Source organism: Cannabis sativa, chromosome 7 (assembly GCF_029168945.1).
Source record: "Cannabis sativa cultivar Pink pepper isolate KNU-18-1 chromosome 7, ASM2916894v1, whole genome shotgun sequence".
NCBI classification, from domain to species: domain Eukaryota; kingdom Viridiplantae; phylum Streptophyta; class Magnoliopsida; order Rosales; family Cannabaceae; genus Cannabis; species Cannabis sativa.
Genome location: NC_083607.1, coordinates 7,164,297 through 7,236,385, shown reverse-complemented (window position 1 = coordinate 7,236,385; position 72,089 = coordinate 7,164,297). Strand labels below are relative to the sequence as shown.

The following is a 72,089-nucleotide window of genomic DNA, read 5'->3' as shown; positions in this document are numbered from 1 at the left end:
GCAAGTAAACTCTGTTGTAGATTATCATATCAGTAAAACCCTATGTCTGATAAATCTAGGAAACTTTATTCACATAGTCATGTTTACTTTCCAATGTGTTGACGACACAATAAACAGGATCAAGTATGTGAAAAGGGTTTCAGATGAATTTATACATTATGTACATATAATCATGAAATAAATCATGTGAACCATGCAACATTAAATGTTATTTCTGATCTATATTAATAAGTAAATCTGATTATATTGAAATGAGTTTTATTTAGGGCATAAAACCCAACAAACTCCCACTTGCACTAATATAAAACAAAAAGTGCGTTTCAAATAATCTCAACACCTTGATATACAAATCAAGTGTAGTAGTAGTAAACTCCTCATAATAGGATCTGAAAGGTTGAATTAAACACAACCTTTTCTCCACCATTACTCTTCCTTTAATCACAAAATCATTGATAATGTGAAATTCCTCTCTATATGTCTACTCTCTTGGGATATTGGATTCTATATCTTTGGCAACTACTTTTGGTTAATCACGAAATTAACACTAATTTGGAATGATGCCAAAAATGTATAGAACTTTCCTTAGACTGAATAAGTACCTTTCCTGCAACTTTAACATTCAGTCCCTCTCTGGTAGACCTAGAGACTTCATATAGGTTTTTACACTTCTCCAAAATCACTATTCCACCCCCAGAGTAACCACCATCTTATCAGAAAGATTTACTAGCACAAAGGCAAATTTCGAAATCTGATATGGTGTAGTCTAAGAGTTTTAAACACACCCTTATAGGCTAACATATATTTCCTCTTCTTTATCTTAAGATTTACTTGATTGTCTTCCAATGTTCTTCTCCTGGATTAATCTGATACCTACTCATTACTCCCACTCAACAGCAGGTGTCTGGTCTAAGGCATACAAAAGCATATCTAAGACCTCTCACTGTTGATATAAGAAATTCTTTCATGGCTTTATCTTTTCTGGAATAGTTGAGACTTTTCCTTAGATAAATAAAATCTATGTCTAAGAAGTTGTGAAGCTTCTATAGATTGCCATTAGTAAGAAAATGCTACAGCATCTTACTAAAGTAAATTGCTTGCATTAGAGTAAGTAATTACCAGGTATACCACAAGCCATAGGTTTAGATAAACTCAAACCTATAATACTAGGAACAGGAAGTTTTGTTAAGTCCATAGAATAGACTTATTAACTAAAATTTCCTTTTATGTCCTTGTAATAGAAAACTTTAGGTTATTCCATGTGAATAGATTAAACCATAGTTCTATTGGCTTTTCTTCTTAGTTTCTTCTCTTGACAATCCATTACTTGTTTAAACTCACAATGGATTTTAATCATTAGTGTCTCCCAAGTCATAAGAAGGTGAGTTCCTAGAAACTCTCCCACTACGACAAGGTACCGTGAATTATGTCGAAGAAAACTAAATGGTATTAACCTCTTTGGTTGTGACAAGACAACAGAGGCAGTGGGATCATCATATGTCATATAAGATGATAGAACACTTTTGGAATCAAGAAAAAATATCTCCTTTATTTGCTACTTTATTTTCAGACTTAGTCATTATCTTAGAAAAGTAGTATTTGTTTGAACAAACCCTTTCTTATCTATTGACTATGGGATGGTCCACCCCTAATCACTTAGAATAGCTAACAAACCATGGTTAACAGTTCTAGTTTTTCTTAAGATTTTGATTAGGTCATCCATGAATCTAGTAATGATTTACATTAAGTATACAATCATTACATCATTCTGAAATTGTATTACCATGGAAGGAATTAGGCAATGACTAGTAAATAATCATCAACATGCAACTTGAAATTTCTGGGGAGGTAAGTTTGGATATAATTCAAAAATCAAATTAATGATCTTTGAACTGCATATCTACTAACTATTTCTCCACCCCTATCTGTAACGCCCTAAATAATTAGGCACGCTACCCAAAATACTTATGAAACCCTAATCCCCTAAACGGGATTACTAATCAAAATAGCGTAGAATTTAAACTTTTATATTAAACAGAAAGAAAATAAACTTGTAATATATTTAAAACTTTTAAAATAGTTGGGATCCCAAAAATATTTACAAACGCTATTACAAGTCATTTATTTCTAGCCGACCTAAACGGCAAAATAGAATTCAAAAGTTCATCACTGATAGACCCTTAACCCGCTTGGTCTGATATGGCTTGAACATGTACATTCTTCATCTTGCTCCTCAAACTCATGGTTGATCAGCCACTGACTTACCCTTTCCTGCACAGTAGAGCACCCGTGAGCCAAAACATATCAATAATATGCTCATCATACAATATAAACAACAATGCTATTCAAATTTGTCTGTGTGACACAGACCTGCATGTTACGCTCACATGCCTATTTATGTCTACGTGGCGTAGACCTACGTGTTGCGCTCACACGTCTATTTATGTCTACGTGGCATAGACCCACGTGTTGCTCTCACACGTCTATTTACAATAAGGCCTTAGATCAGTTCATCTCGGTTCTTGTTACCGAGTCCAACCTGGTTATGCCTTGAGCGCATAACCCTTAGTTTCAACATATATATTTATCATATAATTATTGGTGCCACTGCACTATTTGTCTATTTGCTATAGACCTGCGTGTTACGCTCACACGCCTATATATGTCTATGTAGCATAGACCTACGTGTTGCTCCCACACGTCTATATATGTCTATGTAGCATAGACCTACGTGTTACGCTCACACGTCTATTTACAATAAGGCCTTAGTAAGGTTTATCTCGATTATAATTACCGAGTCTAACCTGCCTTGCTCACATAACCCTATTCATATATATTTACGTAATCCATACATTACGTTCTTTCAGTGGTTTATCCTAGTAATATACTAGGTCTAACCAAGTTATGTCTTATGCACATAACTCTTGAAATATATGTATGTATTCAATAGATAACAAAACATATAGAATCTTAGGGTAATAACCCTAAATTACATACCAAATAGTCTCTCATATAACATATCATTGCATGCTCAAAATAACACTTATAGAGATTAATAATCCTAATTCATGCTTTCACTTGATTAGCAATATTATTGTACATCATGACTTTCTTACCTTCACATAACTTCTAGGGTAATAACCCTAGACCGCATTACTATCAAACTCAAGGTACTAATTTACCGAGTCTAACTTAATTATGCCTTGTGCGCATAATTCTTTATTACAATATATTTAGCATGGCATAGCATTTACACATTAATAATTACTAGGGTAATAACCCTAGGCCATTAAACCGCTCACTTTAGGGTAATAACCCTAATCTCGGTTTCTAATTATCACCAATATAATATTCAATATAAGCACCACCGTGCATATCTCTACGTGCAACTACTGTCTTACCTGTTGTCCCGCAAAGGTAGAGATTCCGAATCCCCTGGTGCTCCTGACCAGGTGTCGGTAATCCTTAATCTCTTGCTCAAACAAGCTCCAAGCTTCCAACACAAATCAAGCTTCCAAACCAAGCTAAAAATCAAGCTTTCTTCTCAAAAATCAAGTTTGAAGAAGAAGAGGGTTAGAGAGGATGAGAGGGTTCGGTTGAGAGGGGAAAGCCACCAGAAATTAACATTTCATTTCCTCAAAAATCACATTTTCCAAACATAGTAATTAGGGGTCAAATGACCAAAATGCCCTTAGGCTTAAATACCCACATACACCCTCACAAGGGTAAAATAGTCATTCAATACTCAATTAATTTCAAATAAATTTCAGATTATCATTCATCAAATAAAATGCCAAATAATCAATCCAATTTACATTTTGGGCCCGAACCCAGTTCGGCCCGAAATTCCCAGTTGTGACTATACCGCGCTAACCTCTCAGAACACACCTGAAAAGACAACACAGGCATACTATATAATAATATAGTTCTATTAAGCATGTAATTAAATTAATTTCATCATTTTACCCTTCTCGGGTCATAATTACCAAAATACCCCTGGCTCACCAACGGGGTCGTTAATATATTAAAATTCATATAAATCACATATATTGAACTATATAATAATATAATTCCTCCATTATACATAATTATCTAGTTAGGGTTTTGCTAATCCATTTCTTAATTCCAGGTATTGCACTATCAGTTCGCAAGATCTTTAACCACTTACCTTAATGGTTTTAACCATTGCTAGAAATTAATGAAATTTTTCAAACATTTCAAATTTCTTGCTAAAAGGTATAATCTAGAGTTATCATTTTAAGAATACAACGAAAAACTCATATCCACCCCTGAATGTACATCCATCTGCGAATGAGATGAACTACTTTCAGTGGATATAGGCATATTAACTCTTTGCAGAGATTGATCTTGTTAAATCCACTATGAACAAGATACAAATGCCATAGATTAAAAAAAATGTGGTAGTGTCTTTTGATGACTTAGGTATAGTTACATCAACGAGTTCATAGAATACTGCAAGTGGATCCTGGTCACAGAATACCTAACTCATATTCCATACAGTTTGAATCCATTAATAGAAGATGGATATTAAACACTTGAAAGTGTAACTGTATTGTATTCTGGAATTAGAAATATATGAAAATTTCTGTTTGGATTCTAAAATTAAAGTCAAAGACTTAATTTATACCAAATAAAATGAGTAATTCTATCTTGGACCACCACTACTAATTTAACTCTAAGTCTGTTTTGCCAATACAAGTAGGAGATTTCTAAGATTGAGGATTTATATCAATTGGGAATAGAATTTTGGGATTATAATCATATGCGTCATTTAATTTCTTAAGAGAAAATATAGAATGACATGAAATGATTTATAGACCATTCATCCAATGATATGTTATTGAGCTAATTCGAAATGAATAAGCTAAGAGGAATTAGGATAATTTCGTTTATAAATAAGAATCCAACGATGCTTCGATTAGCGAATGTCAAAGTAATATTATTTATACAATCTTCTTGTTTCATATCGTAAAAATACTAGTCTAAGGTGTCATCAATTGATGAACAGCTAGATGTCGCATATACAATATTTATCTTTCGAGATCTTACACTATTATGTATGTCTAATGGTGAAAATCCATTAGGGATTTATCTCATTAGAAAAACAAACATGTTAGACCAACAATAACAGAAAATAACATGGTTCAATATAAATTCACACACAATTCAGAAATTATTAAACATATAGCAAGTAGGAATGACCAGTGAAAATACTAAAACATACAATCCGAAATAATTTCCAAGGTTTCCAACAAACTGATACAGTGTCCCGGTAGGCGAGAGTCAAAGTATCATTCATTGAATAGAGTTGTCAGCTCATCTAAAATGCAAACCATTCTAGCAACCTTTTATTCAATCAAAATAAGAATCCAACGTTGTCCCGGTAGGCGAGAGTCAAGGTTATTCTCATTTTATGAGCTTCTACCATTGTTTCATGTTTTATAAGTTTATCTCTAAGTAGTCACCGTAGGGGAGAGTCTAATAGAGACGAAAACTTACAAAACACTTATCAAAGGAGATCTTACGGTGTTAAATGCGTTCAACGAATAACCATCCATAGGGGGACGAAGTCTAGCGTCTCGAGGTTATATTGAAAACATTTAACTATTGTAAGACCAACAATGGAGATCGAATATCTTAATAATAATAAAGCTCATTATTTAAAGTGAGTTTTATTTTCTTTGATTCTCTTTATTTAATCTATTTATTTTAAATATATATTTATTTAATTAAAATTTCCAATTTAGAATAAAAAATTCTAAATGTAAATTTTAATTTAATATTTATAAATTTTACTTAGATGGATATGAAAATAATATGAATTATTTCCATCTTAGTAATAATTTCCAATAAATATTTAGAAAAATATTCAATTTAAGTTGTTTTAAAATTAATTTAAATTAATTTACAACTCAAATTTAATTTTCTATAAATATATATTGCATTTCGAAAAATTAAAGTATTTAAGAATACAATTTTCGAAATTGCATATTAAAATAAAAAATAAATCCTAGAAAAATTATTCTAATTTAATGTTGGCCCAAAATTAATTAATAAAATTAATTTACAACAAAAAATATAATTTTCCTATTTAATTAAATATGTATAAGAAAAATTTCAAATATTTAAGTATGATGATGAAAATCAACTTAAATATTAATTTTCTATTTAATTAAATACACTAGAAAAAATACTTCAAGCAAAAATATCACCTATCTAGATTTTCCTTTGACTAATTAATTCAATTTCTAATAATATATTTTAATTCATTTATTTTAAATTAATCAATTAATGAAAAAATCATTGATTTAAGTTGGTCCAAAATTAAAATAAATAATTTACAACTTTAATCTATTTTTCAAATAAAATTCGAAATTTCAGCATTTAAGAAATGCAATTTCGAAATTTGATTAATAAAATAAAGAAAAAATATATTTTGAAAATTATTTAAATTTAGTTGAAAAATTAAATTTCAATTAAAAATAATTTTCTATTTAATTAAGTGTCATGAAAAAGAAATATTTAAGTATCATGATGAAAATCAACTTAGATATTTAATTTTCAATTAATTAAATGTATTAAATTCAAGAAATAAATAATTAAGTGTAGAAAAGGCTTAATTCTTAATCTCTAGTTTAATACTAGGAAAAATATACTTAAAAATAAATTGTACCAAAATTAATTATATAAATAATTAATTTCACAATGTATAATATTTTCCTATTTAATATTAGAAATAATAAGTAGTCTAGAAATAACTATCTAGAAAATATCTTATTTGACTAACTATCTTTTCCACAAAATTTGAAAAAATATCTAATTTAAGTTGTATTAGAAAAAATCTAGAACCTAAATATTTTCAAATTTAAATTTAATTAAATATCAAAAATTAAGTTGTAACCACTTAATTTAAAAAAAAAATCCATTTTAAGTTAATATTCGAAAAGATATTAACTTAAAAAATATCTAAAATATCCCATTTTAAGTTAATATTCGAAAAGATATTAACTTAAAAAATATCTAAAGAATCTTAATAACCAATGCCTAAAATTTCTCAACTTAATTTTGAAATTTTAAATCCAAAAGATATTCAGATTTAAGTTGGTTAGTTGTAGATAACTAAATATCAACTTAAATATGAATATTTAATGAAAAATTTAAATTAAGCTTCAGAAAGAATCTAGATGGTTATAATTCTATATTTAATTAAATACAAGAAAATACATATAGTTTAGCTTAGAATAAAAAATTCTTTAAACTATAATTTTCTTAAATTAATTTCAAAATAAATGAAATTAATTATGTTGCTAATCAATTTTATTAGGTTAAACTAGTTTAATTAACCTAGTACAGTTATTCAAATCAGGCAAATGGGCCTTCACAATTGGGGTAGTTCATGTGAGGGGATGCTGGGTTCAGTATGTCGTACCCACTACTATGGCTCCCAACTCTCACACAAGGCCCAAAAGAGAGGAATTTAACCTTAAAATGAACAACTGTTATTAATTGAATAGGCCCAAAAACTAAATGGGCCTAAATAAAATCTATCAAGAACTATGATAATTTATTTAGCAACAACAACCTATATGCATCTATAATGAAATTAGACACATAGGCTCACACATGCACACTTTGGATGGGTCCTATCATATTGCTAGGTCATACACAGATGAAAGAAGATTGTAAATATACCTGTTACAAATTATTAACTTGACCAAGGGAGCCATCAGATCATTAGATCTGGCAAATAGTAACCATGGGTATTTGCAATCAAGCAATAATAAGTTTTGAAAACTTACACACAAGCTAAAACACATAATCCTGCAACAAGGTTAGCTGGATAGTTGGATGTAGGATTTATTTAATTTTAAATTAAATAAATAATTTCGAAATAATTAATTAAATAAAAAAATAATTTTCGAAAATTTTAAAAAAAAAATTGAAATAAAAAATTTCGAAATTAAATTAAAATTTAAATTTAAAATTAAACCTACAATTTTGAAAAATTAGGTTTCAACCAACCTAAATATCATTTCAAAATTTGCTAACTTCTTTTAAAATTTAAATGTTATTTTATAAATAAAAATTAAAAAAGATAAATGAATATCTTTTTCAGATTTTAAATGTAATTTAAATAAATAAAATAAGAAAATTTAAAAGTTAGCAAAATATTTTACATCTATTTAAAATTACATGATTATAGTTATCTTATTTTAAATTTAAATAAGGTCAAATTATTTAAAAAAGATTTAATATAAAATATTTAAAATCTGACCTTAAATTTAAAAATAAGATAAGATATAATCAAATTTAAAAATAAGATAGATTATTAAGTAAATAAGATAGATACTAACTATTTTTAAATTCAAATTACACTGATATCTTGAATTAAATTTAAAAAATATTAAATTAATTCATAATGATAATTAGAATTGAATTAGGAATAGTAATAGTATAAATACAGAACTACACAAAAAATCGGAAGTTAATTCCATGAAAAAGCATGAAAAAACGAAGAAAAACGAAAAATTGTGAGCTGTACGGACAGTTTTCGCGATCCTAGGAAAACTTCAGCACAACTCCGATTTTTTTCGAATCTTCAAAAAATTATAACTAATTCAAATTAAATCGAAATTGAGTTCTGTAAAAAAGTAACTTGCTTAATTTTTTCCATACTATCCAATAAAAATAATTCCAGAAATAGATATTCAATTATTTTTCACAAAAATTCACAAACATCAATCAATCATCAAATAACACTCAATACAACATGATACCATCCAAAAACATCAAACAATCGTTTTAAAGTCCAAATTTCTTGCAAGTAAATCAATTTATTTTACCAGGATCTTAGATCTACTCACAAGTATGTTGATTAACACCCTAAATAAGAACTTTCTAAAACGATGAAATAAACACATATAAAGTTTAGGAAACCTTACATTGGGTGCAGCGGAATAATATGACTCCTTCCGTTCAGATATCTAGCCCTTGATTCCTTTCTGTAGTAGAGCATTATCAATATCTGAACCTGGATCTCTTTCTCTGAATCTTTAATGCTGAAACTCCTTCTTATGAAAGTCTTTCTTCACGATCTTCCTCACTATGGTCGAGGTATCACTTGCTGTGTGTGGGCACTACTCATACACTAAGTATTTCGAAATCTCAATGAGGAAGAGAGAGAGAGTGGGTTCGGCCAAAGATAGGGAGAGAGAAGGCTCAGGTTTTTCTCTGAAGAAAAAATAGAAAATTTAAGTGTAATTTTCCTGAAGCCTTCACTATCTATTTATAGCATTCCACTAGGGTTAGGTTTGAATTATTTGGCATTAAAATAATGAAAATATCAGAGGTAAATTCCTATAAAAGTGGCCGACCCTATACTAGTGGATTTGGGCCTCACTTTTTGCAATTTTGCAGTTTTATCTTTTCTCCATCTGATTTTCTCAAAAACGCCAATTTTCAAATTCAACTATTTAAATGCCAATTTTAACTATTTAATAACGGTAAATAATTATTAAATAATATTGTCATCTATCATATTTATTAATTGACCCATACAAAGTATCATAATTAACAAATATGCCCCTATAAACTTTTTCTTTACAATTTCGCCCTTACTTAGTGAAAATTTCACAAATAGACATAGTCTAATTTGAGAATTATAATTGATTAATCAAAACCAATTATATGAGTCTTACAAGCAATATTATCTCAACTAGTGCGGGGACCATGGGTCTATATAACCGAGCTTCCAATAAGTAGATCAAGAATTTAGCACTAAAATTCACTAACTTATTAATTCTTCGTTGAATCCACGCATAGAACTCAGAATTGCACTCTCAGTATATAGAATGCTCTATATGTTCCACCATATAGACACATCATTAGTTATCCATTGTTATAATCCTAATGTGATCAATGATCCTCTATATGAATGATCTACACTGTAAAGGGATTAGATTACCGTTACACCCTACAATGTATTTTATCCTTAAAACACTTGACCCAGTATAAATGATATTTCAGCTTATGTGAAATGAGTACTCCACCATTTATGTTCGTTTGGTCAAGCTCGAAGGAGATCATCCTTTGCTTACTATTCGCCAGATAGAAGCTATAGATTCCATGTTTATGCTAGCGCTCCCACTCAATTGCACTACCGTGTTCCCAAAATGTACGTATCACCCTGACCTAAAAGTAGGCTTAACTAACAAATCAAAGAACACGAATAGCCTTTCAAGATTGAGCCTAATCATATCAGGATTAAGATCAATTGATCTAGGATCAACTAGGCGATATTGACTTGAATAGATATTACGGTAAGTTTAATAAATCTAAGTCAAAGTTCAATATCGGTCCCTTTCGATGCATACTCCATGCATCCAACCTGAGCTTTACTTTAACCAATGTTCTGGAAAGAACATAGCATTTCTCCAAATGTAAGTAAACTCTGTTGTAGATTATCATATGAGTAAAACCCTATGTCTGATAAATCTAGGAAATTTTATTCACATAGTCATGTTTACTTTCCAATGTGTTGACGGCACAATAAACAGGATCAAGTATGTGAAAAGGGTTTCAGATGAATTTATACATTATGTACATATAATCATGAAATAAATCATGTGAACCATGCAACATTAAATGTTATTTCTGATCTATATTAATAAGTAAATCTGATTATATTGAAATGAGTTTTATTTAGGGCATAAAACCCAACATGTTCTTGATGACAAAGTCGAGGAATTTCTTGCAGGTTATGGAAACAAGTGGCTAGACTTCAGTCCATTTAGTGAAGAAGTCAACTGCTACTACCGCGTACTTGGCTCCTCCTCGCCCAGAGATGAATGCCCCAATTAGATCAATTCTACATATAGCGAATGGGTAAGGCAAGGTCATCATCCTTAGTTCCGTTGGCAGCACACGAGGTATATGTGAAAACCTTTGACACTTGTCACATTTTTTGACAAACTCATGGGTGTCCTTATTGATCGTTGGCCAGTAATATCCTTGCCTAATGATCTTTTTGTTGGAAATTATTTTACCAGGATCTAGATTTACTACCAAGTATGTTTCATTAACATCCTAATATGAATTCTAAAACAATGACATAAATACATATAAAGTTTAGTAAACCTTACATTGGGTGCAGCGAAATATAATGACTCCTTCCGTTCAAATCTCTAGCCCTTGATTCCTTTCTGTAGCAGAACATAATCAAGATCTGAATCTGGATCTCTTTCTCTCCTTCCTTGATGCTGATTCTCCTTCTTGTTGGTTGCATTCTACACAATCTTCCACACTATGATTGAGATACCACTTGATGTGTGTGGGCACTACTCTATCACTCAAGGAATTTCGAAATTTGAAGAGAAGAAAAGAGAGAGAGGGGTGACTATGGCTTTTCTCTGAAAGAAACAATATGCAAGTCATGGTTTCCTGAAGCCAACACTTTCTTTTTATAGAATGCCATCTAGGTTTAGGTTAGAATTGTATGGCATTAAAATAATGAAAAAATAAATGGTAAAAGCTTTGCATAGTGACCGGCCATATAAGGAAATTGGGCCTCACTTTGCAACTTTGCAACTTTCCCATTTTGTTATTTTTCAATCCCATTTTCTCAAAAATGCCAATTTTCCAATTTTAACCATTTAAATGTCAATTCCAATTATTTAATAACTAAAAATTAATTATTAAATAATATTGTCGTTTAATATATTTATTAATTTAGATATATAAAGTCTCTTAATTAATAAATAAACCTAGAATCTCCTTTCTTTACAATTTCGCCCTTGCTTAGTGAAAATTCATAAAGTAGACATAGTCTAACTTTAGAATTATAATTGATTAATTAAAACCAATTAACTGAGTCTTACAAGCAGTATGGTCTCAACTAGTATGGGGACCATGGGCCTATATAAACCGAGCTTCCAATAAGTCGAGCCGAATTTACCAAGTAAATTCCCTAACTTATTAATTCCTTATTGAATCCACACTTAGAACTTGGAATTGCACTCTCAGTCATATAGAATGCTCTATATGTTCCACGATATAGATACACTATTAGTTATCCACTGTTATAATCCTAATTTGATCAATGACCCTCTAATAGATGATCTACATTGAATAGGCACTAAATTACCGTTACACCTTCAATGTATTTTATCCTTAAAACACTTAGCTCTATATAAATGATATTTCAGCGAAGTGAAATGAGATCTCCATCATTTATCTCTGTTTAGCCAAGATTGAAAGATATCATCGTTTCACTTCTAAATTCCTATAGAAGTTATAGACTCCATATTTATGTTAGCGCTCCCACTCAATTATACTATGATGTTCCTAAAATGTACGTATCACCCTGACCCAAAAGTAGGCTTAACTAAAAAATCAAAGAACATGTATAATACTCTTGAGATCGAACCTAACCATATCAGGATTAAGATCATTTGATCTAGGATCAACGGGTGATATTGAATTGAATAGATATTACGGTAAATTTTAATATATCTAATCAAAGTTCAATATCGGTCCCTTCCGATGTATACTCCATACATCCGATACTGGTAAACTTTGCCAATGCCCTGGAAAGGACATAACACTTATCCAAGGTGTAGGAATACCTATCGCTGATTATCATGTCAGTCTAAATCCAATGAACTGACAAATCAGGGAATAAACTTTCGAACATATAATTAAGATTATATTCCACTGTGCTAACAACACTATAATCTTTAACAAATTCATATGTTCTGGACTTAAATAGAATTCATACATTATATATATAATCATGAAATAAATCATGTGAACCATGCACAATAAAATGTTATTTCTGATCTTTATTAATAAGTAAATCTGATTATATTGAAATTGGTTTTATTTAGGGCATGAAACCCAACACTTTTTAGATAGGCTCTGCCAACCTGCATGATCCCCACAAAAGCCTTCATGAATTTCTTTGATGATTCCGTTTGCTTTTGTAGGGAGAACACACTGAAGTAGAGGCATCGAATAACCTCTTCTGTATAGTTTGCCTTCAATTATTGTGTAGCGAGGCACTGAGTACAAGAGTTTTTGTGCCTCATTATAGGATTTATCCATGTAGGAGAGCTATCTATCATCTCTACGTCTTGTTGGGTTTTGTGCCCTAAATAAAACCCTTAACAATCTGATTAGTAATCAATATAAGAAATTTGAAGTGATTTATGTTTGCATGAATTTTACATGCTAATGGTTTAATATGTTTATTACATTCACACACAAAATCAGTTAAGTCCAGATCATATGTTTATTCACAATTACAGTATCGTCAACATAGTGGAATGTGATTGTGATTATATTAATCAAAAGACTAAGTCCATGTTTCATCAGTGTTTTGGATTTACACTAATGTGATAATCAGCGATGATGTGTACTTACACTTGGAGTAAGTGTTATGTTCTTTCCAAGACATTGGTAAAGTATACTAGTTTCGAATGTATGGAGTATACATTGGACTGGACCGATATTGCAACTTAGTTAAGATATTATAAACTTACCGTCATATCTTTCCAAGTCAATATCAGTAGCTGATCTTAACATTAAAAGAACCTAAATCCTGATATATGCTTAGGCTCAACTCAGGAGTGTTATTCATGTTCTTTGATTTATTAGTTAAGCCTAATTTTGGGTCAGGGTGATACGTATATTTTGGGAACATGATAGTATGTTTGAGTGGGAGTGCTGAACATAAATATGGAATCTATAGCTTCTACTGGTGTATAGAAGTCAAGTGATGATTCCCTTCGAGCTTAGCTAAATAGATGTAAATGGATGAGCTCTTGTTTAAGTGACTAATTCTTAGATCACTAAACATCATTTACAGGTAGCTAAGTGTTTTAAGGGGCAAAATACGTTGAGGGGTGAGAACGGTAAAATTATACCATCTCGATGTAAATCATCTATATAGAGGATCTTTGATCACAATAAGATTATAACAATGGTTAAATGAGATAGCATATCTATATCGTGGAACATATAATATGCTCTATATAAGTCTGAGAGTGCAATTCTAAGTTCTAAGAGTGGATTCAACGAAGAATTAATAAGTAGGGATTTACCTAGTAAATTCGGTTCACTTATTGGAAGCTCAGCATATAGATCCATGGTCCCCATTCTAGTTGAGACTATACTGCTTGTAAGACTCAATAATTGATTTGTGATTAATCAATTATAATTCTAAAGTTAGACTATGTCTAATTTGTGAATTTTCACTAAGCAGGGGCGAAATTGTAAAGAAAAGAGATTCTAAGTTTATTTATTAATTAATAGACTTTATATGTCTAATTAATAATTAAATTAAATGACAATATTATTTAATAATCTATTTTAGTTATTAAATAATTAGTTTTGGCATTTAAAAGGTTAGAATTGGAAAATTGGCATTTTTGAGAAAATAGAAATAAAAATTGTGAAAACTGCAAAATCCAAGTAAGGCCCATTAACACCTATGGCCGGCCACTTGGATAGCTTTTTCCAATTAATATTTTCATTATTTTAATGCCAAATAATTACTGACCTAAACCTAGTAGTTGCCTATAAATAGAAAGTGATGGCTCAGTTCAAAATAACCCTTTTCTCAGAAAATCAACTTTTTCAGAAAACTGAGCCTTCCCTGTCTCTCTATAGCCGAACCAACCTCTCTCTCTTTTCCTCTTCTAAATTTCGACCCTCAGTGATAGAGTAAGTTCCCACACACAGCAAGTGGTACCTCAATCATAGATTGGAAGACTGTGAAGGATCACACACAAAGAGAAGGACATTCGGGCTCAGATCTTGATAATACTCTAGGACAGAAAGGATACAATGGTTAGAGATCTGAGTAGAAGGAGACATTATTTCGCTGCAACCAATGTAAGGTTTTCTTAACTTTATATGTGTTTATTTATCGTTTTAGAAAGTTCATATTTAGGGTGTTAAACAACATACTTGTGAGTAGATCTAAGATCCTGGTAAAATAAATTCCATCACGTCTTTCGTTTCACATATACTTGGCTCGCTTAGCATCTCTATCGAAACCAAGTTCAATTCATCCAAGTCGTTCTGTGAGGCCAGTTTTGCCAAGGCATCAGTGTTGGAGTTTTTTCTCTTAGAATTTGCTCGATTTTAAAATAATCGAATCTTTCTAAGTTCTTTCGAACCTTCTCTAAATACTTGCCATTTTCAAGCCTTTGGCCTGGTATTCCCCGAGAACCTAGTTCACAATCAGCTGGGAGTCACTATGGCAGATGAGATTTTTGACTTTCAACGCTTCAGCTATCTTCAAGCCAGCGATAAGGGCTTCATATTCAGCCTCGTTGTTTGATGCGTCAAATTGAAATCTCAAAGCATAATGAAACTTAAAGCCTTTTGGTGAAATTAATATCACCCTTGCACCCGAGCCCTACTCGTTGGATGGACCATCCACATATAACTTCCAAGTGTCCGCGTCTCAGTGAACAGGCAGAATTTCTTCTAGAGTTATACCTTCTATTAAGAAGTCTGCCAAGGCTTGGCCCTTGATGGATGTTCGAGGTGGTATGTTAATTCGAACAGCCCTAGTTCGATTGACCATTTTATCAATCTTCTAGAAGCATCTGGTTTTGATAAAACTTGTCTCAAGGGCTGATTGGTTAATACTTTTATGGGGTTTTCTTGGAAGTACGGTTGTAGTTTGCAAGACGCGTGGACTAGGCACAAAGCAAGTTTTTTTGAGAGGGGATATCTAGACTCTGCCCCTAGTAACCTTTTACTTACATATTAAATAGGTTGTTGGTGCTTACCCTCTTCTCGCACTATAGCTGCACTAATCGCATCTTTCGAGATAGCCAAATAGAGAAGTAACGTTTCTCTAGTTATTGGTTTCGCCAAAACTAGAGGCGTCGCTAGATGCCTTTTTATGTTCTTAAAGGCCTCTTCATACTCTTCTGTCCACTCAAATTTCTTGTTGCCTTACAATACATTGAAGAATGGCAAACACTTATCAGTTGACTTCAAAATGAATCTGTTGAGTGCAGCCATCCTTCCCGTTAAGGCTTGTAGGCTGTGTTGGTGATGGCATGTCTATCAATGCCTTGATTTTTTTAGGTTTTGCTTCGATACCCCTCGCGTTAACTATGAATCCCAAAAATTTCCCTAAGGACACTCCAAAGGAGCAGTTTTTTGGGCTTAACTTCATATTATACTTCTTTAATATTTTGAAGCATTCCACGAGGTCTGTGGTATGATTCCCACTTCTTATTGACTTTACTAACATATCATCGACATAAACCTCCATGTTCTGTCCGATCTGATTTTCGAACATCTCGTTCACCAATCGCTGATATGTGTTGGGTTTTATGCCCTAAATAAAACTCATTTCAATATAATCAGATTTACTTATTAATATAGATCAGAAATAACATTTAATGTTGCATGGTTCACATGATTTATTTCATGATTATATGTACATAATGTATAAATTCATCTGAAACCCTTTTCACATACTTGATCCTGTTTATTGTGCCGTCAACACATTGGAAAGTAAACATGACTATGTGAATAAAGTTTCCTAGATTTATCAGACATAGGGTTTTACTGATATGATAATCTACAACAGAGTTTACTTGCATTTGGAGAAGTGCTATGTTCTTTCCAGAGCATTGGTTAAAGTAGAGCTCAGGTTGGATGCATGGAGTATGCATTGTTAGCCCAAGATATGTTTCCAAGAGGGGGGGTGAATTGGAAATTTAAACTAATTTCGGAAAATTAAAACTTTTAACACAAAATTATGCAATTAGTCAATTAATCAAGTAAAAGCAAGTAGTATGGCAAGCAATATATTAAGACAAATAATTAAACTTGTAAAGTAAAGAGTTTAAGGATTAGAAAATGCAAACTCTCGATTTTTACAAGGTTCGGTAGAACTATGCCACCTACGTCCTTGGTCTTCAAAGCTATGGACCTAGCTTTGAGTTCCAATATCGAGCCAAGTTAACGGGCTTGACTAACCCTTACAACCGGGAAATTTTCACCAAGGTATTTCCAAACCTCTTACAATAGTTTCGCACCCCCGAGGACTATTAACCTCTTTCTCGGATTGTTAAAGTGCCAATCTCACTATTTCCGGGTTGTTTACAAAACCGGTGCCAACCTCACCTCAATCACAATATGGAAATGTGTTTGATATACAAGCTAAAATCACTCTAGAAATATGATGATACAATGGAAACCTAGAGTGAAAAGCAAGCACACTTAAGATGAATAAAATCAAATTTTGGCTCAAAGTGTGTGAAATGTGTTGGTTTGGATTTCAAACTTAGAAGCTCCTTAATCTCACTTAGATAGGTTAGATATATGTAATAAATGCTCAACCAACTTCTTTTTTGAAAGAAAAATCGAGTTTATATAGTGTTTGATGAAAAACTAGCCGTTTATAGCCGTTAGCACGTTTCCCGAGGTGGGGTCAGCCATGAACCGGAAGTCCGGATGGGAACCGGAATTCCGGATTGATTGCAACCGGAATTCCGGTTGCCATCCGGAATTCCGGATGACCGAGGTGGCAAAAGTGCCAATTTTCGGGACTTAAACGCGCATAACTTCTTACTCGATTATCCGATTTCAGAAATTCCAACTTTGTTCTCTTAGTTAAACAAAATGTAATTTAGAAATTCAATCAAAAAATTTTTTGAACTATCGTGTGAGAAAACTTGTTGCACAAGTTAGTGAATGGGCCAAAATTCAAATTTATAAAAACTTAGTGTGCTATGCAAATCACTTTAACAAGACTAAAGTAGATTTATACCATTTAATTTTGAGTAGTCTTGATGTAGAAGAGCCTCCTAGCTTGATTTGCATGTTTTTGATCCCAAGTTGATTTTTCCCGAGAGTTGACCTTGACTTTGACTTTGACTTTGACTTTCGGGTTGACTTTTTGACTTTGGGATTTTGAAGACCTCTTTTGAATAGGGTCTTGAGTTGTTGATCCCTTGATGAATCTTTTGCTCTTGACATGCTTGTTGAGTCCATTTAGTGTTGCTTTTAAAAGTTTGGTAAAAATACCAAAATATTTATTTTCTCTTTTAAATTTGCTACAAAATCAATAAATCATTAGTAACAAATAATAATCAAATATTTGCTAATCATCAAAACAAGGAGATCGAAAAGTTTGAGTTAACATGCATCGGAAGGGACCGATATTGAACTTTGACTTAGGTTTATTAAACTTACCGTAATATCTATTCAAGTCAATATCGCCTAGTTGATCCTAGATCAAATGTTCTTAATCCTGTTATGATTAGTCTCAATCTTGAAAGGCTATTCGTGTTCTTTGATTTGTTAGTTAAGCCTACTTTTAGGTCAGGGTGATACGTACATTTTGGGAACACGGTAGTGCAATTGAGTGGGAGTGCTATCATAAACATGGAATCTATAGCTTCTATCTGGCGAATAGTAAGCAAAGGATGATCTCCTTCGAGCTTGACCAAACGAACATAAATGGTGGAGTACTCATTTCACATAAGCTGAAATATCATTTATACGGGGTCAAGTGTTTTAAGGAATAAATACATTGTAGGGTGTAACGGTAATTTAATCCCTTTACAGTGTAGATCATTCATATAGAGGATCATTGATCACATTAGGATTATAACAATGGATAACTAATGATGTGTCTATATGGTGGAACATATAGAGCATTCTATATACTGAGAGTGCAATTCTAAGTTCTATGCGTGGATTCAACGAAGAATTAATAAGTTAGTGAATTTTAGTGCTAAATTCTTGATCTACTTATTGGAAGCTCGGTTATATAGACCCATGGTCCCCCCACTAGTTGAGATAATATTGCTTGTAAGACTCATGTAATTGGTTTTGATTAATCAATTATAATTCACAAGTTAGACTATGTCTATTTGTGAAATTTTCACTAAGTAAGGGCGAAATTGTAAAGAAAGAGTTTATAGGGGCATATTTGTTAATTATGATACTTTGTATGGTTCAATTAATAAATATGATAAATGACAATATTATTTAATAATTATTTATAGTTATTAAATAGTTAGAATTGGCATTTAAATGGTTGAATTAGGAAATTGGCATTTTTGAGAAAATCAGATACAAAAGGTGTTAAAATTACAAAATTGCAAAGCCCAAGGCCCAATCCACTAATGCTTGGCCGGCCACCTATTGTAGGTTTTTAAGTTGATTTTTTCATTATTTTAATGCCATATAATTCAAATCTAACCCTAGTGGAATGCTATAAATAGATAGTGAAGGCTTCAGGAAAATTACACTTTTCTTCAGACTTCTTCTGATTCAGAAAAACTGAGCCTTCTATCTCCCTATCTTTAGCTACCACTTCTTCTTTCTTCTTCCTTTGAATTTCGAAATCCTTAGTGATTAGAGTAGTGCCCACACACATCAAGCAATACCTCAATCATAGTGAGGAAGATCGTGAAGAAAGATCATCAGCAAAGGAGTTTCAGCATCAAAGATTCAGAGAAAGAGATCCAGGTTCAGATATTGATAATGTTCTGCTACAGAAAGGAATCAAGGGCTAGATATCTGAACGGAAGGAGTCATTATATTTCGCTGCACTCAATGTAAGGTTTCTTTAACTTTATATGTGTTTATTTCATCGTTTTAGAAAGTTCATATTTAGGGTGTTAATAAACATACTTGTGAGTAGATCTAAGATCCTGGTAAAATAATTTCCAACAACTGGTATCAGGGCCATGGTAATTGATTTACTTGCAAGAAATTTGGACTTTAAAACGATTGTTTGTATGTTCTTTGGATGGTATCATGTTGTATTGAGTGTTATTTGATGATTGATTGATGTTTGTGAAATTTTCGTGAAAAATAATTGCGATTTTATCTCTGGAATTATTTTTATTGGATAGTATGAAAAAAATTAAGCAAGTTAGCCTTTTACAGAACTTAATTTGGATTTTATTTGAATTAGTTATGATTTTTTGAAGATTTGAAAAAATCGCCATCTTGATATTTTCCTGCGATCGCAAATCTGTCCGTACAGTTTCGAATTTTTTTGTTTTTCTTCGATTTTTCATGCTTTTTCATGGAATTAACTTCCAATTTTTTTGTATAGTTTTGTATTTATACTATTATTATTCCTAATTCAATTCTAATTATCATTTTGAATTAATTTAATATTTTTTTAATTTAATTCAAGATATTAGTGTAATTTGAATTTGAATAGAATTAGTATCTATCTTCTTGCTTAAAAATCTATCTTATTTTTAAATTTGATTATATCTTATTTTTTTATTAAAATTTAAGGTCAGATTTTATAAGATATTTATAAAATCTTTTAAGATATTTTTAAGATATCTTATCTTTTAAGATATTTTTAATTATATCTTATCTTTTAAGATGTTTTTAAAATTAAATCTTTTTAGATATTTTGACCTTATTTAAATTTAAAATAAGATATTTATAATCATGTAATTTTAAATAGATGTAAGATATTTTGCTAAATTTTAAATTTTGTTATTTTATTTATTTAAATTAAATTTAAAATCTGAAAAGATTTTTATTTATCTTTTCTAATTTTTTATTTAATTTTTATTTATAAAATAACATTTAAAATTTAAAAGTAGTTAGCAAATTTTTGAAATGATATTTAGGTTGGTTAAAACCTAATTTTTCAAAAATTGTAGGTCTAATTTTAAATTTAAATTTTTTTAAAAAATTTCGAATTTTTCAAATTTTTTTTTAAAAATTTTCGATATTTTTTTTATTATTTAATTAATTATTTTCGAAATTAAAAAAAATTTAATTTAAAATTAAATAAATCCTACATCCAACTATCCAGCTAACCTTGTTGCAGGAGTATGTGGTTTTAGCTTGTATGTAAGTTTTTAAAACCTATTATTACTTGATTGCAAATAGCCATGGTTACCTTTTGCCAGATCTAATGATCTGATGGCTCCCTTGGTCAAGATAATAATTTGTAATAGGTATATTTACAATCTTCTTTCATCTGTGTATGACCTAGCAACATGATAGGACCCATCCAAAGTGTGCCTGTGTGAGCCTATGTGTTTAATTTGATTATAGATACATATAGGTTGTTGTTGCTAAAATAAATTATCATAGTTCTTGATAGAATTTATTTAGGCCCATTTAGTTATTGGGCTTATTCAATTAATAACAGTTGTTTTTATTAAGGTTAAATTCCTCTCTTTTGGGCCTTCTGTGAGAGTTGGGAGCCATAGAAGTGGGTACGACATACTGAACCCAGCACCCCCTCACACAAATCACCCCAATTGTGAAGGCTCATTTGCCTGATTTGAATGACTGTACTAGGTTAATTACACTAGTTTAACCTAATAAAATTGATTAGCAACATAATTAATTTCATTTATTTTGAAATTAATTTAAGAAAATTATAGTTTAAAGAATTCTTTATTCTAAGCTAAACTATATGTATTTTCTTGTATTTAATTAAATATAGAATTATAACCATCTAGATTCTTTCTGGAACTTAATTTAAATTTTTCATTAAATATTCTTATTTAAGTTGATATTTAGTTATCTACAACTAACCAACTTAAATCTGAATATCTTTTGAATTTCAAATTTCAAAATTAAGTTGAGGAATTTTAGGCATTGGTTATTAAGATTCTTTAGATATTTTTTAAGTTAATATCTTTTCGAATATTAACTTAAAATGGAATATTTTCAAATTAAGTGGTTACAACTTAATTTTTGATATTTAATTAAATTTAAATTTGAAAAATATTTAAGTTCTAGATTTTTTCTAATACAACTTAAATTAGATATTTTTTCAAATTTTGTGGAAAAGATACTTAGTCAAATAAGATATTTTATAGATAGTTATTTCTAGACTACTTATTATTTCTAATATTAAATAGGAAAATATTATAAATTGTGAAATTAATTATTAATTTTGGTACAATTTATTTTAAGTATATTTTTCCTAGTATTAAACTAGAAATTAATAATTAAGCCTTCTCTACACTTAATTATTTATTTCTTGAATTTGATACATTTAATTAATTTGAAAATTAAATATCTAAGTTGATTTTTATCATCATACTTAAACATTTCTTTTTCATGACATTTAATTAAATAGAAAATTATTTTTAGTTGAAATTTAATTTTTCAACTAAATTTAAATAATTTTCAAAATATATTTTTTCTTTATTTTATTAATCAATTTTCGAAATTGCATTTCTTAAATGCTAGAATTTCGAATTTTATCTTGAAAAATAGATTAAGTTGTAAATTAATTATTTTAATTAATTCTTGGATCAACTTAAATCAATGATTTTTTCATTTATTGATTAATTTAAAATAAATTGAATTAAAGTATATTATTAGAAATTGAATTAATTAGTCAAAGGAAAATCTAGATAGATGATATTTTTGCTTGAAGTATTTTTCTATTGTATTTAATTAAATAGAAAATTAATATTTAAGTTGATTTTCATCATCATACTTAAATATTTGAAATTTTTCTTATATATTTAATTAAATAGGAAAATTATATTTTTTGTTGTAAATTAATTTTATTAATTAATTTTGGGCCAACATTAAATTAGAATAATTTTTCCAGGATTTAATTTTTTATTTTAACATGCATTTTCGAAAATTGTATTCTTATATACTTTAATTTTTCGAAATGCAATATATATTTATAGAAAATTAAATTTGAGTTGTAAATTAATTTAAATTAATTTTGTAACAACTTAAATTGAATATTTTTCTAAATATTTATTGGAAATTATTACTAAGATGGAAATAATTCATGTTATTTTCATCACCATCTAAGTAAAATTTATAAATATTAAATAAAAATTTATATTTAGAATTTTTCATTCTAAATTGGAAATTTTAATTAAATAAATATATATTTAAAATAAATAGAATAAATAAAGAGAATCAAAGAAAATACAACTCACTTTAAATAATGAGCTTGATTATTATTAAGATATTCGATCTCCATTGTTGGTCTTACAAAAGTTAAATGTTTTCAATATAACCTCGAGACGCTAGACTTCGTCCCCCTATGGATGGTTATTCGTTGAACGCATTTAACGCCGTAAGATTTCATTTGATAAGTGTTTTGTAAGTTTTCGTCTCTATTAGACTCTCCCCTACGGTGACTACTTAGAGATAAACTTATGAAACATGAAACAATGGTGGAAGCTCATAAAATGAGAATAACCTTGACTCTCGCCTACCGGGACAACGTTGGATTCTTATTTTGATCGAATAAAAGGTTGCTAGAATGGTTTCTATTTTAGATGAGCTGACAACTCTATTCAATAAATGATACTTTGACTCTCGCCTACCGGGACATTGTATCAGTTTGTTGAAAACCTTGGAAATTATTTAGGATTGTATGTTTTAGTATTTTCACTAGTCATTCCTACTTGCTATATGTTTATAATTTCTGAATTGTGTATGAATTTATATTGAACCATGTTATTTTCTGTTATTAAGTTGTAGTTTAATTTCGAATCTTCATTGTTGGTCTAACATGTTTGTTTTTCTAATGAGATAAATCCCTAATGGATTTTCACCATTAGACATGCATAATAGTGTAAGATCTCGAAAGATAAATATTGTAAATGCAATATCTAGCTGTTCATCAATTGATGACACCTTAGACTAGTATTTTTACAATATGAAACAAGAAGATTACATAAATAAGATTACTTTGTCTTTCGCTAATCGAAGCATCGTTGGATTCTTATTTATAAACGAAATTATCCTAATTCCTCTTAGCTTATTCATTTCGAATTAGCTTCAAAACATATCATTGGATGAATGGTCTATAAATCATTTCATGTCATTCTATATTTTCTCTTAAGAAATTAAATGACACATATGATTATAATCCCGAAATTCTATTCCCAATTGATATAAATCCTCAATCTTAGAAATCTCCTACTTGTATGGGCAAATCTGACTTAGAGTTTAAATAGTAGTGGTGTTCCAAGAAAGAATTACTCATTATATTTGGTATAAATTTAAGTCTTTGACTTTAATTTTAGAATCCAAACAGTAATTTTCTTATATTTCTAATTCCAGATACAATACAGTTACACTTTCTCAAGTGTTTAATATCCATCTTCTATTAATGGATTAAAACTGTATGGAATATGAGTTAGGTATTCTGTGACCAGGATCCACTTGCAGTATTCTAAGAACTCTTTGATGTAACTAAACCTATGTCATCAATAGACACTACCACATTTTTTTTAATCTATGGCATTTGTATCTTGTTCATAGTGGATTTGACAAGATCAATCTCTGCAAAGAGTTAATATGCCTATATCCACTAAAAGTAGTTCATCTCATTCGCAGATGGATGTACATTCAGGGGTGGATATGAGTTTTTCGTTGTATTCTTAAAACGATAACTCTAGATTATACCTTTTAGCAAGAAATTTGAAATGTTTGAAAAATTTCATTAATTTCTAGCAATGGTTAAACACCATTAAGGTATGTGGTTAAAGATCTTGCGAACTGATAGGGGTGGAGAAATAGTTAGTAGATATGCAGTTCAAAGATCATTAAATTGATTTTTGAATTATATCCAAACTTACCTCCCCAGAAATTTCGAGTTGCATATTGATGATTAGTTACTAGTCGTTGCCTAAATCCTTCTATGGTAATACAATTTTAGAATGATGTAATGGTTGTATACTTAATGTAAATCATTACTAGATTCATGGATGACCTAATCAAAATCTTAAGAAAAGCTAGAACTGTTAACCATGGTTTGTTAGCTGTTCTAAGTGATTAGGGGTGGACCATCCCATTGTCAATAGATAAGAAAGTGTTTGTTTAAACAAATACTACTTTTCTAAGAAAATGACTAAGTCTGAAAAGCAAGTAGCAAATAAAGGAGATATTTAATTCTTGATTCCAAAAGTGTTCTATCATCTTATATAACATATGATGATCCCACTGCCTCTGTTGTCTTGTCACAACCGAAGAGATCAATACCATTTAGTTTTCTTCGACATAATTCACGGTACCTTGTCGTAGTGGGAGAGTTTCTAGGAACTCGCTTTCTTATGACTTGGGAGACACTAGTGATTTAAATCCATTGTGAGTTTAAACAAGTAATGGATTGTCAAGATAAGAAACTAAGAAGAAAGCCAATAGAACTATGGTTTAATCCATTCACATGGAATAACCTAAAGTTTTCTACTACAAGGACATAAAAGGAAATTTTCGTTTATAAGTCTATTCAATAGACTTAACAAAACTTCCTGTTCCTAGTATTATAGGTTTGAGTTTATCTAAACCTATGGCTTGTAGTATACCTGGTAATTACTTACTCTAATGCAAGCAACTTACTTTAGTAAGATGCTGAAGCATTTTCTTTCTAATGGCAATCTATAGAAGCTTCACAACTTCTTAGGTATAGATTTTATTTATCTAAGGAAAAGTCTTAACTATTCCAGAAAAGATAAAGCCATGAAAGAATTTCTTATATCAACAGTGAGAGGTCTTAGATATGCTTTTGTATGCCTTAGACCAGACACCTGCTGTTGAGTGGGAGTAATGAGTAGGTATCAGATTAATCCAGGAGAAGAACATTGGAAGACAATCAAGTAAATCTTAAGATAGAGAAGAGGAACTATATGTTAGTCTATAAGGGTGTGTTTAAAACTCTTAGACTACACCATATCAGATTTCGAAATTTGCCTTTGTGCTAGTAAATCTTTCTGATAAGATGGTGATTACTCTGAGGGTGGAATAGTGATTTTGGAGAAGTGTAAAAACCTATCTGAAGTCTACAGGTACGCAGAGAGGGAATTTGAATGTTAAGGTTGCAGGAAAGGTACTTATTCAGTCTAAGGAAAGTTCTATACATTTTTGGCATCATTCCAAATTGCCTTAAACTACTAGTGTTAATTTCCTGATTAACCAAAAGTAGTTGCCAAAGATATAGAATCCAGTATCCCAAGAGAGTAAACATATAGAGAGGAATTTCACATTATCAATGATTTTGTGATTAAGGAAGAGTAATAGTGGAGAAAAGGTTGTGGCTAATTCAACCTTTCAGATCCTATTACGAGGAGTTTACTACTACTACACTTGATTTGTATATCAAGGTGTTGAGATTATTTGAAACACACTTTTTGTTTTATATTAGTGCAAGTGGGAGTTTGTTGGGCCTTATGCCCTAAATAAAACTCATTTCAATATAATCAGATTTACTTATTAATATAGATCAGAAATAACATTTAATGTTGCATGGTTCACATGATTTATTTCATGATTATATGTACATAATGTATAAATTCATCTGAAACCCTTTTCACATACTTGATCCTGTTTATTGTGCCGTCAACACATTGGAAAGTAAACATGACTATGTGAATAAAGTTTCCTAGATTTATCAGACATAGGGTTTTACTGATATGATAATCTACAACAGAGTTTACTTGCATTTGGAGAAGTGCTATGTTCTTTCCAGAGCATTGGTTAAAGTAGAGCTCAGGTTGGATGCATGGAGTATGCATCGGAAGGGACCGATATTGAACTTTGACTTAGGTTTATTAAACTTACCGTAATATCTATTCAAGTCAATATCGCCTAGTTGATCCTAGATCAAATGTTCTTAATCCTGTTATGATTAGTCTCAATCTTGAAAGGCTATTCGTGTTCTTTGATTTGTTAGTTAAGCCTACTTTTAGGTCAGGGTGATACGTACATTTTGGGAACACGGTAGTGCAATTGAGTGGGAGTGCTATCATAAACATGGAATCTATAGCTTCTATCTGGCGAATAGTAAGCAAAGGATGATCTTCTTCGAGCTTGACCAAACGAACATAAATGGTGGAGTACTCATTTCACATAAGCTGAAATATCATTTATACGGGGTCAAGTGTTTTAAGGAATAAATACATTGTAGGGTGTAACGGTAATTTAATCCCTTTACAGTGTAGATCATTCATATAGAGGATCATTGATCACATTAGGATTATAACAATGGATGACTAATGATGTGTCTATATGGTGGAACATATAGAGCATTCTATATACTGAGAGTGCAATTCTAAGTTCTATGCGTGGATTCAACGAAGAATTAATAAGTTAGTGAATTTTAGTGCTAAATTCTTGATCTACTTATTGGAAGCTCGGTTATATAGACCCATGGTCCCCCCACTAGTTGAGATAATATTGCTTGTAAGACTCATGTAATTGGTTTTGATTTATCAATTATAATTCACAAGTTAGACTATGTCTATTTGTGAAATTTTCACTAAGTAAGGGCGAAATTGTAAAGAAAGAGTTTATAGGGGCATATTTGTTAATTATGATACTTTGTATGGTTCAATTAATAAATATGATAAATGACAATGTTATTTAATAATTATTTATAGTTATTAAATAGTTAGAATTGGCATTTAAATGGTTGAATTAGGAAATTGGCATTTTTGAGAAAATCAGATACAAAAGGTGTTAAAATTGCAAAATTGCAAAGCCCAAGGCCCAATCCACTAATGCTTGGCCGGCCACCTATTGTAGGTTTTTAAGTTGATTTTTTGATTATTTTAATGCCATATAATTCAAATCTAACCCTAGTGGAATGCTATAAATAGATAGTGAAGGCTTCAGGAAAATTACACTTTTCTTCAGACTTCTTCTGATTCAGAAAAGCTGAGCCTTCTCTCTCCCTATCTTTAGCTACCACTTCTTCTTTCTTCTTCCTTTGAATTTCGAAATCCTTAGTGATTAGAGTAGTGCCCACACACATCAAGCAATACCTCAATCATAGTGAGGAAGATCGTGAAGAAAGATCATCAGCAAAGGAGTTTCAGCATCAAAGATTCAGAGAAAGAGATCCAGGTTCAGATATTGATAATGTTCTGCTACAGAAAGGAATCAAGGGCTAGATATCTGAACGGAAGGAGTCATTATATTTCGCTGCACTCAATGTAAGGTTTCTTTAACTTTATATGTGTTTATTTCATCGTTTTAGAAAGTTCATATTTAGGGTGTTAATAAACATACTTGTGAGTAGATCTAAGATTCTGGTAAAATAATTTCCAACAATATGTTGCCCCAACGTTCTTCAGCCCAAACGGCATGACTTTGTAGCAGTAGAGTCCCATGTTGGTTACGAAGCTCGTATGTTCCTGATCTGGGACATGCATTTTTATCTGGTTATATCCAGAATATGCATCCATAAATGACATAAGCTCGTGCCCAGTAGTTGCATCCACTAACTGGTCGATCCTGGGTAGTGGGAAATAATCTTTTGGGCACGCCTTATTCAGATCAGAAAAATCAATGGAAGTTCTCCAAGTTCTGTTGGGCTTTGGGACAAGAACAGGATTGGCTATCCACAAGGGATAAAACACCTCGCGTATAAAGTCATTGACTAATAACTTATCTACTTCCTATTTCAACGACCCTTGTCTCTCGGAATCCAAGGGTCTCCTTTTCTGTCCCTTTGCCGGGTAGTTTGGATCAACATTTAAATGATGGCAGATAATATTAGGGTCAATCCCTATCATATCTCCATGGCTCCAGGCGAACTGATCCTGGTTCGCCCTTAAGAAACTTATTAGCTGCTATTTTAGCTGCTCGTCCAGGTTCTTCCCAATGTAAACACACTTTGCAAGATTTCCTGGGTCGAGAATAACTTCTTCCAATTATTCAATTGGTTTTAATAAGTTTCTTTCATCTTGAACCCGAGGGTCAAGATCCTCGCCTTTCTTTTTGCTTTCATCTGTCAAGACCGCCATTAACTGATGACCGGCTTTTCTATGTTGTAATTCTATGCGATAGCAATCGCGAGCCAGTATCTGATTGCCTCGCACCACTCCCACACCTTCTGGTGTTTGGAACTTCAAGGATAGGTGCTTGATCAAACTAATTGCCCCTATTCCGATCAATGCGGGAGACCCAACAATATATTGTAAGCCGATGGCAGGTCGACAACTAGAAAGTCTTGCATAAATGTGGCGGATAGGGATGCCTCGCCCAAGGTTAATGCGAGCTCGATTATGCCTAGACTGGGAATACTATCACCAGTGAAGCCGTAAAGATTTACCATACAAGGCCTCAATTTGGCTTTTTTGAGCCCCAGCTTCCTCAACGTTTCATTATAAAGGATGTTTGCTGAGCTTCCGTTGTCTATTAACACCATATTTATCCTTTTATTGGTGAGCTGAATGGTAATCACCAATGGATCGACGTGAGGATATCTCACGTTTTTCTCGTCTTCCTCCGTGAATATGATTGGAGGTTCTTTTGTTCTTACCTTGTTGGAAGGTTTCAGAGCAAGTGCCGACTGCTCATTTTTTATTTCTTTCACATATCTTTTTTGGGCGTTGTTGCTCTATCCTGCAATATGCGGCCCTCCCGAAATAACCAGGATGTCCTCTCCCTCAACAGGAGGGGATTGCAACCCCTGGTTGTTTAGGTTGCTGGGCAGACTGGGCTGGTTGTGTCCATTGTCCTGTCTCTTCACATACTGTTTGAAGTGCCCTCGAGCGATGAGACTTTCTATCTCATCTTTCAACTGACGGCATTCATCGGTTGTGTGCCCAAATGTCCTTATGGTATTTGCAATACCTTTTAGGATCTCTTTTGTTCCTCGCATGCCTCATGGGCTCGGGTTTGCAGAAGGCAACCTTTGGCTCATGCGCGAGGTAAATATTTTCCCGAGTTTCATTAAGCTCGGTAGAAATTGTATATACTGGCACGTACTTATCGTGCTCTTTCTGTTTCTTTTTACCTTTCGACGATTCCTTAGAATCGTCCTTTCTCTTTGAGCCAAAGGCCCCTGAGTTATCAACTCTTGTTGAGACAGTTTTGTTAATATCAACAGATTCATCTCTTTTTGAGCTTCTTCTTTTCGGACGAACACCTTAGTCCTTTTATTGAACTCAGTGATGTTCTTCACTGGACGACCCTGTAAGTTGTCCCAGAATTCGCCCCCAGCGGTTAAAGGATCAGTAGAGATCCCCGCTTGAAGAGTTGTAAGTTATATACTATCATCCAGATTCCTAACCCTCGCAGCAGCTGTGCTAAAACGACTTAAGTATGCCTTAAGTGTCTTGTCGGGCTATTGCTTTATATTGGTTAGCGAGGCTGCCTCGGGTTGTCTATCCCTTACAACCTAGAATTATTTCTTGAAATTCCTAGAAAACTATTCCCATGAAGTTATGGAATGGTGAGTAAACTTGTTGAACCAGCTGCTTGTTGCTCCAACTAGCAAGGTGGGAAACAAAATACAGCGTAAATTGTTTGTCACATTACTAGCTCGCATTATTGTGTTGAAGTTATTCAAATGCGAGACCGGATCGGTGGTTCCATCATACGATGAGACATGTGGATTTTTAAATCCCAGGGGAAAAATAGTATTCATGATATCTGGGTGGTACGGCTCGAGCTTCTCGTCTGAGTCGTATCCAAATTGTCTCCCTAATTCCCCCACTTGATATCTCCTGAACTTGTCCTCCAACTCGTCTATTCGCAATTGGATAGGATCCTCTTGCTTTGGACCGAGTTGTTGGCGAAGATCAAGTTTCTTCCAATTCAAATGCTCTCGCAGATCCGGCTGGGAGTAATTACTGGAAGACCTCATTTTATTCACAAATTACGTCCTACTCACGGACCTCGTCCTCGAGTGACTCGCGAATTTACTAGTCCCCATGCTTTCTCGATCATTCGCTCGTCGAGCACTCTCTCCTCTTCGAGTTGATCGATTATGGGTCCTTGAACTCTGAGGCCACACTTGCTTCTTCACGCTCTGTTCTTCCCCCTGAGTGTGGTTTGTCGTATTTCCCCCACTAGGGTTTGTACGAGCCTGCTCTTTATGGGTTCGAAAAGAATGCTAGTGATTCCTCGCAGGTGATCTACGTTCTCCAGGTTGAGTCCCAGGGTCTTCCTCATTTTCATGAGGAATTTCCTGCTCATCAGTTTAAGGTTCCCTCCCATTCTCATTTCTATGAGAGGGTTCTGGCTGATCATTTAAATTTTCAGGGGGAATCTCATTATCCCCAGGTTGTTCTTCCTGTACATTTTCCTGTGTCCTAGTTCTTGAGCCACGAGGTCTGCCCCGTGGTCTTCTCACTCCAAGTTCAGGTTGATTTTGAGTGTTAGTCCCCTGTGCCGCCCTGGCTGCGACTGCATCACGCTCTAATTCAGCGTTCCGCCGTTGTGCCTCCTCCAAGCGGTGTCTAAGGTGGTAGTTTTCTATCTCATAAGTGCCTTCTCCCATAGGCTGAGCACCTTCACAATTGGGTCCTTTGTCCCTCATTCTAAGATTTCGGTCATTCCCATGTTGAGTCCTTCTCGAACGTGTTGGTTCGCATACTAGGACCAACGTCAGGTTGGGTCCTCCGGGATTGAGTGGTGTGAGTGCTGGGGCCACCCTCAGGTTGAATCCTCTTGGAGCGGGTGGTCCGTTTAGACTATTGGTTGGAAGACCCTCTAGAGCCCATGACCTCTTTCCCAGAATGGTGATGAGTTTCTTCATGTGGTGTATTAGTGTTTTCTGAGTTTTCAGCCATGAAGGAGATGGTTTTTCTTTAAAAAGGAGGGTTTTTTCTGAGCTTTTTCACAAAGGCTCTCAATGAAAGCACCAAACTGTAAACGCTAATTTTCATTAACCAAATATAAGCCAAATAGTGATAATCTCACAAAAAAAAACAGTAAAAGAAAAAGTATGAACGCAAAGGACTTTTTACGTGGTTTTGTAGTTAAAATTCTGCATAGTCCACGAGTCAATCTTACTAGATTTCTGATGGTTTTTCAGGGCCCTTTTTCTTATGATTTTCTCCTCTTTTTTAATCTAACTTGCCACTATTTATAATCACATAGTAGGCAGTTAATTACAGAGTTGACTGTAATCTTTACAACGTTTATCCCCTGAAATCGTGGAGTTTGATTACATATCACGTAGTATAAATGCGGTTATTATTTGAATATCACACAGCTGTGATTTATCCGCTTTTACTGGGTCAAAAATTATTGTGTATTTAAACACGTTTTAATTCATGGGGTTTGGAATGTGTCGACGGGAACTTGGTACCAATGACCTTGATAGCAAGTTGGAGCCTTTTCCCCTATCTCTCTGAGGTCAACGATATACGCCTCGTTGCTTCTTTGTTTGAAGGCTTAATGCTTCATTTTGACAATCACAATTCTTACTAATGCAGAGTACTTTGACAGTCATCATAATTTGAATGTCAGCTTCTGACTCATCAAGACTATAAGTCTCACTGAAAGATGTCTGAAGTTGATTGGTGAAAGTAATAGGAGTGCTCCTTCCTATAGAGAGATAGGCTCCTTGCTTATTAGGTCTTGAGTCCACCCAACTGATATACTTAGTTTGTATATTATACGTTAAGTGTCTTCACAGTCAAAATGCACCGCTTTCGTCTTCCCAGGTGTAACGAAGTTGATGTCTCGCTTTATGCATCCAATGCCGTATGGTTTTTCGTTAATACATGGGGCAAAAGTTTGTATATCTTTACCTTGCATAAGACCTTATAGTTAGCGAGTTGTAAGTATACTCTGTTACTTACGTAATTAATGAGTTATTCCATTAAAAGTGATTACATCGATCCACATTCCCCTTAACTTGACATGTGTCCTCTCTTGAAATGGTAACTCAATTTCGGGTATAACACAATGTATTTGACATGTTTGAAATTCTCTTATCGTAGTCTATTTTGGAAAGTTTTCTTTCTGGTCCTGATCTACTGTTGCAGAGTCTGATTCTGATGCTGCAAATTAGGAAATTTTTAGAAAAGTGTTGTACAACTGTGAAATCATTTTTGTGGATGTCCCTAGGGTCGCTGTGTTCTATAAATAGAACCTAGAGAGCAGTCAAACGATTCACCTCTTCTAATTTTCATTTTTGCATATTTTCTTATTTGTGAGGAGAAAGTTCTTTTTGTGAGAACCTAGTTGTTCGGGCAGGTTTTAGTATTTATCTTATTATTCTTATGCTGCTCTTAGGATCAGTTGAACAACTTGATTGAACAAGAGAAAGGTCTTCGAGAGAAGACTAGTTCAAGCCTTACTTTGGGAGGAAATAAGCACTCACACATCAAAGACGAAGGGAGTTCGCTGTTTGGTGGTTTTTCAAAATCAGATTCGTGAAGTGAATTACAAAGGATTGTGGAAAAGATTTAGAGAGAGTCTTCCAAACTTGTTTAAGTCAATTGTATTTGTAATTATTTGAGACTTTAATAATTGATTTCATTCTCTAGGCGTGGCCCCGGTGGACTAGGAGTGTTTAAAAGAATACTAATACCACGTATAATTCTCTTGTGTCAATTTATTTTATATTATACAGTTATTTATTTATAGTCCTGGTTTGTTTTTGCAAATCTGTGTTCTGCAGTAACAGAATTGCAATCTATTGCTACAGACTATTACAATTGTATTTTTACTGTAATTTAGTAATATTATTGGCATTTGTAAAAATAAGGTTTTTCAATTGGTGTCAAAGCGAGACACTAAACTCTTTGTGTGGTCCTTTATCATTTTTGTATGTTTTTGTACAATATGTCATTTTTTGCAGAAGGAAGTTCCATTTCTCGTCCACTGCTGCTCAATGATTCCAATTATCCTTATTGGAAGGTTAGAATGAGGGCTTTTATCAAGTCTTAAGATGAGAAAGCATGGAGAATGATTCTTTGAAGATGGTCTCCTCCTGTTGTGGTAGATTTTGAAGGTAATTCAAAATTAAAACCTGAACTTGAATGGTCTACGAAGATGATCTGCTTACAATAGTAAAGTTTTACATGCTATATTTAATGGACTAGGTGAAAGTTTTATTAACTTATATCTTCTTGTGAATCTGCTAAGGATGCTTGGCAAATCCTTCAAACTCAGTGTGAATGAACTTTTGATGTTAAGCGTTCTAGGTTTATTATGCTTTAGATAAAATTTGATGATCTTAGGATGTCTAAAAATGAAACTATGTCTGAGTTTTATGAAAGACTGTCTGATATAGCTAATGAATATTTTGCTCTTGGCGAAAAACTTGATGAATTTGTTCTTGTCAGAAAAATTGTTAGAGTTCTTCCAGACAGGTTCGACACTAAACTTTTAGCCACGAAGGAAGCTAAAGATTTTAGATTTTAGCACAATGAAGGTGGAGGAGTTAATGGATTCTTCGCGTGCTTTTGAATTGAATCAACAAATTAAACAAAAGGACAAACCCAAGTCCATCAGTGATAAAGGTAAAGTATTGCTTTAAGAGTTGCTAAAAAATAAAGTTCTGATAATGAATGTGATGATGAAATTGCTTTATTAACCAAGAACTTTCAAAAATATATGAAGAAGATGGGTAATAAAAAGAATTCTCCAAAATTTTCAAAAGGAAATACATCTTTCAAACCTTTTGAGACTAATAAAAAAGAGATTTAGTGCAGGGAATGTGAAGGTTTTTGACACATTCAATCTGAGTGTGCAAATACTCTGAAAAATAGTAAGGAAAGTTTCAATGTCACAAGGAGTGATGATGAAACAGAGAGTGATGAAGAAAATTCTGAGAATGTTGCACTAGCCTCGGTTTTTCTTCTAGTTTGTTGTGTGATTCATAGGTGAAAGAAAGATTGGTATGTTTGAATAATACCATTGAAAAAGAAGATTCAAATTCAGATGATTCTGAAATCTGTAAAGAGTCTCTCGTTGAAACATACAAGGTCATGTATAAAAAGTGGATACAAGTTACTTCTAAAAATAGAGTCTTGTCAAACATGATTAATAGAAATGTCTCATCAAATTGAATCTCTTGAAATAAAAATTAAAGACTATGAGACTGATTTTTGCATTAAAGATGAAAAAATTACTCTATTAAAAAAGGAACTATAAAATCTCAAGAAAAATATTCAAATGCTTAACCCTAGATCTTCTATTTTTAAAGAACTTCAGAATGCAGGTAAAAGAGGTTTTGCTGGTCTTCTAGATCTTCTATTTGAAATAAGCTTTATCTAAAAATTTTAGAAGAATTTAATACATGTCTTAAGTGATATAATTTCAAAGTCGCCTAGACTTTATGACAAAGATCGTTGTATGAAATAAAGATGTGTAAGTAAATTGTTGTTTTAAAAATACGTATGGTTATCTATGCAATATAAATTCGTAAATCATACGTTGTGATAGACTCTTGAAGAATCTTTGATTATATTATAAATGATTGAAAAACAAACTTTTATTTCTTTTTGTATATTGAGAAATATTAAATGTATGTAGTTTGTTCATTAGTAGAGAAGTCCTGAAGTACTTCATATGCATCAAGAATTATAGATATATGATCATTTGATATGGAAATTAAGATTATACAACAAAGATGGAACAAATATATAGTCTTAAAGTACCATCATTCTCGCAAATAAAAGTTTATATTATCATTACTGTGTTATGTTCTTATCTACTTAAAATTTTAAACTTAAGTATGAACAAAGTTATATACACACATGAATGATTCAATAAGTTAGATAAATATTGATGTTCCACAAACCCCTCATTCATAATTTAGAATTCCACACATACTCTGAAGAGATAGAAAATATATGATCATAGATAATATACTGTGATATTTTAAAAGTGATAACAATAATCTTATGAGATATATTATCACCAAAATAATTGTGGATCATATGTGCATGAGGGGGAGATATATTCATGTTGTACTCTTTTTCCCTTAGTTCAGGTTTTGTCCCACTGGGTTTTCCTGACAAGGTTTTTAACGAGGTAACTTACAAATAGTTATGAATATGAAATCTATATTGCACTCTTTTTCCTTAGCTTAGGTTTTGTCCCATTGGATTTTCCTGATAAGATTTTTAACGAGACAACTTTAAATCATGTTAACATATTTGCACTTTATGAAGCAAGTAAAGAATGTGTGGGAGTGAAATCATTGACATAACATATTCGAGAAATATATGGATTGCACTCTGTAACGCAGTATCAACATTAGCAATTCTCTATGAAGATAACGCGATACGCATTGCTCAACTAAAGCTATAATGAAGAAGATAGAGTTAAAGGCATTTTCAATAAATTCTTCTTAACTCTTGATCTTAAGGAGAATGGCTATATTTGTGTCCAACATAATCAATCAAGTGTCAATCTTGCAGACTTATTCACAAAGTTATTACCAATATCAACATTTGAGAAGACGACATACAAGATTGGAATTCGTCGATTAAAAGATCTCCATGAATGCCTAAATAAGGAAGAGTTAATTCACACTGCCCTCTTTTTCTTTTGACCAAGTTTTTTCAGCAAGGTTTTTAATGAGACAGTTTTTATAGACATCCAAGGGAGAGTGTTATGAAATATTATTTATGGATGTCCAAATCACCAAATTAATTATCACCATTAATGCTTGATTGTATTTTCCTTTTATTACATTGATTTGGTCTCTCATTCTTTTAGTCATATTTTTGTATAAATAGGTGTTCACCCTATTAGAATAAACAACTGAAAAATTCTCATTTTAGTTTTTCTTTCTCTCTTCATCTTCTTCTTATCTATTTTATATTATTTTATAACAACAACCAAGCATTACATGCATTTTTCTATTTTTTTTTTTGGTGCTATAATTTACTATTTTGAAATATAGTGAAATATATAATTGAATAGAAAGAAAAAAAAAACATCTCCACACTCCTTTATCTAACAAAAAATGCACCATTTTTCTCAACCAACAGAGAAATTTTGCATCTTTTTAGTAACACACGTTTTTTTAATGCACAAAATCGTATTAATATTAAGAATAACTTATCATTTACCTTCTAAAAATAATAAGGATTAAGGATTTTTAAAGTCCTTAAGTTTTAAATAAATACAATAAAGGACTCTGAGTATTCATAAATTAAATAATGACCCCCTATATATTTTGTAAAATGATAAAAATAAAAAGTCTTTGAACTTAATTTGAAGGTGAATTTTATTCGCACCCATAAATTATAAGTATTTTTTATTTTAATAATTTTTATTTTATATAAAAAAAAATATATATTCAATTGATACTAGTTTTTTTTTTTCTTTCTTCTAATATTCTTAAAAAATATATCTATAAAAATATATATGTTTTAAATATTAAGAAAAAAAATTATAGAAAATTTTATTTATAAAAATTATACATATTTTTTTAACAAAATGTGAAAATAAAATTAAAATGATTATTGATATTAAGAGAAATAATGTGAGAAAGAAATTTAACAAAAAATATCTTAAAAGTGACTTTTAAAATTAATTGAAGTTATTTTTTTTAATATTGGGAAGTACTTATAATTTATGGGGTGCAAATAAAATTTCTCTATTTTTAATAAAAATAAATTAAAAAGACCAAAAATACCCTCTTTGATATTATTTTCCAATTTAGGAAAATTTTCAAACATAATAAAAGAATAAAAAAAATACTCATTTAATAAAATAAACCAAATAAATGAATAAACAAAAGAAACAAAGAAAAAAAAATTGAAAAATTCCACAACTTTTATCATTGCTTCTCTTACTAGATTTGTTGAAAGTTATCAATCATTGCCTAATGTTCTTTGTTCTATAAAAATTCTTTCAATTTTGAAAGAATGGATAGGATGGCAATTATTCTTTTGAGTTTGGGTACCCACGGGTACCCGCTCTTAATGGGGCGGGGGCAGAGACGGTTATGAATTTAAATGTTATACCCAAATCGGGTTTAGGACAAGGGCGGAGGAATAGATACTTACTCCGAAATAATATATGTATATATTTAACTTTTAAAATCTGAACTATTACAATTAAAATAACTTCATGGTTTAGGTTTTTTATTGTTACATTAATGATACATTTTAGTTTTCACCAAAAAACTTGCGGTGATGCATATTAATAATCACACGTAACTATTTTTTAACAAATGACACTTAACCACTTATTTTCGATTGTCAATTTTATATTTACTAACGCCATTTATTATACATACTATTTCACTTATGTTTGTTTTTTTTTTTAATGAGTTTTTATGATTTTTTTTTTCTTAAATTCTATTTGAGACTTTTTTTTTCAAAAACATATATATGTAATGAGTACCTTATGAGAAATTTTTCCTGTAATTCTCGTTTCGTTCTTACTTTAATTTAAATAGGTATTAGAGCAAATATAAAGTGAATTTAAGAAACAAATATAAAGGTGGGGAGTAATTCCCGCCCCCACCCTGTCCGTTTACATCCCTAACAATAGATGTTGTAATTTACACTCAAAACTTCATTCGTAGTTGTTTTGTCAACACGATAAAATATATAATAAGATAAGATAGAAAAACAAGAGTTTACCATCATAAATGTTGGCTTCACCCAAGTGGTGGGGTGGAGTGGAGTGGAGGCTTTTATGCTTTGTAATAGGGGACTTATGGTTCCATTTGGACCTAAGTCAAAAAAAGAATGTGTATATTTTACATTGAAAATATAAGGAAATTTACATGGTATACTAACTTTTACCATTTTTTTTACAAAATTACTGTCAGGCGGTATTTTTTACTTTTTTACTGTATTTTTTTTATAAGTTTCATACTGCAATATACTGTGTTAAGTTTTCACTGGTGTTCTACTAGTGTTTTACTGGTGTTCTACTATTATTTTGAGTTGTTCTGCTTTGTGTTTTACTGGTGTTTTATAAAAACACAGTATTTTTGAAAAGATTTCCGTGTGACAGTATTTTTGTAAAAATTAACCTAAATTCCAGTATTTATGTAAGTTTCCAAAATATATACTTCTATGTGTAATGATATTGTTCATTGTTAGAGAGAGAGAGAGAGTGGGAGAGAATTCAAAATTAACATGCCAAAATTATTGATGGGTTAATTGATGACATTTTTACATGAAAAATCCATTTTACACAATTTATTACAAAATTACTCATACACGCTTATACCTACTTTTTTACTTACAAAGTTTGTTTTATTACACATATACCACTTAGTCATCATTCCATCCATCATCAATCAAATCCTACTCTCTTCCCTCTCTTTTTTCATTTTCTATCAATCAATCCATCATTTCACTCTCTTTTTTTCTTCATTTCTTTTTATTTTTAATTTTATTTCAGTTTTTAATTTTTTATTTTTAATTTTATTTCAGTTTTTAATTTTTTATTTTTAATTTTATTTTCAGTTTTTAATTTTTAATTTTTTTTCCATAACAATTCTTCTTTTCTTTTTATTTTTAATTTTTAATTGTAAAGCTAGTTTCTTATATATTGTTGCTTAGGTCTAGGATTGACTTTTATCAATCAATCCATCATTTCACTCTCTTTTTTCTTCTTTCCTTTTTATTTTTAATTTTATTTCGAGTTTTTAATTAAATCTTTTTAACTTATTAGTTTAACTTTACAACTTCTGAAATACTTTCATGACAAAAGAGAAGACTTTGACTAGGCCATTCAACTGATATAAGCATGTACAAATAAATTCGTACAATTTTAATGTCATTTTCATTCTCGCTGGACTAGCTCAAAGCCACGTCGAAATAATTAGATAACAAAATAAAATAATAAGAAACAATTACCGATGATATTCTATACTTGAAAAGAAAACGATCTAATTCATGCTTATAGTAGTATTGACGTGAGTAGAGTTATAAAATTAATATTAGAAAAGTATTAGGACAAACATGATTAAGATTTATGAGTGAAGGTGGCAAAGCTAATAGATTAGATTAACCTGGTCAGTCCCATTTTTATATCATCAATGGGTAACAATGAGATTTATCATGGATGTTGATGTTCAAAGAGTTTTTCCTGTATTTTAGTTTGTATACAGTTGTTTTGTAGTTTTATTATAGTTTTGCTACTTGCATATGTTATTTCACTATAAAATTCATATGCAACTATTTGCACAAAACTTACTATGTATAACTACTATTTCTTAGTCCCCATCAAATTAAATTCTTGCATAATATATAAACTATCATAAAACGATAATGCAACTATAAGGCAACTATTTGCACTTGCATACAGTTGTTTTGTAGTTTTATTATAGTTTTGCTACTTGCATATGTTATTTCACTATAAAATTAATATGCAACTATTTGCACAAAACTTAATATGTATAACTACTATTTCTTAGTCCCCATCAAATTAAATTCTTGCATAATATATAAACTATCATAAAACGATAATGCAACTATAAGGCAACTATTTGCACTTGCATACAGTTGTTTTGTAGTTTTGTTATAGTTTTGCTACTTGCATATGTTATTTCACTATAAAATTAATATGCAACTATTTGCACAAAACTTACTATGTATAACTACTATTTCTTAGTCCCCATCAAATTAAATTCTTGCATAATATATAAACTATCATAAAACGATAATGCAACTATAAGGCAACCAAAACAAAAAATAAATCAAAATGCAACTGTATATAACGTAGATGTATTATTCATGAGGTTTTTTTTTTTAAATTTTTCACATCATACATTGTTTTAGATTTAGTGGGAGCTCCAGATCTGTTTGTTACAGATCTACATTTCATGAATATAGATTTCGATATTAGGGGGAGTTATTTTGATCGAATAAAATAGAAAACAAATGTGTAATTTCAGTTTCTTCACAGTTTTTCTGATTATTTTTTCGTCATTTTCAGTTTAGATCATTGCAGGTATTCTTTTCCAGTTGATTTTGCCAGAATTAATAGTTGTATTTTTCTCGTTTTGGTTTCATTTTGGTTGTTTTGCGGTTTTGAAACGAGCGCGTATTTTCATCTTCATGGTTCGCTGTCTGTGAAGGCTTAGTGCATGTGGTATTTTTGTAAATATTTGTATGTGGACTGTATAAATGTTTAATGGGCCGGCCCAAAGTATTTTTGTAATTTTTTTTCCTTTTTTGTATTTTTTTGTTTTTTTCCCTTAATTGATTAATTTCAATTTTATATTTCTTTTTTTAAAAAAAAAAATCACATGCCAAATTTGTAAATACTTTGAAAGTGACTGTGAGAAAAAATAGGTTTTTTTTTTTATTTTTTTTTATTTTTTGGGTATTGCGTGTATGTATAAGATGATGACATATATAGAAGACAATGTTGTTGGATCCAGCCGTATGTATTGTTATATGGTAACTATTTACTATTATTAATACAAGAGAAGTGTTAAGGAGATTCTATTTTAAACTTTATTTTGCACTCTCTATATAATTAAATGACAAATGTTAATGTTTTTAAAATGATTTATTTGTACCAACCATATTATTAATATTTTATTATAATTATGCTATGTAAATAAAAATAATACACTAATTATTTATTTATAACCAGAAAAACATTAAAAAAAATTATTTTTGTAAAAAATAATAATGAGTTAAAAAAGTACAAAGTCATTAAAAATATTTAGGGCAGTAGATATATTAACTTGCTTAAAATTAGCTTAGGGTATACCAAATAAAATATGAGTCAAAATAACAATTATTTACCAATTTCAATTCATTCAAATTAGTAATAAAATTATCTAAAAATAAACTGATAAGTTCGATATTTCATCAGCAGTGGTAAAATTTAATGGTAAAATACTTTGTAATTACCCTTCCATTCTATTTGAAGGTAGTTTTTCATTATTGTAAGTGAATGCATGGTTCAAGACTTGTGACAAAAGAATAACTTTAAGAAAATATATAAAATTCGTCATATCATTGTTTTTTATATAGTGAGATATTCAAAATATATATCATCTTTCCTATATGATTTAAAGCATGTATATTATTGTGTAGAAATATGGTTTTGTTTTTTTAATTAATGTTGTTGTAACTTGGGCCAAGGCCACCTTTGTAGTTTTTATTTTCCAAAATATTTATTCACTAGAAAACAATCGACTCTCAAGTTATAGGATTAGTGAAATCTCTATATACTGCATCATAGTCATAATTAACCTTACACAGAAATTTCCTTGTAATCATTATCTTAATCTCAAAAAAAAAAAAATGAACATTTACCCTAGACTTCTGGCAGTGTGAAAGCATATATCAACTCATTATTTAATTTTTATAAGATTATTTTTTAATGTATTTATTTATACATAAATAAATAATTTATTATATGTGTATGGCATAATTATAATAAAATGATAACAATATGGTAAAGTATAAAATACAAATAAGCTAATCTACAAATATAATATTTATAATTCAATTATGGAATGGAGACTGCAAAAGAGATTGTATTCACACTGTAATTCCATAACAAACTTTTTTTTTTTATTTATTTTCATTTCTTTCCTTTCATATTTTCATCTATTTCTACTCTAAAAGTAGGTTTGATTTTTCAGACCCCTTCAACATTGTTTACTGCTAATATCTCGGTTTGTGACTATCTCTTTCTGAATCTTTCTGGATCTTTTTTCATATTTATATTCTCTTACAGTTGCATGTGTGAATCTCAACATCTCTCTCTGTTTTTTTTTTTTTTTCAGGCATGTTTTAACTCTGTTTTGGTGGGTTAGGCTTACAAAATTCTCCCACAGCTTTAAAGGTCAGTTTTTTGAATTGTAAAACATATTTACAGTAATGGGTTCTCTCGTTTTATTCCAAATATTGTTTAAAGATTCCAAATTTTTGCTTTAAGGGGTTTAAAAATGCACTCTTGAACTCAATCTTATCTTTTGTTTTGACTCATATAGTGTAAACAAATGAATATATTGCACTAAAATAATCAAACTCTATGTTTTAAGAATCTTATTCATGGGGCTTTTATATTTTATTTCAACTTTTCTTCCACGACTTGATTTTTGGTTTAAGAAATGAATTCTTTACATTTGATTCTAAAATTTGACTTTCTATCCATTGATTGGTGTTGATGCACATGTACCTTTTTTTTATTGGATTTTTATATTTTCAATTTAGATTTAATAGAAATTATTGAAATATTAAAATCAGGGTGAATGCTTCTAGGTTGTGCCTTGGACAAACAAAAGAATACTTAAAAGGTTTTACTGGCTGAGTCAAACCCATTAATCATGTTAATATTTTATAATCTCCCAAAGAAATTGATGTAATCATATTATTCTCCCGTTCTTGCAGGTTTATATATATATTATATATGAATTTTTTGTGTGTGGTGTTGCTCTTCACTAGTGTAATATTCGTTCTAAAAGTGCAAGAAAAGTCTACTAATGTCATGCTGCCTGAATTATGATAATATTATTAAGAGCATTTAGAGGTTGGCCTTACAAAATTGATTAGCAATATTCTATAATAGTTTGGAGGGTGTTAGATACCACTGGTGTCATATCATTATTGTTATAATTAAGTATTGGGTCAACATAATTTAATATAACAACTTTTATAGAATATCGCTAATCACCTATCCAACTATCATAATTGTGGTATGTTACTATCATGTACTTGTTGAGATATGTATGTTCATATTAGCATTATTTTTCTATTGTGTTCCCACCCTATTCATTTCAACTACCAAAAGCACTAGCAAAAGAAAAGAGCATGATGATGTATGTACCATTCTGTCACTTTCATAATCTTGTCATGATGATGGCATTGCAGCCGTGTGTTGTGTTTTTAATGATTGAATCTCATGAATTGGCATGATTATATGCAGATAACTACTAGGCTAAACAGGGTCCTAGCAGAAAACACAACATGAACAACACCATGGAAGAAGACAATTACACACAAGATGGGACTGTGGATATCAAGAATAAACCAGCTAATAAGAAGACAACCGGGAATTGGAAAGCATGTCGTTTCATTCTTGGTAAGTTTTTTCATGTCTTTTTTGTTACCAGAAAAATGGTTTGGAGTCTTCTGAATGGTTTGATGTTTTTATTGCAGGAAATGAATGCTGTGAAAGGTTGGCATACTATGGATTAGGTACTAATCTTGTGAACTATCTTACCGATCGTCTAAGCCTGGGAAATGCTGCTGCAGCCAACAGTGTGACGAATTGGTCTGGAACATGTTATGTCACACCATTACTGGGTGCCTTCCTTGCTGATGCATACTTGGGAAGGTTTTGGACAATTGCTATATTCTCCATTATTTATGTGTTTGTAAGTTTCTTACCATAGCCATAATCATATCTTAATATCATGATTGGATCAAGTATATGTTTCATCAGTTTCATTCTTGAATTCAAATCCATTCAGCATACATTCTCAAACTCATTATTGAACATATTATATCCATTTAACTGACTTAGTGTTTAATTTTCCCTTCAGGGTGTGACTTTCTTAACATTATCTTCTTCTGTTCCTGGACTAAAGCCATCCTGCAACAGCTCTGGTTGCCACCCTAAAGCATCACAACGTTCTTTTTTCTTCTTCTCATTGTATCTAATTGCGCTTGGTACTGGTGGAATCAAACCTTGTGTCTCATCATTTGGTGCAGACCAATTTGATGAAACTGATGAGATTGAGAGGAAAAAGAAAAGTTCTTTCTTCAATTGGTTTTATTTTTCAATCAATGTCGGAGCACTGATTGCTTCGTCAGTTTTAGTCTGGATTCAAATGAATGTCGGATGGGGTTGGGGATTCGGAGTCCCTGCTGTTGCAATGGCCATTGCAGTTGTGTTTTTCTTCTCAGGTAGTCGACTGTACCGAATTCAAAAACCTGGAGGGAGTCCCCTTACAAGGATTGCTCAGGTGATTTGCGCGTCCTTCAGAAAATTCAATGTTAAAGTTCCCAAAGACAAGTCTCTTCTATATGAAACTGCTGATGAGGAGTGTACTATCCAAGGGAGCCGGAAGCTTGAGCATACGGACAAGTTAAGGTCAGTATAGCATTGAACTCTTCTAAAATCCTTGAAATATCTGATTTTTTATAGAATGTTTGAATGTGTTTTCTTCTGTTTTCTTTAGCATCTAAAGTTTTGGTTTTTCCTATCAATGTAATATTGCAGCTTCTTTGATAAGGCAGCTGTGGAGACTGACACTGATGAAAAAAAGGGCGGATCGGCAAACCCCTGGAGACTTTGCACAGTTACTCAAGTTGAGGAGCTGAAGGCTGTGATTCGTTTGCTTCCTATATGGGCTTCTGGAATTGTCTTTGCTGCTGTCTACAGCCAAATGAGCACCATGTTTGTTTTGCAAGGCAACACAATGGACCAACACATGGGGCCTCACTTTGAAATTCCATCTGCGTCTCTTTCCCTCTTCGACACTCTCAGTGTCCTCTTCTGGGCTCCTGTCTACGACAAGATCATTGTTCCATACGTCAGGAAGTTCACTGGCCGAGAGAGAGGCTTCACCCAGCTACAACGAATGGGAATTGGTCTTGTCATATCCATGATTGCCATGATCACTGCCGGGATTTTGGAAGTCATCCGTCTAGACATTGTTCGCAAGAACAACTACTATGATCTCAAGTACATTCCCATGTCGATTTTCTGGCAAGTCCCACAGTATTTCCTTGTGGGATGTGCTGAAGTTTTCACTTTCATAGGGCAGTTAGAGTTCTTCTATGACCAGGCACCCGACGCAATGAGAAGTATGTGTTCGGCTCTCTCCCTCACAACCGTTGCACTAGGCAATTACTTGAGCACTTTGCTTGTTACTATTGTAACCAATGTTACCACAAGGAACGGGCAACTCGGTTGGATTCCTGATAACTTGAACAGAGGTCACCTTGACTACTTCTACTGGGTTTTGGCCATCCTCAGCTTGGTAAACATCTTTGTATATCTATTGATTGCAAACTGGTATACCTACAAGAAGGCAGTAGGTCCTGCCAAATAAGAATCTAACTAATCTCTCTCTTTGTGTTTAGTTATTTTTTAAAAGGGTTGTTTTCAAGGTCTTGTTATATTCTCATTATTTGTTTGTAAATGTGGTAGTGGTAGAAGATGGCATGTTTACATTTTCATTACAGAGTTAAAGTCCTGGTATTGGATTTAGTGTTTGTATGGAAGGTCAAGAAAGTTGGTGAAGTGCTAAATATGATTTTATTTTTGGGTTGAATCTTTTTGTTAGTAGTTTCCAAGTTGTCTAGCCATTAAAGGTTGAAGAAAACTTTTAATAAACAATATCATATAAAGAACTTTTCAACACCAGAACAAGTGAGAAAATAATAAAATCATGTTTTTAATTTGTATGAAGGATAAATCACTTGTTTTTGGAAATGAATTTTCAGTATTTTTTAAAAAAAGAAAATAGATAACTAATCAAATATCTTTATGTTTTAATTTTTATATATTTAATTTTCTTATATATTTTTTATGGCTAAACCCCCTTAAGTTTACTTTTTTTTGTAAATTTAAGATTTCAGTTAGATATTATAGTCAAGGTTTTATAGTTACATATACACATGTGTATTCAGTTGATATTTAACGGTAATATTTAACTGACGTGTCAAATTTGTAAAGAAAAATAAACTTAAGGGGGTTTTGCTATAAAAAAAAAAATTAAGTGTATAAAAATTAAAACATAAGAAAAATAAGGGAGTTTCGCTGTAAATTGCTCGATAACTAATCAACATGCCAAGTGTTTCTAAATGATTACCAACGAAGTCCAGTGTGTTCTTAGTATGATATTAGTGCCCAATTAAGTTTATAAGTTAAATTTGTGACAAATAAACAAGAGCATACCTATGCTATACTGCATACTTAAAAATGTATTGAACAGTTTATATATATAAAAATATATATAGTAAGGAACTAAATATTGCATAAACTTGCAGAGTATTGAATAACTTTTTAATCAGCTAATTATAGTGGCTTTTTGTAAGTATACCACTTGGCCACCAAAAGAAACACAAGAAAATTAAGCACACTCAACAGAGCCAAAAACCAGAAGAAATAATCAACATGACCATAGTTCAAGTTGTCTGGTATCCATCCAAGCTTCCCATTTCTAGTACTTAAGTCAGTTACTACAGTGACTAGAAAAGTACTCAAATAGCTTCCCAAGGCATTGGTTGTGAGTGCAAGAGCTGAACAAAGACTCCTCATAGTGTCTGGAGCTTGCTCATAGAAGAACTCCAGCTGCCCAATGATGGTAAAAACCTCAGCACAACCTAAAATGAAATACTGAGGAACTTGCCAAAAAATTGACATGGGAATGTGTTTTAGCTCATAGTAATTGTGTTTTTTCACCTCCCTTAGTCTCACAAACTCTAGTGTCCCTGCAGCCACAGATTAAAATTCACCACTCAAAATTTACTTACATTGGAAGAAATATGTAATTTGGGGACAGAATTTTCTACTATTTCCTTACCTGCAACAAACATGGAAAATGTGGAGATCACAAAGCCAATTGCCATTCGTTGTAGCTGAGTGAAGCCATTGTTGTGACCGGTGAATTTTCTGGCGAATGGCACGATTAAACAGTCGTAAACTGGGACCCAAAAGATGACACTTATGGTGTCAAAGAGGGAGAGAGAGGCTGATGAAATTTGGAAGGAGTTGGTCACATGAAGGTCCATGGTGTTTCCTTGTAGAACAACTAAGGTTCCCATTTGGCTATAGGCAGCATAGAAAATTATACTTGTTGCCCATATGGGGAGCAACCTTAGTATGGACTTGAGCTCCTCAACTTGTGTTACAGTGCATAATCTCCATGTGTTCATTGCTGACTCCTTTTTCACATCTGATGCAGTCTCCACTGCTGCCTTGTCAAAAAAACTAACAATAACAGTGTCACTACTAAAGTTCATTTCTTTATAGTTACTAGGCTAATTAGGATTTCCCACCTCCCTCAAACTTTGACATGTACTAAATCAGTTCCCTGAACTTTTAAGGTCGTTAAAAATACCCCATGAACTATTGAGATTGTTGAATTTAAGGACTTTTGTCCAATTTTTGTAAAAAAAAAAAAGTCTAACATGGATGAAAGTTCAGAGAGCATGATTTAGTACATGTCAAAGTTCGAGGGGCATGATTTGGTAGATATCAAAATCTAGGGAGCATGGTTTAGTACATAAACAATCACTGAAATAGTAAAATTGAATTAAATTAGACAAAAGTCCTTAAATCTAACAATCTCAATAGTTCAGGGGGAATTTTTAACGGCCAAAAAAGTTCAGGGGACATAATTTGGTACATGTTAAAGTTTAGGGGGTAAAAATCATAATTGCCTAGTTACTAATTAGAAAAGGTAAAAGAAAAATTACCTCATTTGGTTTGTATGATCAAGTTTTCGGCTACCTTTAACAGCATATTCATCATCCACAGTCTCATACAAAAGAGACTTATCCTTAGGCACTTCAACTCTCACCTTTCTAAATGAAGCCACAATCACTTGGCATATCTTTGTTAATGGACTCCCAATAGGCCTCTGATTTCTATACAGTTTTGTACCTAAAAAGAAGCTCATGACCGCAATAGCCATGGCTGCGGCTGGAATACCGAATCCCCAGCTCCATCCCACATTTGTTTGTATCCAAACAAGCACTGAAGAAGCAACAAGAGCACCAATATTAATTGACATGTAAAACCAGTTAAAGAAAGAGCTTTTCTTCTCCTTTTCAGCCTCATCAGAATCGTCGAATTGGTCGGCCCCATAAGATGAAACACAGGGCTTTATTCCACCTGTTCCTAGAGCTATAAGGTAAAGTCCTACAAAGAAAAATGTGGCTTGTGATCCCTTGGCATGGCATACATTTTGGTCATCACATGATGGTTTTAGTCCTTGAACAGAAGCTGATAATGTCAATAATATCATTCCCTAAAAAAGAAGACACAAAATTAAAGAAACATTTTCAAAGCCAGATAATGATTTGGTAGTAATTGATTCGTAATATTAGTACTTACAAACACATAAATGATTGAGAAAGATGCAATGGTCCAATATCTTCCAAGGTAGGCATCAGCTAAAAATGCCCCAATCAAGGGTGTAACATAACATGTGCCTGACCAGTTTGTCACATTATTAACTGCAGCCACATTTGTCTGATTTAATCGAGATGTTAGATAATTCACTAGATTTGTACTCATCCCATAATAAGCTAATCTCTCACAGCATTCATTCCCTGGAAAAAAAAAATCAGAAGTTCACTTTTTTTTCTAATAAAAATAATAAAAAAAAATGTAAGTAATAGAATTTCTTTTGTTTTACTCAAATTGTTATATAGGGTTTATTTTTGGAAGGAGATTTGAACAATCTAGGAGTGAAACCAGATTATGCTTATGAGTTATGACCAACTATATAAGATTGTTATATACTTGAAAAAATACATATCATTTGTATTTACTTTTTGCAACGTTATAATTAGACTGGACATAAGGATCACTATTATTACTCATACTTCGAGGCTCAATATAAACACGAGGGATTAAGATATTAAATATTGTTTGACTTTCATAAACAAATAAATTAATCATTGTAATCTTATCTCATGTCATTATTCTTAAAATATATAAATATATATATTCGAGCTTAACTTTTTTGAATATTTCGAGCTTAACTTTTGTTGGTTTTCAAATGCCCAATATATTAAATTTTTTAGCTTCGTTCTTTATTAACTGAACTTACTTGACACTTTACTTCAAAAAACCAACGTTTGTTTAGTAAGATTAATGGAACTAATACTGAAACTATAAAGCGTATCTTTCTAATTCTAACTTATGAGGCTGCTTTTAGTTAAAAGATTAATTTTGAGAAGTCTATTATCACTTTTAGTCTGAATGTACAATAGGTGAATCGAGATGGAGTTCCACAATTATTGGAATTGACATCAGTATCTACTCATGACAAGTATTTGGGCTAGTTTACGGTGATTGGTAGAAACAAAAAGTGAGCATTTGAAGGGATTTGTGAGAAGTTTAGGAAGCGTGTTCGAGGGTGGAAGTGGAGTTTTTTTTTTTTTTTTTTCAGCTGGTGGGAGAGAGGTACTTATCAAATCTATTCTTCAAGATATTCTAACTTATATGATGAGTGTCTTTAAGCTCCCAGTAAGAACTTGTAAAAAATTACAGTCTATTGTCAAACAATTCTGGTGGAATTTATATAGTGATCAAAGGAAGATTCCTTAGCTAAAATTGGAAACAATATGTCAGCCTAAGGCGATAGGCGAACTTAGATTTTGGGATTTTTAACTTTTTAATCAAGCTCGTTTGGCTAAACAAGTGTGGAGATTATTTCTATACCCAGAGTCATTGCCTGTCCAAAATTTAAAACACAAATATTTTCTAAATAGCTCTATCCTAGAGGCCACTGAAAAGGATGGTTTGTCTCATATTTGGTCGAGTTTGATCTAGGGAATGAATTCAATTAAATGCGGTCTTCAGAGATTTATTGGAGATGGAATGCAAGTTCGGGCATTCAAGGACCCATGCAAGGGCGGAGCCAGGACTTAAATGTTAGGGGGCCAAATTTTAATTTAGTATCAAATAAAATTTTTGTAGTACATATTTATATTCAATACTAAAATTTAAAATGATTTTTATCTGTCGAAAATTATCTATAATAAAATGTTAACATAAAACAAAAAGTATTCTATTATTCAAATTTCTACTTATAATATCCAAATTGGAAATATTACTACACTTCTACTTAAGGCATACATTAAATTTTAAATGTGGTAAATTTTTTTATAAATAAAAAATTTATATGAATAAAATAATTTTAACATAATCTATCACTTAACTAGAGGAGATCCTAAATCCCAACTTCTACTTTAGTGATGAAAGTTATCAACTTCTATATATATTGTATATGTTTATTTATTATTAATTTTTTTTATTTATATATATACTTTATTTTATAAATATAGAATGGAATTTTGAAATATTTGGGGGGCCATGGCCACCCTTCTCTTGGCTGTGGCTCCGCCCCTAGACCCATGGCTTCCGCGTTCAATGTCTTTTTAGCCAATTATGAGGATGATTAATGATGATTATCGGGTGAGTGAATTTATCCTTTCTTTTGGTGCTTGGGATGTGGTAAAGCTTCAACAGGTTTTTTTTGCCAATGGATGTGAACATAATTCTATCTATTCCATTAGCGAGGAAAGAGGCAGAAGATGGTTGGTATTGGCACTATGAACGAGTCAGGGTTTATAATGTTAAGAGTGGATACTCGTTGACATTGTTATGCAAAGCCTTGCATAGATCTCTCTCAAACACTCAAGATGAACTCACAAGAGCATTAGCCGATTGGCCATTGAACACAAGATAAGTTTCAGTAATATTGAATTGTATTGATTTGAGTGTGTATGAATGTTACAACAACGAATTAGCACTAGTTAGACATTTATATACATGTCTTAGGAATAGCTAGGAGTTAGTTAATAACTAACTTACCTAACATACCGAACTAGAGCCTACTATCTTGACACGTGTACAATAGATAACTAACTAACTAACATTTTACAAATCTCCACCTAGGAACCTAATGTACAGAATCAAAAGATTACACACTTTTAAACAAGAAAATACAGACTTACAATTAACAGAAAATAACAAAAAAAAAAAAACCAGCTTGTTAGGCTGCAATTTGTAGTAAGTCTAAACAGTGCTTGAATTTTGCTATGGGAAGTGGTTTGGTAAGCATATCAGAGGGATTTTCATGCGTTGAAATCTTCTGAAGCTTGATCTTTCCTTCAGCTACAGTGTCTCGAATGAAATGGTATCTCACATCTATGTGTTTGGTCCTCTCATGGAAGACCTGATTCTTGCTTAAATGGAGTGCACTTTGACTGTCACAATGGATGACAACTGTACTCTGTTCAACACCAAGCTCCCTGGTGATTCCCTTGAGCCAAAGTACTTCTTTGACAGCTTCAGTGCAAGCAATATATTCTGCTTCAGTAGTTGATAGAGCAACTACAGTTTGTAGGTTGGCCTTCCAACTGATTGTGCTATTATTTATTCTGAACACAAAACCAGTTTGAGACTTCCTTGAGTCTAAATCTCCTGCATAATCTGAATCTACAAACCCTTCTATTTGAGTATTAGATGTGTTTGGACCATAGATCAAGCCTATATCCATTGTTCCCCTTAAGTATCTTAATATCCACTTCACAGCACACCAATGTTCAGTGCCTGGATTTCCCATGAACCTGCTAACAGCACTCACAGCATGACTGAGGTCTGGTCTGGAGCATACCATTAGATACATTATACTGCCTACCACATTAGAATATGGTATATTTTCCATGTATTTTGTATCTTCATCAGTGCAAGGTGATTGGGAGCTATTTAGTCTAAATTGCATGCCAATAGGGGTGCTTACTGGTTTGCAATCCAGAAAATTGAACTTCCTTAGAATCTTTTCGATATAGCTATGCTGGGATAGCTTTAGGCATCTTTGTTCTCTGTTTCTATCAATCTCAATCCCAAGAATTTTCTTTGCAGCCCCTAGATCCTTCATGTCAAACTCTTTACTCAATAGCTTCTTGATCTTGTCAATTTCATTTCTGTCTTTGCTAGCTACTAACATATCATCAACATATAGCAGCAAGAACACTAATCCTTTTGCCTTTCTCACATAAACACAGCTGTCATAGGCACTTCTTTTGAACCCTATTTTGGTTACAAAATCATCAAACCTTCTATACCATTGTCTAGGTGATTGCTTTAGGCCATATAGGGATCTCTTCAATAGACATACATGATCTTCTTTCCCTTTATCCTCATATCCTTCTGGTTGTCTCATATAAATCTCCTCCTCCAAATCTCCATGTAGAAATGCTGTTTTTACATCTAGTTGCTCAAGTTCTAGGTCATTATAGGCTACAATGCTGAGAAGCAACCTAATAGAGGTGTGTTTCACAACAGGGGAAAATATTTCATGGTAATCAATACCTTCCCTTTGTGTGAAACCCCTAGCCACTAACCTAGCCTTAAACCTAGCTGGTTCAATCCCTGGAATCTCGTCTTTGTGCCTATAAACCCACTTGCAACTCACAGCTTTCCTTCCTGCAGGTAACCTTATAACTATCCAGGTCTTATTTCTTCTGAGGGAGTCCATCTCACTATCCATAGCTTGTCCCCACTAATGCTTGTTCACTGATCTCATAGCTTCTCTGTAGGACCTAGGCTCTTCTCCTTCAGACACATTCAGTGCATAGTAGATGACATCAGCAAAACCAAATCTGGTAGGTGGTTTTATTGCCCTTCTCTTTCTATCTCTTACAAGTTGATAGTCCTCCCTCTCATGGTCTTCATCATCACTCATTCTTTCTTCTGGTTCTTCATCTACTGTTTCTTCTCTTTCTACTTGTTCTGCATCCTCCTTTTTCTGATCTGGCTCCACCTCAAACTGAGATTCACTGTCAATTGTTAATTGATCAGTTGCAGGGTTGCTTTTGAGAGTATCCTTGTACATTCTACTTTCATCAAAGGTTACATCCCTGCTTGTGAAGTACTTTTGGTGATTCCCTTCTTCAATACTCCACAATTTGTAACCTTTTACTCCATCTGGATAGCCAAGAAAAATACATTTTCTTGCTCTTGGTTCTAGTTTATCTTGCCTAATGTGAGCAAAAGCAACACAACCAAAGACTCTCAAGTGATCATAGTTGGCATTCTTCCCTGTCCAAGCTTCTATGGGGGTTTTAAACTGAATTGCAGATGAGGGACATCTGTTTATTAAGTAACAGGCTGTGTTAACAGCCTCTCCCCAAAAATTCTTTGGTAATCCAGCTTGTATTAACATGCATCTTACCCTCTCCAAAATGGTTCTATTCATCCTTTCTGCTAAACCATTTTGTTGAGGGTTCTTAGGAACTGTTTTATGTCTCCTTATGCCAACTTTCCTGCAAAAATCTGAAAATTCATCTGAACAGAACTCCATTCCATTGTCAGTTCTCAAATTGTTAACCTTTCTACCAGTTTGAGTTTCAAGTAGGATTTTCCATTCTTTAAACTTAGTTAGAACATCATTTTTATTTTTCAAAATGTGTATCCAAACATACCTTGAAAAATCATCTATAATGGTAAGGAAATACCTTGCTCCACCTCTGGAAATGGTTCTGGATGGTCCCCATAAGTCTGAGTGTAAGTAATCTAAGATGCCATTGGATGTGTGCTTCCCTGTACCAAATTTGACTTTGGTTGACTTCCCCAACACACATTGATCACAGAAATCTAGATCTTGTAACTTGTTCTTCCCAAAAACACCCTTCTTTTCAAGAATTTTAAGACCTCCATTGCTGATATGCCCCAGTCTCCTATGCCAGATTTCTGTGTTTTTCTTGGCATCACAGGCTGCAACATTTACTTCACTAATCATGGTATTTCCTTGTAATATGTAGATCCCATGGTCTTTGATTCCTTTCATCACCATTCTTGATCCCATAATCACTTTCATTGTTCCACTTTCTATTCGAACAGTATGCCCTTCTTGATCTAACATAGCCACAGAAATTAGATTTCTCTTTAGCTCAGGAACATGCCTTACTTGTTTCAACTCTACAACACCTCCACCATGAAGCTGTAATTTTATCTTTCCCATTCCAGTTATAGGACATGATCTGTTGTCTTCCAGCCTTACAGTCCCACCTTCCAAAGCTTGATATTCACTGAATTGTGATTTATCAGGACATACATGAAATGAACATCCCGAGTCCATCACCCATCCAGTTCTTGAATTTGAGTCTGAGACAACAAGAACTCCAGCACTGTCATATCCCTCACTGTTCTCACCATCAGAAATTAACCCTGCATCACCAGATCTATTCTGATTGTAACTTTTCAGAATTGGACAATCTTTCCTGAGATGAGTAGTCTTGCTGCAGATGAAACATTTCCTTTTGAACTTAGAATTCGATTTTCCTTGATCTTTGTTCTGTCCAGTGTGATCCTTGTTTCCTTTCTTGGAATTCTTTCCTCGAACAAACAAACCATCTCCATCAACTTCATCCTTTAGTTCAGATTTCTTCTTAAGCTCCTTTGACATCAAGGCATTCTGAACTTCTTCGAGAGTCAATGATTCCTTTCCAAACATCATTGTATCCACAAAGTGCTCGTACGATTCAGTGGGCAATGAATTTAGAACTATGATGGCTTGATCCTCATCTTCGATCCTAATTCCAATATTCTCAAGATCAAGAATGATCTTGTTGAATTCGTCCAAGTGATCCTCTACACTTCTCCCTGTTACCATCTTGAATGCATACAATTTCTGCTTCAGAAATAGTCTATTTGCGAGTGACTTGGTCATGTACAGACTTTCCAATTTCTTCCAGACCCCAGAAGCTATTGTCTCCTTCGAAACTTCACGTAACACTTTATCTCCAAGACTTAGAATCAAGGCACTGTGAGCTTTCTCGAACATCTCAGTCTTCTCCTTAGCTGTCATAGAGGTTGGTAAGTCTTTCTCTTCCAGTAAGGCTGCTTGAAGGCCTTGCTGAACTAACATGGCTCTCATCTTCACACGCCATAGGCCAAAATCATTCTTTCCAGAAAACTTCTCAAGATCGTACTTTGCATTCCCCATTTTCTTGGTTGTTCACCGAATTTCTTGAACAAGAATCAAGACAATCCTTTTCGAACTCCCTTCTCCAATGCTCTGATACCACTTGTTATGCAAAGCCTTGCATAGATCTCTCTCAAACACTCAAGATGAACTCACAAGAGCATTAGCCGATTGGCCATTGAACACAAGATAAGTTTCAGTAATATTGAATTGTATTGATTTGAGTGTGTATGAATGTTACAACAACGAATTAGCACTAGTTAGACATTTATATACATGTCTTAGGAATAGCTAGGAGTTAGTTATTAACTAACTTACCCAACATACCGAACTAGAGCCTACTATCTTGACACGTGTACAATAGGTAACTAACTAACTAACATTTCACAGGCATGGTCACTCCAAGTTGATGAGGGAGTTGCAGATTCATCCAAGTTAATTCATTGGTAAAATGGAGTGTGAAATCTTGCTATGCCACCAAAGGTAAAAGTTTTTATTTGGCATATGTTCTATTTGGCGTTACCTGCAGCAACACAACTTATTTCTCGAAAAGTTCAGGTACTTTTTTGTTGTTCACGATGCGGATGAACATGCTCTATTTTTTTGCTCTGGTTTGATTCCAGTTGACATCAGTTGGGGGTATGGTCGGTGCTCCGTCGATGTGTATATGAACTAATGTAGAAAATTCTCTCGTTTCTCTTTAACAGGCTATCCCGTGAGAGTTTTGAATTGATAACTACCATATGGTGGCTTTGGTATGATCGAAACTCAATATTGTTTGGTAATAAGCAGTCAAAATTAGATGTTATTTAAGATTTAGTCCATACCCACATGTCGAAGTTTAAGGAGTATGTTCAGTGGGGTCTTCATTTGAGATTGTGCCTTGCAAACCCAGTTGAAAATTGACCTACTCGATGGATGCCACCTTCTCCTGATTCCTTTGCTGTAGCGACTGATGCTTCGGTGATTTCGGGGAAGGGCTTTGTCGGATTGGGGGGAGTGATTCGGGATGCTGTGGGTGTGGTTTGGTTTGCGTGGTCATCTAGTGTGTTAGGTGATATTTCTGTTAATGTGGCGAAGTTGCTTGCCATTCGTCTGGGCCTGACTCTTGCACATCAATTTTGTTTAAGTATCTCAATTATTAATAGTAGTGATTCTACCATGACAATTAGTTGGATTAATAAGCCTCATATAAATTTTATTTTTCAGTCTATTTTATTAGATATCTATTCTTTATTAGCTGATGTTGGGGTGGTTCTTGTAGTGTTATTCCACGATCGGCGAATGGCGTTGCCCACACACTGGCAACTTCTATTACTAGTTTAGGGGAATTTGTTTGGACGGATGCTTGTCCACGATTTTTGAGTTCTTCTATAATAACAGATTTATCTTAATGAATTATGTCTTTCTTTCAAAGAAAAAAAAACTAATGCTTGTTAATCCTAAGATATATTGGGGCAAAATTAAATTTTGGGGGTCCTATACATATAGTTTAATTAATATTAAAATGTCTAGTGATTTGGTTTAATGGTAAAACTTTTTAAAAGTCTTAAGAATTCAATCCTTCATAGGTACACATTAAATAATTTTTATAAAAAAAATAGAAAAGTAGAGGCTAGAATTTATCTAGCAAGAGTACTCTTTACAACTACAAACAATGTTTGTTACATTTTATTATTATTTAATATTTTATCCACACACTAATAATTTTTTTTTTTTATAATTTTGAAGCTTTGAGCTTTCGGGGACCCCGCGAGAAGCACACCTAGCTTGCCTACTCAAGACCGACCTTGTGTCTCACTACACATATTATTATTATTATTATTATGTAAAAAAAAAAGACAAACAAATTACACCAAACACTTAGTATAAAAAAGTTAAGTAACAAAAGAAGAAAAAGAAAAATTAAACGAACTCTCATCAAAACTTTTTAAGAACGAAACCCAAATGAAAAAAAAAAAAAGAAAAGAAAAGAAAAGAAAAAAGAAAAAGTTAATGCTCTACCAGCTATCTAGGATGATAATAACAAAGTAAAATTCTGAAGCCTTTTGGCTCGGATGGTTATAATTAGGAGGTGATTAAAATTTGTATGTGTGATTTGAGAAATTCATTTTAATTCCTACAATGTAGAAAAGTATAATAATAAAATTCTGAACCTAGCTTTTTTTTTTTTTTTTTTTTTTTGAACATAGTCTGAACCTAGCTTTATATATATAAAATTCTATACTTTCATTTAAAAAAATACAATGTACTTATAGATATATATATATTTATATAATTACATATATATATATACCAAGAATGAATGGACAAGCTTTCCAGGTTCCAGTTTGTTTCTTGAGAGCAGGCCTGTTTTTAAAATCAGTAGTTCCATCCTTTGTATACATATCTTGATCCTCAGCCATATATATATAATTTCTACTAAATAGTAAGACTATATATATATATATATGTATGAACCTCAACTCAAATATAAATTGATAGATATTGCAAGTATTTTGTTGAAATTTTGAACATGTATATTGTATCAGAGAGTGTTTATATATATGCATGGCACTCAATTCAAAATTAAACCACGCCTAGATATCAACGAAACGAAATAATAATAGTAAATGTATTACAATAGTAGGAGAAGAGTAACGTCCAATTACATTATTAATGTGATATTAAATGCATGGGTGAGAAAATCATTTAATAGTGTGATTTTGTTCTTTCAAACAAAAAAAAATTAAATAATAAATAAATAAAATATTGTGATTTGATCTAAAATTTAACTCTTTTGTGCTTTAGGTTTTGGATTTGGGTTTGGCACACTACTTTAGGCGATCTTTTCATTTCAAAAAAATTATAAAACTTGGAAAATAAATGGATGTTGTATTTTATTTAGTGATAATTAAGTTATAAAATTATATATAATTTTAAATTTTAATAATATTTTAATAGTTCATAAAGAATTTTTAACAACCTTAAAAATTCTCAGACATGATTTAATAGTTCGTAAAAAAAAAATATTCTAATTAGCGTAAACAAAATTTATAAAATTTATTGGGAAATTCTTCAATAGACACTCCTTTTACGGGCTCACTAGTGTGTCCAATATCAAAAAATATAATTGGTGACAGCTATTAAATGAAAGATTTTTGTGGTAAGGGTTGTCGTAGAGAATCAAACCTTAGTAAAATTGGGGTGCACCTATACAACCTCTAAATTATTATTTGATTGGCCCATATAACTCTAATGCACAGTAAATAATATTCCTAAAAATAACTATCCCTCTCTCTATTTCGTTCTCTCTTCATCTTCTTCACTCCAAGTCGCCGACGGTTCCTCTCTCCTTCTCCCTCAGTTCTGGCACCCTCTCTCCTTCTCCCTCAGTTCCGGCACCACCGACGACTCCATTTCCCTCAACCCCACAGTCCAGCGGGAGATTTCCTCTCCAACCCTCAGTCCCTCAAATAAAAGTATACATTCAAAGATGGAAATTCAATCTTGAATCAAGATTTCAATAAAGAAAGACCACTGCTGCCATTTGACTCTCTTTTATTCCATGAATCTACTTATAATTAAAACTCTTTGTTTAATAAATTATGGTTGGTGGAACAAAGCATTAAAATATAAATATATATAAATATTTTTGCGGAATCGAATGTATAAGTTCTTACCTTCTTTAATATTATTACTATTATTTTCTTTTTTATGTCTTTTTATTTGTTTTCTTTTTCGGTATTAGGTAGTTAAAGTTATAGGGAAATTCTTTAATAGACACCCATAAAATGGACTCATTAATAGTTCCACTATCATGTAGTATAATTGGTCCACATAGAAAAATTTTAGAAAATTATTGTAGATTGTAGTGTATTGAATTAAAACTGGATTTGAATTAGTCAAAATGGGATATACTGATAGACACTTAATTATTATTATTTAGTTAATTTGGTTAATATAGAAGCATTCATATATACCCTTAATTATTATTTCATTGGTCCACATGGCTAAACATAAAGTATTAAAAAGGATAATTAAAAATGATTAAAATGAAAAAGTAGTTCAGGGAAAACGAGAAGTCATTCTCTTCACCGCCCAGACCGTCTTCTCCGATGAAACACTCTACTCTTTCTTCATTTTCTATGTCTTTCACACTTTATTATTGCAATGTCATAAACTGATCCAACTCCACCCACCACACTTCAACGCTTACGTGATTTTATTAACATTTCTTGAATCCGCCATTGCTGTACTCACTGGTATGTGTTCTTTGAAATATCGACTCTGACCTAGCAGCAGTAAACAAAGGCACAAACTTTAATAACATAATTTGCGTTTTTGTTTTGAGCCGATATTGTTTGCCTACTGCATGCTTTAATACGTTGTACATATATTTCAATGCTGTTTCTAAGAATAATAATAATAATAAAAGAAAAAAACTGTAGGTTTCTTTTCTTTCTTTATGAAAAATTCTGGGTTGCACTAGGGAGATTCCCCTCTGTAAAACCCTCTTTTTCTTTTTCTTTTTCTTTAATATATATGTTATTTGGTTTTGTCTCTTAAAACCCTCTATTGATATTGTTTTCTACCAAGGACAACTGATCTAAGTCACTCTTTAGCTTAAATTCAAATTGTCTTGTACACAGTTTACCTGATTTTATTGTCAATACTAGTATACAGTTGTGCTTGGCTCATTGAATATTATCACTATATGATATGAAAAGGAAAATAGCCTTTATAAACCTAGATATGTTAAAACTTAAATCTGAATGATTTTTAAGGATTACATATGTCTATATTTTTATCTTTTTTAGAAAAATGTATGAACTCTCTTCTGGTCAAAGTTGTTAGGCAAATCTTGTTGGTGAAGAAGAAAAGTAGAGCTTGTTCTTGACTGAATCAGATTTTTTATATAAAAAAAATTATCTATGTCTTAACACTCACAAAAAGAAAATTGTGTTTTGATTTCTCAGTGTCAATTAAAAGAATTAGTTTGGTTGTTTTGAATTATTTTTTCCCCCTTGTTTGCAACATCATGATCTAGTTTCCTTTTACCTATATTATAATGCACTGTTTTTTGGTATTTGGTTGTCAATTCTGCAGTACAGGGAATAATTTGTTTGGATTGGCTCATTTGCTGTAAACTACTTTTGTCTGTCTTAAGTTAACCGCAGCATCACATGTGGTAAACGAGTTAAAATCTGATCTGGAAAGTTAAATCTCATCATTAAGCACATACACTCTCTTTTTTCTCTATCACGCATTATAAAAAAAAGTGTTTTGATTGCAAGAAGATACCTTAGGATATTTTCCTAGCCAACTAGGTTCTGCTGGTTCTAAAATGGTAAACTCGAATCTTGAAAACAATGTATGGGGCAATAGCTTTGTCCACTTACCAATGTAAAAATTCAACATATTGAAGTTAAGTGTGAGGCAAGGAAATACTTTTGGTCCTCAATGTTTACAGAAATTTATATATTGCATATTAAGCCATATAACACTTTGATTTTTTTATTTTTTTTATTTTGGGGAAATTTGTATTTAAACTTGGAATTTAATAAAGTTATGTTCAAGAGAAAAAAAAAATAATCTATATTCCAATAAGAAATTATTTAACTAAATAATGGACATTTTTATGTTAATTCTTCTTTGTTTGTGTTGACTAATAATTTTTTTGGTTGTCGTGTTGTTTTTAAAATTTATTGTTTGGTGTCACAGTTGTGTGTAGGTCGAGATGGATAATAAGAAATTGTTAGATTTGATAAAAGGTTTTTTTGAGCAGAGTCGTGAAGTTGAAGAGTTACGTCAAAAGATGTCACTTATAAGGTCAAAGATGTATTGTGCCTATGATCTTTATCGTTTTCATAAAGATTGTTGCAAGTTTGATGATGTGTTATTGAGAACATCAGTTGCATTATTTGAAGATTCGGTGAACTCGAAATTATGTAGTCATATGGAACCTTCTACGGAAAATGGCGAATTTTTGAAATTGGTAGAAGATATTGTAGGATTTAGCAGTAGTGATCTTGATGTTTCGATTATACCTAATGTGAAAGATGAAAAAATATTGGTAAATAAGGTGGATGAAAATAGTTTGAATGTTAGTTGTGGTAAAAAGTATTGCGTTGGTGATGACAATGTTTAGTTTGAAGACAGTGGGAAGAATAAAGAAGTGTCTTTTGAAAATAAATCATCAATGTTGGATGAATGGAATTGTTTCGAGACGAATGATATGGAGACTATATGGAAGGGGGGTTGTTCAAATCTAAGGTGTTAGTATCAATAAAAGATAAGGAGTCAATATCAAATGAAACGAGATTTGCGTGAGGATATGGATGTTCTGATCCATATGTTAAGGAAGAGAAAGAGTTTGTAGCTATTCATGGTGGTTCTGGATTTGATTTAAACCTATATAATATTATTCAGTTTGAGTTGTCTGCATTGGTAAGTGGGTAATTATTTTTATTTTATTCTTTTTCTTGTATAAATATACATTTTAGTAGTGTGTGTAAATGTGTTAATTTTTTTTTATATATATATATATTAGGATGGCAAAGTAAAATTGGCTTGTGAGAGAAGCGAGGAGCACCGTAAATTTTCAGAAATTTCTGCATTGTATCCAGTAGTTTGTTCGACACCCTGTTTTATTGGAGAGTCCTCATTTTCTTCTTGCAAAGAAGGTGTGACTAAATATATATTTGACAACTCACTGAATTGTAGGTAAGTGATTACGATTATCTCTTATTAAGAATTATGTTTGTAACTTAATTTGTCAACAATAATTGTGTTACTTTAATTATTTTTATATTTTCCTTTTGTAGGGAAGTTTTATATTTGAGTGAAAGATTCGTGGGCCGGAGAGAAGACTTTCTATCACTGAATGCTAATACATTGATCGGGACAAGGGTTCGTTGAATAAATATTGTGGCTCAAAGTATTGCTTCAATTTTTTATTTTATTCTTACCTATTGTTTGATAAATAATTTTGCAGGTGGTGAACATGGTAGTAGATTTATTGTGTGACTATGAGGCTAAGCTAAGAGGGCATTTCATGAAATTTTGGTTTATACCGACGAGTAATTCTGTTAGTGTTAATTTTTGTTTAGTCAATTATAGATAGGAAATGGTTTTAGATTGAGGTTATATAAATCTTTGAATATTATGTCAGAGACCCTATGTTGAAGAAGGTGCAATTAAAGATCCTACTAATCTACGAAGATGGGTTGGGGATATATCAATTTGTGAGAAGGTACTCTTTTGATTTTACCTTTTTTTTCTTGTTATATTTTCCATACCATTTAAGTGAATCAATCTAACATTTAATATTTATTTGTATTGTGTAGATATTTATGCCCCTTTTAGCAATGCGTCATTGGTTATTAGCTATTGTTAGTATTGTTGATGAAAGTGTATATGTTTATGATGACCTCCGTGTGGTGACTCCTGCGTTAGGATTGGAAATTATCAGCGATTTTGTGAGTATTGAATTGGAGAAGTTATAATTCAGCTTATTTGTTTCTTTAATATTTTTTTGATGACTTAACCTGTTTTGCAGCTTGTGATATTGGATTTAGCGTTTCCTAATGCTTTTAGCATACATCTTGGTAGGAGTTTCAAGTTTGAGAAGTTTATTATTATGCAAAAGTCATTTTATAAAAAGCAATGTGTAGATTATGATTGTAGTATATATGTGATACAACTTAAAGTAAATGTTGTGTTGGTGTATGTTCTGTGGAGAGATATGTGCATTTAATTGCGGTCCATATGAGAGTTTTTTCAATTTATTTTGATAATTTAAGGTTTTAGTAGAAAAATATAACTATTGATGTCATGTAGGCAGTGCGGATTGCTTTTGAGTTGATAGAAGCTTCTTTTATATTCGTTAATAGTTGTAGCCTTATTTTTTTTTTTCTTTGTTTTTTCCTTCTTCTTCTTGTCCATACACTAGTGTTGCAACCAAAGTAATACCTTCAACAAGGCAAAAAAATATTTTTTTTTTGTTTAGCATACCACAACAAGTCCATACAAAAGAGAATATAAGGTTGAATTGTTGGGTTTTATGCCCTAAATAAAACTCATTTCAATATAATTAGATTTACTTATTAATATAGATCAGAAATAATATTTAATGTTGCATGGTTCACATGATTTATTTCATGATTATATATATACATAATGTATGAATTCATCTGAAACCCTTTTCACATACTTGATCCTGTTTATTGTGTTGTTAACATATTGGAAAGTAAACATGACTATGTGTTTAAAGTTTCCTAGATTTATCAGACACAGGGTTTTACTGATATGATAATCTACAACAAGAGTTTACGTGCATTTGGAGAAATGCTATGTTCTTTCCAGAGCATTGGTTAAAGTAAAGCTCAACTTGGATGCATGGAGTATGCATCGGAAGGGACCGATATTGAACTTTGACTTAGATTTATTAAACTTACCGTAATATCTATTCAAGTCAATATCGCCTAGTTGATCCTAGATCAAATGATCTTAATCCTGTGATGATTAGGCTCAATCTCAAGAGGCTATTCGTGTTCTTTGATTTGTTAGTTAAGCCTACTTTTGGGTCAGGGTGATACGTACATTTTGGGAACACGGTAGTGCAATTGAGTGGGAGCGCTAACATAAACATGGAATCTATAGCTTCTATCTGGCGAATAGTAAGTAAAGGATGATCTCCTTCGAGCTTGACCAAACGAAAATAAATGGTGGAGATCTCATTTCACATAAGCTGAAATATCATTTATACGGGGTTAAGTGTTTTAAGGATTAAATACATTGTAGGGTGTAACGGTAATCCAATCCCTTTACAGTGTAGATCATTCATATAGAGGATCATTGATCAAATTAAGATTATAACAATGGATAACTAATGATGTGTCTATATGGTGGAACATATAGAGCATTCTATATACTGAGAGTGCAATTCTAAGTTCTATGCGTGGATTCAACGAAGAATTAATAAGTTAGTGAATTTTAGTAATAAATTCTTGATCTACTTATTGGAAGCTCGGTTATATAGACCCATGGTTCCCGCACTAGTTGAGATAATATTGCTTGTAAGACTCATATAATTGGTTTTGATTAATCAATTATAATCAATTAATCAAGTAAGGGCGAAATTGTAAAGAAAGAGTTTTAGGGGCATATTTGTTAATTGTGATACTTTGTATGGTTCAATTAATAAATATGATAAATGACAATATTATTTAATAATTATTTATAGTTATTAAATAGTTAGAATTGGCATTTAAATGGTTGAATTAGAAAATTGGCGTTTCTGAGAAAATCAGATGCAGAAAAGATAAAACTGCAAAATTGCAAAAAGTGAGGCCCAAATCCACATGTATAGGGCCGACCACTTTTGTAGGGTTTTTCCCTCTGATATTTTTATTATTTTAATACCAAATAATTCAAACCTAACCCTAGTGGAATGCTATAAATAGATAGTGAAGGCTTCAGGAAAGACACACTTTTCTTCTGACTTTTCATTCAGAAAAAACTGAGCCTCTCTCTCTTCCTATCTTTAGCCGCCACCTTGCTCTCTTCCTTCCCTCTTCAATTTCGAAATTCTTAGTGTGAGAGTAGTGCCCACACACAGAAAGTGATACCTCAATCATAGTGAGGAAGATCGTGAAGAAAGACTTTCAGCACTAAAGAATCAGAGAAAGAGATCCAGGTTCAGATATTGATAATGCTCTGCTACAGAAAGGAATTAAGGGCTAGATATCTGAACGGAAGGAGTCATATTGTTCCGCTGCACCCAATGTAAGGTTTACTAAACTTTATATGTGTTTATTTCATCGTTTTAGAAAGTTCATATTTAGGGTGTTAATCAACGTACTTGTGAGTAGATCTAAGATTCTGGTAAAATAATTTCTAACAAGTGGTCTCAGAGCCATGGTAATTGATTTGCTTGCAAGAAATTTGGACTTTAAAACGATTGTTTGATGTTTTGGATTGTATCATGTTGTATTGAGTGTTATATGATGATTGATTTATGTTTGTGAATTTTCGTAAAAATTAATTGAATATCTGTTTCTGGAATTATTTTTATTGGATAGTATGGAAAACATTAAGCAAGTTACCTTTTTACAGAACTCAATTTCGATTTAATTTGAATTAGTTATGATTTTTTGAAGTTTCGAAAAAATCGGGGTTGAGCAACAGGAATACGCGCGCGGAACAGGCTGCATGCAGCCTCCTGCGCCCACATCCCTCGCCCATGCAGCCCCTTGCGCGCCCATGGAGCAATTTTTTTGTTTTTTTTTTTTTTCGTTTTTTCATGCTTTTTCATGGAATTAACTTCTGATTTTTTGTGTAGTTTTGTATTTATACATTTACTATTCCTAATTCAATTCTAATTATCATAATTAAATTTATTAATATTTTTTAAATTTAATTCATGATATTAGTGTAATTTGAATTTGAAAAATAGTAAATATCTATCTTTTTGCTTAATTATCTATCTTATTTTTAAATTTGATTATATCTTATCTTATTTTTAAATTTAAGGTGAGATATTAAATTTTTTTAAATTAATTTTTTTTTAAAAATAATTTGACCTTATTTAAATTTAAAATAAGATAACTATAATCATGTAATTTTAAATAGATATAAGATATTTTGCTAACTTTTAAATTTTGTTATTTTATTTATTTAAATTACATTTAAAATCCGAAAAAGATATTCATTTATCTTTTTTTAATTTTTTATTTAATTTTTATTTATAAAATAACATTAAATTTTTAAAACTAGTTAGCAAATTTTGAAATGATATTTAGGTTGGTTGAAACCTAATTTTTCAAAATTGTTGGTTTAATTTTAAATATTTTTTTAAAAATTTCGAAATTTTTTTAAATTTTTTTTAAAAATTTTTGAAAATAATTTTTTTTATTTAATTAATTTTTTTTTTAAAATTATTTATTTAAAATTAAATAAATCCTACATCCAACTATCTAGCTAACCTTGTTGCAGGAGTATATGTTTTAGCTTGTTTGTAAGTTTTCGAAACCTATTATTGCTTGATTGCAAATAGCCATGGTTAACTTTTTGCCAGATCTAATGATCTGATGGCTCCCTTGGTCAAGTAAATAATTTGTAACAGGTATATTTACAATCTTATTTCATCTGTGTATGACCTAGCAACATGATAGGACCCATCCAAAGTGTGCCTGTGTGAGCCTATGTGTTTAATTTCATTATAGATGCATATAGGTTGTTGTTGCTAAATAAAATATTATAGTTCTTGATAGATTTTATTTAGGCCCATTTAGTTTTTGGGCCTATTCAATTAATAACAGTTGTTCATTTTAAGGTTAAATTCCTCTCTTTTGGGCCTTGTGTGAGAGTTGGGAGGCATAGTAGTGGGTACGACAAACTGAACCCAACACCCCCTCACATGAACTACCCCAATTGTGAATGCCCATTTGCCTGATTTGAACAACTATACTAGGTTAATTAAACTAGTTTAACCTTATAAAATTGATTAGCAACATAATTAATTTCATTTATTTTGAAATTAATTTAAGAAAATTATAGTTTAAAGAATTTTTTATTCTAAGCTAAACTATATGTATTTTCTTGTATTTAATTAAATATAGAATTATAACCATCTAGATTCTTTCTGAAGCTTAATTTAAATTTTTCATTAAATATTCCTATTTAAGTTGACATTTAGTTATCTATAACTAACCAGCTTAAATCTGAATATCTTTTGAATTTAAAATTTCAAAATTAAGTTGAGGAATTTTAGGCATTGGTTATTAAGATTCTTTAGATATTTTTTAAGTTAATATCTTTTCGAATATTAACTTAAAATGGAATATTTTAGATCTTTTTTAAGTTAATATCTTTTCGAATATTAACTTAAAATGGAATATTTTCAAATTAAGTGGTTACAACTTAATTTTTGATATTTAATTAAATTTAAATTTGAAAAATATTTAGGTTCTAGATTTTTTCTAATACAACCTAAATTAGATATTTTTTCAAATTTTGTAGAAAAGATACTTAGTCAAATAAGATATTTTCTAGATAGTTATTTCTAGACTACTTATTATTTCTAATATTAAATAGGAGAATATTATACATTGTGAAATTAATTATTTAAATAATTAATTTTGGTACAATTTATTTTAAGTATATTTTTCCTAGTATTAAACTAGAGATTAATAATTAAGACTTCTCTACACTTAATTATTTATTTCTTGAATTTAATACATTTAATTAATTTGAAAATTAAATATCTAAGTTGATTTTCATCATGATACTTAAATATTTCTTTTTCATGACACTTAATTAAATAAAAAATTAATTTTAGTTGAAATTTAATTTTTCAACTAAATTTAAATAATTTTCAAAATATATTTTTTCTTTATTTTATTAATCAAATTTTGAAATTGCATTTCTTAAATGTTGGAATTTCGAATTTTATTTAAAAAATAGATTAAAGTTGTAAATTATTTATTTTAATTTTGAACTAACTTAAATCAATGATTTTTTCATTTAATGATTAATTAAAATAAATGAAGTAAAATATATTTAATTAGAAATTGAATTAATTAGTCAAAGAAAAATCTAGATAGATATCATCTGTGTTTGCTTGAAGTATTTTTCTAGTGTATTTAATTAAATAGAAAAAATTAATATTTAAGTTGATTTTCATCATCATACTTAAATATTTGAATTTTTTCTTATATATTTAATTAAATAGGAAAATTATATTTTTTGTTGTAAATTAATTTTATTAATTAATTTTGGGCCAACAATAAATTAGAATAATTTTCCAAGATTTATTTTTTATTTTAACATGCATTTTCGAAAATTGTATCCTTAAATTAGAATAATTTTTTGAAATGCAATATATATTTATAGAAAATTAAATTTGAGTTGTAAATTAATTTAAAATAATTTTGTAACAACTTAAATTGAATATTTTTCTAAATATTTATTGGACATTATTACTAAGATGGAAATAATTTATGTTATTTTGATATCCATCTAAGTAAAATTTATAAATATTAAATTAAAATTTAAATTTAGAATTTTTCATTCTAAATTAAAAATTTTAATTAATAAATATATATTTAAAATAAATAGATTAAAATGAGAATCAAAGAAAATACAACTCTCTTTAAATAATTAGCTTTATTATTAAGATATATGATCTCCATTGTTGGTTTTACATCGCTTTTGTTTTAGTGAGTAATCCTCCATAATGGAGGAACGTTCATTAGCAATTTCGCACCGTTTAATCTCGAAAGATAAGTAGTTTGTAAGTGTTTTATATGGTATGGATCACCCTAATGGTGGTGACCATATTTGACTTGCAAATTATGAAACAATGGTGGAAGCTCATAAGATAGAATTGCCTTGACTCTCGCCTAAACGGGACAACGCTGAATTCCAATCTTGATCGAATAAAAGGTTGCTAGAATGTTTAACATTTTAGATGAGCTGACAACTCTATTCAATGGATGGTAGCTTTGACTCTCGCCTAAACGGGACACTGATATCAGTTTGTTGAAAACCTTGGAAATTATTTAGGATTGTATGTTTTAGTATTTTCATTGGTCATTCCTACTTGCTATATGTTTAGTAATTTCTGAATTGTGTATGAATTTATATCGAACCATGTTATTTTCTGTTATTAAGTTGTAGTTTAATTTCGAATCTTCATTGTTGGTCTAACTTGGTTTGTTTATCTAATGAGATAATTCCCTAGTGGATTTTCACCATTAGACATACATAATAGTGTTAGATCTCGAAAGATACATATTGTATATGCGACATCTAGCTGTTCATCAATTGATGACACCTTAGACTAGTATTTTTACGATATGAAACAAGAATATTATATAAATAAGATTACTTTGACTTTCGCTAATCGAAGCATCGTTGGATTCTTATTTAAACAACGAAATTATCCTGATTCCTCTTAGCTTATTCATTGCGAATTACATCAATAACATATCATTGGATGAATGGTCTATATATCATATCATGTCATTCTATATTTTCTCTTAAGAAATTAAATGACGTATATGATTATAATCCCAAAATTCTATTCCCAATTGATATAAATTCTCAATCTTAGAAATCTCCTAGTTGTATGGGCAAATCAGACTTAGAGTTAAATTAGTTGTGGTGGTCCAAGATAGAATTACTCATAATATTTGGTATAAATTTAAGTCTTTGACTTTAATTTTAGATTCCAAACAGAAATTTTCTTATATTTCTAATTCCAGGATACAATACAGTTACACTTTCACGTGTTTAATATCCATCTTCTATTAATGGATTCAAACTGTATGGAATATGAGTTAGGTATTCTGTGACCAGGATCCACTTGCACTATTCTAAGAATTCTTTGATGTAACTAAACCTAAGTCATCAAAAGACACTACCACATTTTTTTTAATCTATGGCATTTGTATCTTGTTCATAGTGGATTTGACAAGATCATTCTCTGCAAAGAGTTAATATGCCTATATCCACTGAAAATTATTCATCTCATTCTCAGATGGATGTACATTCAGGGGTGGATATGAGTTTTTTCGTTGTATTCTTAAAACGATAACTCTAGATTATACCTTATGCAAAGAAATTTGAAATGTTTAAAAATTTCATTAATTTCTAGCAATGGTTAATACCATTAAGGTAAGTGGTTAAAGATCTTGCGAACTGATAGGGGTGGAGAAATAGTTAGTAGATATGCAGTTCAAAGATCATTAAATTGATTTTTAATTATATCCAAACTTACCTCTCCAGAAATTTCGAGTTGCATGTTGATGATTAGTTACTAGTCGTTGCCTAATTCCTTCTATGGTAATACAATTTCAGAATGATGTAATGGTTGTCATTACTAGATTCATGGATGACCTAATCAAAATCTTAAGAAAAGCTAGAACTGTTAATCATGGTTTGTTAGCTATTCTAAGTGATTAGGGGTGGACCATCCCATAGTCAATAAATAAGAAAGTGTTTGTTTAAACAAATACTACTTTTCTAAGATAATGACTAAGTCTGAAAATAAAGTAGCAAATAAAGGAGATATTTTTTCTTGATTCCAAAAGTGTTCTATCATCTTATTTGACATATGATGATCTCACTACCTCTGTTGTCTTGTCACAACCAAAGAGGTTAATACCATTTAGTTTTCTTAGACATAATTCACGGTACCTCGTTGTAGTGGGAGAGTTTCTAGAAACTTCACTTCTTATGACTTGGAAGACACTAGTGATAAAATCCATTGTGAGTTTAAACAAGTAATGGATTGTCAAGATAAGAAACTAAGAAGAAAGCCAAGAGAACTATGGTTTAATCCATTCACATGGAATAATCTAAAGTTTTCTATTACAAGGACATAAAAGGAAATTTTTGTTAATAAGTCTATTCTATGGACTTAACAAACTTCCTGTTCCTAGTATTATAGGTTTGAGTTTATCTAAACCTATGGCTTGTGGTATACCTGGTAATTACTTACTCTAATGCAAGCAACTTACTTTAGTAAGATGCTGAAGCTTTTTCTTTATAATGGCAATCTATAGAAGCTTCTCGACTTCTAGGCATAGATTTTATTTATCTAAGGAAAAGTCTCAACTATTCCAGAAAAGATAAAGCCATGAAAGAATTTCTTATATCAACAGTGAGAGGTCTTAGATATGCTTTTGTATGCCTTAGACCAGACACCTGCTGTTGAGTGGGAGTAATGAGTAGGTATCAGATTAATCCAGGAAAAGAACATTGGAAGACAATCAAGTAAATCTTAAGATTAAGAAGAGGAACTATATGTTAGTCTATAAGGGTGTGTTTAAAACTCTTAAACTACACCACATCAGATTTCGAAATTTGCCTTTGTGCTAGAAAATCTTTCTGATAAGATGGTGATTACTCTGGGGTGGAATATTGATTTTGGAGAAGTGTAAAAACCTATCTGAAGTCTCTAGGTCTACCAGAAAGGGACTGAATGTTAAAGTTGCAGGAAAGGTACTTATTCAGTCTAAGGAAAGTTCTATACATTTTTGGCACCATTCCAAATTGCCTTAACTACTAGTGTTACTTCCTGAATAACCAAAAGTAGTTGCCAAAAGTATAGAATCCGGTATCCCAAGAGAGTAGACATATAGAGAGGAATTTCACATTATCAATAATTTTGTGATTAAAGGCAGAGTAATGGTGGAGAAAATGTTGTGTTTAATTCAACCTTTCAGATCCTATTACGAGGAGTTTAGTACTACTACACTTGATTTGTATATCAAGGTGTTGAGATTATTTGAAATGCACTTTTTGTTTTATATTAGTGCAAGTGGGAGTTTGTTGGGTTTTATGCCCTAAATAAAACTCATTTCAATATAATCAGATTTACTTATTAATATAGATCAGAAATAACATTTAATGTTGCATGGTTCACATGATTTATTTCATGATTATATATATACATAATGTATGAATTCATCTGAAACCCTTTTCACATACTTGATTCTGTTTATTGTGTTGTTAACATATTGGAAAGTAAACAAGACTATTTGAATAAAGTTTCCTAGATTTATCAGACACGGGGTTTTACTGATATGATAATCTACAACAAGAGTTTACTTGCATTTGGAGAAATGCTATGTTCTTTCCAGAGCATTGGTTAGTAAAGCTCAGGTTGGATGCATGGAGTATGCATCGGAAGGGACCGATATTGAACTTTGACTTAGATTTATTAAACTTACCGTAATATCTATTCAAGTCAATATCA

At 31.5% G+C, this 72,089-nt stretch overlaps 2 protein-coding genes across 2 annotated transcripts; one reads left to right on the top strand and one right to left on the bottom strand.

The window, feature by feature from the left end:
* The first annotated feature begins 42,082 nt into the window (after nt 1-42,082).
* Nucleotides 42,083-45,946, top strand: LOC115697465 (protein NRT1/ PTR FAMILY 8.1). Its single transcript, XM_030624482.2, has 7 exons — nt 42,083-42,207; nt 42,305-42,337; nt 42,449-42,507; nt 43,591-43,746; nt 43,824-44,041; nt 44,210-44,760; nt 44,890-45,946. Exons 4-7 carry the CDS (start codon nt 43,632-43,634, stop codon nt 45,722-45,724), a joined length of 1,719 nt encoding a protein of 572 aa, XP_030480342.1. The 5' UTR covers nt 42,083-42,207; nt 42,305-42,337; nt 42,449-42,507; nt 43,591-43,631; the 3' UTR covers nt 45,725-45,946.
* Nucleotides 45,947-46,555: 609 nt separating this feature from the next.
* On the bottom strand, nt 46,556-57,925 carry LOC115697169 (protein NRT1/ PTR FAMILY 8.1-like). The gene is made up of 5 exons (XM_030624081.2): nt 57,639-57,925; nt 48,736-48,953; nt 48,096-48,649; nt 47,201-47,607; nt 46,556-47,108 (listed from the first exon to the last, which is right to left on the bottom strand). The coding sequence occupies exons 1-5, from the start codon at nt 57,892-57,894 to the stop codon at nt 46,693-46,695; spliced, it is 1,851 nt and encodes a 616-aa protein (XP_030479941.2). The 5' UTR covers nt 57,895-57,925; the 3' UTR covers nt 46,556-46,692.
* Nucleotides 57,926-72,089: the final 14,164 nt, after the last annotated feature.

Coding starts and splice junctions, on each gene's coding strand:
- LOC115697465 (XM_030624482.2), top strand. CDS start 43,632: ATGAACAACACCATGGAAGAAGACAATTACACACAAGATGGGACTGTG. Junction 44,042..44,209: donor TCTCCATTATTTATGTGTTT/GTAAGTTTCTTA, acceptor TTTTCCCTTCAG/GGTGTGACTTTCTTAACATT. Junction 44,761..44,889: donor GAGCATACGGACAAGTTAAG/GTCAGTATAGCA, acceptor GTAATATTGCAG/CTTCTTTGATAAGGCAGCTG.
- LOC115697169 (XM_030624081.2), bottom strand. CDS start 57,894: ATGCATATATATAAACACTCTCTGATACAATATACATGTTCAAAATTT. Junction 48,954..57,638: donor AGCTTGTCCATTCATTCTTG/GTATATATATAT, acceptor TTTTTTTTCCAG/GGAATGAATGCTGTGAGAGA. Junction 48,650..48,735: donor TCTCAATCATTTATGTGTTT/GTAAGTACTAAT, acceptor CTTCTTTTTTAG/GGAATGATATTATTGACATT.